General features: G+C 44.6%; 4 protein-coding genes and 1 long non-coding RNA gene across 6 annotated transcripts; 3 read left to right on the top strand and 2 right to left on the bottom strand.

Moving 5' to 3' along the window:
• Positions 1 to 16765: 16765 nt before the first annotated feature.
• On the top strand, positions 16766 to 17743 carry LOC147312067 (olfactory receptor 2K2-like). The gene has a single exon (XM_086266241.1). It carries the CDS (start codon positions 16772 to 16774, stop codon positions 17741 to 17743), a length of 972 nt encoding a protein of 323 aa, XP_086122367.1. The 5' UTR covers positions 16766 to 16771.
• An 8905-nt stretch (positions 17744 to 26648) lies between these two features.
• On the top strand, positions 26649 to 27620 carry LOC147312066 (olfactory receptor 2K2-like). Its single transcript, XM_086266287.1, has one exon. The coding sequence runs from the start codon at positions 26649 to 26651 to the stop codon at positions 27618 to 27620; it is 972 nt and encodes a 323-aa protein (XP_086122413.1).
• Positions 27621 to 33295: 5675 nt separating this feature from the next.
• Positions 33296 to 34746, bottom strand: LOC147312065 (uncharacterized). Its single transcript, XR_015125500.1, has 3 exons — positions 33939 to 34746; positions 33804 to 33860; positions 33296 to 33371 (listed from the first exon to the last, which is right to left on the bottom strand). It is a non-coding gene; the product is annotated as an uncharacterized LOC147312065 (long non-coding RNA).
• A 9763-nt stretch (positions 34747 to 44509) lies between these two features.
• Positions 44510 to 47119, bottom strand: LOC147312064 (histone-lysine N-methyltransferase set-1-like). 2 transcript variants are annotated; one of them, XM_086267610.1, is made up of 4 exons: positions 46602 to 47119; positions 45782 to 45907; positions 45536 to 45698; positions 44510 to 45422 (listed from the first exon to the last, which is right to left on the bottom strand). In XM_086267610.1, the coding sequence occupies exons 2-4, from the start codon at positions 45882 to 45884 to the stop codon at positions 45182 to 45184; spliced, it is 507 nt and encodes a 168-aa protein (XP_086123736.1). In that variant the 5' UTR covers positions 45885 to 45907; positions 46602 to 47119; the 3' UTR covers positions 44510 to 45181. The 2 variants fall into 2 exon arrangements, with proteins under 2 accessions (XP_086123736.1, XP_086123737.1); XM_086267611.1 differs by having other exon boundaries at positions 44515 to 44934; positions 45230 to 45422; positions 45782 to 47119.
• A 5811-nt stretch (positions 47120 to 52930) lies between these two features.
• LOC147312063 (olfactory receptor 2A7-like) lies at positions 52931 to 53905 on the top strand. Its single transcript, XM_086266261.1, has one exon. It carries the CDS (start codon positions 52934 to 52936, stop codon positions 53903 to 53905), a length of 972 nt encoding a protein of 323 aa, XP_086122387.1. The 5' UTR covers positions 52931 to 52933.
• The last annotated feature ends 15839 nt before the right edge of the window (positions 53906 to 69744 follow it).

Here is a 69744-nt window from a genome sequence, read left to right as displayed (position 1 = left end):
AGCACGCAAGATAGACAGCGCACAATGTGCTTTGAGGCAGCAGCCAAGAAAGCTGTAGTCCGCGTCTGTGAATACCCGTGTGTACACCTGTGTGCATACCTGTGTGGATCAGCATGCTTGCATTCCAAAGGTTTCTCCATGTAACGATCTGCTAGGGAGTGTGGGGAGCCACAGCCCCGTCCTCCAGGGCATGAAGCAGGTATGGAGCAGGTCAAAACTCCAGACATCCAGAGGCCCCCAGAACACAAGAGACCAAGGAAGACCAACAGAGGGGCAGCCGCGCCATATTATGCTGTCTTATAAATCTGATCCACAACCACATGGATGTGAAGCAGTTTTAGTAGTTTTCTCAGTTTTATCCTCTTTTTCTTTAACACTTATTGAAACAGTCAGAGGTTTTAGCAACTGGACCAGTTTTAGAATTTCTGCTTAATCAAACATGAAATCCGTTTTTACTTAACACTTGTACAATTAAATGGCTTTTCCATTGTTTGAAGGATTGAAAGTTGAAGCTGAAGATGTACAGTGCAAATCAGTTTTTCTACATGACAAAATGTTTCTTTTTACTGTATTAAGTAAAAAGAAATGAGAAATCTGTTAAATAGTAAGAAATAAATGTGTACAGTTGCAAAAAAATAAAATACAAATCTGGTAGCTCATTTCTCAGCAGCAGGTGAGGCCAAGAAGCACCACATCCCACACAAACTACCAGCAAAGGCCTCCTCAATAGGCGTGTTCTCTCCCTGCTGTTCTTGACCCTCTAAACTGATTGACTAGAATGCCTTTTATTGTCACTATACACATGTACAAAGAGATTGAGAGCATCTCGTACCCAGTGCAGACATGTGGAAAAGAAGAAAGGGGGGTGAGGTCCACAGTTCTGTGGCACTGTATACATATGAGCAGGTCAATATCTATATTTACAGTGGGGTATTTGACATAAATTAAATATTGCACAGTAGTGGTAGTTTTTGTATATTCTGTGTATAGAGGGGAGGCTTGAATTGGGGGGTGAAACTGTGTCATCGGTTCATGTGTTAGTTCAGGGTGCTCATGGCTTTTGCAAAGGAACTGTTCCTAAGTCTGTCAGTGTTTGTGCTGATGCACCTGTAGCGCTTCCCTGAGGGAAGCAGGTCAAACAGGTCAAAACCTGGGTGGGAGCTGCCCTTGATGATGTTTGTTGCTCTGTTGAGGCAGCGGGTGAAATAAATGTCCGCCAAGGAGGGGAGAGGGCAGCCAATAATCTTCTGTGCTGCCTTGATTACACTGTGAAGCTTCACTCTGTTCCCATCTGGTCAGCTGCCGTACCTTACTTATAGGCAGTATGTCAGCAGGCTGTCAATGGACAGGTAAATGGTAAATGGACTGGTTCTTATATAGCGCTTTTCCACTCTTCTGAGCACTCAAAGCGCTTTACACAACTTGTGCATTCACCCATTCACACCCATTGGCACAAGCACAACTGACATTCACACTCCGATGAATGCATCGGAGAGCAATTTCGGGTTAGTATCTTGCCCAAGGATATTTGGCATGCAGACTAGGGGAAGCCGGGAATCAAACCACCAACCTTCCGATCAGTAGATCACCTGCTCTACCACCTGAGCTACAGCCACCCAGGTAGTAGAAGATCAGCAGCAGGTTGGAGTCCAGTTTGTGCTTCCTGGAAACCGGAAGGTGTGGACCCTCTCCAACCATCACTGTTGATGTATCGGGGGCCTAAGTCAGTGCTGTGCCACCTGAAGTCGACAATGATCTCTTTGGTTTTCATAATAGTCAGTGCTTGTTTTTTCTCTGAACACTATGATGTCGACTGGGGGTGGCTGTAGCTCAGGTGGTAGAGCAGATCGGAAGGTTGGTGGTTCGATTCCTGGCTTCCCCTAGTCTACATGCCAAATATCCTTGGGCAAGATACTAACCCCAAACTGCTCTCCGATGCATCCATCGGAGTATGAATGTGTGTGAATGTTAGCTATAAAAGCACTTAGAAAAATGTGCTTGTGCGAATGGGTGAATGCAAAAGTTGTGTAAAGCGCTTTGAGTGCTCAGATGAGTAGAAAAGCGCTATATAAGAACCAGTCCATTTACCATTTAACTTCAGGTCTTCCTCTCTGTAGTCTGACTCGTCTCCCTTTGAGATAAATCTGACTAATGTGGTGTCTTCAGCAAACTTGATCATGATGTTGTTGTTGTGGGTTGAACTGCAGTCTTAAGTTTAGAGACAATACAGGAGGGGGCTCAGCACACAGCCTTGTGGGGAGCCAGTGCTCAGCATGCGAGTGAAGGAGAGATGGGGCCAAGTCTTACAGTCTGGGGCCGGTTGGTGAGAAAGTCAAAGGCCAAGAGTGACCAGTTTGGTGAAGAGGATATCCGGGATGATTGTATAGAAAGCTGAGCTGTAATCCACAAAGAGCATCCATCCATCTGCTTATCCGGGGCTGGGTCACAGGGGCCGCAGCCCTAGCAGAGGAGCCCAGACCTCCCTCTCCTCAGCCACCTCCTCCAACTTGTCTGGGGGAACACCAAGGAGTTCCCAAGCCAGCTGAGAGATAAAATCTCTCAGCTGGCTCCATTCAATGTGGAGGAGCAGCGGCTCTACTCTGAGCCCCTCCCGGAAGACTGAACTTCTCACCCTATCTCTAAGGGAGAGGCAAGCCACCCTTCGGAGGAAGCACATTTCTGCCGCTTGTATCCGCAATCTCGTTCTTTCGGTCACTACCCACAGCTCGTGACCATTGGGGAGGGGAGGGACGTAGATCGACCAGTAAATTGAGAGCTTCGCTTTTACACTCAGCTCTCTCTTCACCACAACAGACTGGTATAGCATCCATATCACTGCAGCCGCAGCACCAATCCATCTGTCGATCTCCCACTCCCGTCACTCATGAACAAGACTCCGAGATACTTAAACTTGGTGTAACAAAGGACTGGACAGGCAGGGTTTTACTTGAGACACATGAAACACGTTATGGATCCTCATATTTCGGGGATGGACAGAAACCGGGTTAACCAGAGAGTCTATAACAAACGGACCAATGAAGGTGGGAGACAGTTTCTTTAACTCAGCTCGGAGCGGAACAAATCAGGTCCACAGCCAAACCTTTTGTCCCGGGGTGTAGGCAGGTGCGGGGGTCCGGTGACGGTCCACCAGGCGCTTATTGCGATCAGCTGTGCAAAGAAGGGCGGCCCTGGTGGCTCTCCAGGCACATCGACACCTCCGTAGATGCTGCTGGAAAGAGGGGACAAAGTGCTCACCTTCGACGGCCGGAAAGAGAGGTGTTCCAAAACATTGGAGAAGCAGTAATATTGTCATGTAGTGCTAAAATGCACCCTTTCAGTTTTGTTGACTTAGAAGTTAATTCATTTGATAAAGGTGCAAAAAGTTCATAAAATGTGATTATAAAATGTGAGGGATCTCATTACTCTGTTGAAGTATTAATGTTTTAAGAAGTTGATATATTTTTCTGAGAAATAATTCAAGTTGAAATATCTTAAAAAGAAGAACAGTTAAAAGCGAGGGATAAATATGGGAGAGTTAATCTTACAAGTTCATTTATTCTTAAAAGGGTAAATATAAGGTATATTTTCTGTTGCGCTACAACCTTGTGTGATGTAACTCAGAGGCGATTCTAGGATCAGAGATTTGGGGGTGCTGAGCACCCAGAGAGCTGCCCAGCCAGGAAAGATAAACCTGTCTCTGTCAGTCCCTGCATCCGTAAATGTTGTCCCGAGTTCTCTCTGACTGTCACTTTGGTGCATTTAAACCCCCGTTCCTCCCTGTCCTCATCGTCTGTTGTCTTCATCTCCGTTATCAGTCATCATAATTTTACCATCTCTGTGCAAGTCTGCAAATTTCTTTATTAATATAAGATTCTTAAATTCATCAAGTCTCTCTGTGCCTGGGTCCTCGTCACAAAACATGACATGACTGTTTTGTACATTTTAACACAATTTAATCCCACATTTGTGAAAGAAAAGCAAAACACTTTTTTGAAAAGTCTGTAACAAAACCATGAAATCTGATCAAGCTTATTTAAATGCTGCAAAAGAAGAATGGATTGGAATAGAAAAAATACATATCCTAACCTTAATTACTGGGGGAGAATTATGAATGATGCTCATAGTGAGTAAAAAGTAAACTGAGTGCATTTTTTGGACAGAGATTCACTTTTAATGTGTATGTATAATATAATACAGATACATAAAAAACACTCCCAAAACAGAATTATTGCAAATAAATTATTACAAATATTAATAAAAACTATAAAAATGGAGGCAACTTTTCCTGTGGTAGAATTTATACAATGTATGAAAAAAAATCTTTATTGCAGATACTAATTTTACTAATTTAATAATACTAATTTTGTGTTGTAAGATTTATGAGTTTCGTGCTTTCATAGTGGTACTTAGGAGAGCTTGACATTTTTATCAGGTGGTACACACTGTAAAAAGTTTGAGAAACACTGATAAGTTAAGTGTGTGTGTGCTTTTGGAAAACATTTAAAGCTGCTGTACAGAATCTTTGAAACAAGCTAGCTTAAAACATTTTTAGAATATAAACAGAGCATCTGCTTCTCTTTACAGCTCCTCACTCCACCAGGGCTCTTTGGCAGTTTCTGATAGTGTGCAAATGTGATGTACATACTGCGGCAGTCATACAGACAACTGGACGGTCCAAAAGTTGGCCTACCTATTACTGGCTGAGGTTTCAGTAGAGTTGTGGCTGAACCACATAAAAATATATCATTAATTTTAATCTCCCCAATCAATTACAATGTTATGTTGGAATGTTGTTAAAGAGGGTCAAAAATGTTTCAACCCAGTTTGTTTAGCAGATTCTGTATAGCAGCTTTATTATAGGGAGAACACAACTTCCAGATTGTATGTGTACTTTCAACCAAAAGGCAAATAACCAAACCACATGAACATCTAATAAAAGATATAAACATTGAAACACTGATCCAACATTGTTCTTGATTGACGGATCATTTGATCTTACACTTTTACCTGAACGTGGCTCCTTTTTTTGAAAAAACTTCCTTATATCCATTATGAACCTGGCTGTCTCTCTGTACACAAACACACAAACACACACACACAACAGGAGTTATAAGGTTAATGGGCATTCAGTCAGTTAGCTAGTTAGTATCCATTTCAAACAGGACAGTGGTAACAACAGTAGGCTACGGACAATTTTAAGTTTTAGATTTTAAAAAGGCTTTATACATTTCATGATGGTTGAGACATTGTATAACTAAAATAATTTGTTATACTTGAGCAATACTTGACTGAAAGATGAGTGATGGAAGAAGCATAGATAAAATAGTAATGTATGCACTCTGAACTGTGTGCATAGATTGGTTTTTGACCAGGACTGGATCATTCGAGATCTGAACCCTGTGGGTTCAGTGGCGAGCCAATCCCAAGAGAGTGACTGTAGACGGACCAGAGTACGGTGTGGCCAGCCGTGGGATCCATCTTCAGCGAACCTCAGGACTATAACTACATTCCTTGACACAGATAAGACTAACACTTTAAAAATCTACCCGGGTTGTCATGATCCTGGGCCATGTTGGCCCAGTATTCTTAGTTCTCATGTGTCTTTGTATTCAGTTCCCTGTTTAGGCTCTGTTTCCTGAGTTGCCCTGTTGTGTTGTTCCCTGAGTGCTTTCCCTTCATGGCTTTTACCCCCTGTGTGCCCCTCTGTGTATTCATGAGCCCTCGTCCCCTTTCGTGTTTATTCCGTGTCTCCCCTGCCCGTTATGTTGGTGTTCTACTCGTGCTCTCTCTCCTCCTGTCTGAACCTCTGTACTTCCTGTTTCACCTCTCCCGTCAGTGTTGTGTTCACTCCTGCCATGTCCCGTGATTATTATCAGTGTCACCTGTGTTCCCCGTGTGCTCCCACTTCCCTCGTTAACCCTCTGTGTATTTATGTCTGCGTCTCCCTCAGTTCTGTGTCGCGTTCTCCCTCATGTTGTGTGGATCTTCCTGTGTCTTCCTGCGAGTGTTAGTTTACTTTTTCCCAGTTAGTTCTGTATTTCCTGTATTCTGCCGTGCCAGCATTAAAGCTGTGTTTCTCGAGTTCATCCCCGTGTCTATGAGTTTTTGCATTTGGGTCCTGCCTGCCACACAGCGACCCTTGACACGGGTAGTGTTAGAACCAGTGGACAGAAACACACACACACCACACACAGACAGGGATCTCTAATTTAGAGGAAGCTCTTTAATTAAAACTCTTTGGAGAATTTCCTTAAAGAGGATGTTTGGTTTTGATTTTATTTTTGAGCCCTTTAATGTGCGTTTGTGCACTGTAGGAAGACAGGCAGGGTTTGTAAATGTAAGAAGATTTTTTACATAATACAATATAATCAAGTGTGCCTTATATTCAAGTGTTCATATATTTCAACATAACCAAGCTTATTGTTAAAGAGAACAATGATGTATTCCTTACTTCAGTGTGTGAGATGTCAGATAAGCATGATATATTTCTGTATTCGTTATTTCAGAGTGCGTGGGTGTGAAGTCAGATAAGCACTGAGCTAACGTCTAACCTCTCTCCAACTTCTCAGAGAAGAGGAAGTACTATGTAACCTGCTTTGCCCTATAAATAAAGCAAGCAAGCCTGCAATCGGTGTGTGTGTCTTCTCAGGGACATTCACCCGTGCGCACGTTCTTAAAACTCTCTGAGTTGGTCTGTAGTGTCTTATTTCTCTTACTTGTGATAGAACAAATGTCTACCCCTGACAGTAAACTTTACAACTTTCAATACAGTTTCTATTCAAATCACATCTTATCTATCATTGTGTGGTGCCTTCTCTGCTGATCCTTTCAAGGCTCCATAGTCTTACCTAGAACTTTCTGATACTAGTCCAAAGTTGTCGAGACAATATTTTAATGCGTATCTCATATTATTTAATTGTAATACCTGTTACACTATTGTGGGCATACTCAACCCATGGGAGTTGCTCACTCCAAGTTGTCTGATTGGTGGATGCCAAGCACCGGAGGCCCGCCTCGAGTTCCTGATTGGCCCGTTCTTTCTGGCCATTAGTCTGAGGGTGGAAACCAGAGGAGAGACTGACCTGCACTCCGAGGGCGTTGCAGAATGCTTTCCAGACCCGTGATGTGAACTGCGGCCCCCTATCAGAGACGATGTCCGTGGGGATTCCGTGAAGGCGAAAGACATGGTTAATCAGGAGTCGAGCTATTTCTAAAGCACTGGGGAGCTTGGGGAGGGGGACAAAGTGAGCAGCTTTCGAAAAACGATCAATGACAGTAAGGATGACTGAGTTACCTGATGAGGAAGGGAGGCCCGTGATGAAGTCCATTGCAATGTGTGACCACGGGCGGCCAGGGGTCGGTAGAGGTTGGAGAAGGCCGGAAGATGGCTGATTGACGCTCTTGTTTTGAGCGCATGTAGGAGGGGCAGCAATGTATTCGCGGACGTCCTTAGCTGAAGACGGCCACCAGGCGAAGCGTTGGAGGAAGGTAATGGTGCGGTGGACCCCAGGGTGGCAGGTGAACTTGGCCGTGTGAGCCCAATGCAAAACTCGTGATCTGACAGTAGAGGGAACAAAGAGTAGGCCCGGGGGACCCATACCCGTACAGGGTCCGGTTCCGTTCGTTGGGCCTCTCGAATAGCTGACTCAATCTCCCAGGTTTTTGCCCCGACAACACACGTGGAAGGAAGAATGGGGGCGTCCTGAGCAGCGTCTTCGGAGGTGGGAAATTGGCGTGAGAGGGAATCGGGTTTGACATTACGAGAGCCGGGTCTGTAGGTGATTGTGAATTGGAATCTGGTGAGAAACAGAGGCCACCTAGCTTGCCTGGTGTTGAGTCGTTTTGCGGACCGGATGTATTCCAAGTTTTTGTGGTCCGTCCAAACCACGAACGGGCAGCTCCCTCCAACCAGTGATGCCACTCTTCTAAGGCCAGCTTGATGGCCAATAGCTCTCAGTTCCCCACATCATAAGTATCAGAAGTAAGCACAAGGATGAAGCTTACCGCCTTGTCGCTGGGAGAGCACCGCCCCCACTCCTGCGTCCGAGGCATCCACCTCCATCAACGAAGGGTTGACTGAGATCAGGTTGGATGAGGATGGGTGCAGAGGCAAAGCGCTCCTTCAGGCAAGAGAAAGCCTGGCGAGCCGGTTCATCCCAGCGGAAGGGGACCTTGGGTGAGGTGAGACGAGTCAGGGGTAGAGCGAGCTGGCTATAGTTGCGGATGAAACCGCGATAAAAGTTAGCGAAACCCAAGAAACTCTGAAGCTGCTTGCGATGGGATGGAGTGGGCCAGTTTAACACAGCCTGAACTTTGGAGGGGTCCGCTCTCAGGTTACCTTGTTCAATGACATAGCCCAGGAAAGAGACTGTGGAAGTATAAAACTCACATTTTTCCCCCTTCACGAAGAGACGGTTTTCCAGGAGGTGTTGGAGGACCTGCCTGACATGGCATTCGTGTTCAGAGACAGAATGAGAGAAAATGAGGATGTCATCCAGATAAACGAAAAGGAAGTGGTTAATGAAGTCGTCGTTTACCAGGGCCTGAAAAACAGCTGGGGCATTGGTGAGACCAAACGGCATGACAAGATATTCAAAATGACCAAGGTGAGTGTTGAAGGCTGCTTTCCATTCACCCCCCTCCCTTATTCTTACCAAATAGTAGGTGTTGTGCGGGTCCAGCTTAGTGAAGATGGTGGCCCCCTGAAGGAGCTCAAAGGCAGAATTTAAAAGAGTGAGTGGATATTTATTCTTCACTGAGATGTTGTTAAGGCCCTGATAATCAATACAAGGTCGGAAGCTCTTGTCTTTCTTGGCAACAAAGAAGAAGCCGGCGGCCACAGAAGATGACGAGGGGCGAATGAGACCTGCGGTGAGTGATTCGTTGATGTATTTTTCTATACTTTCACGTTCGGGCTGAGACAGACTGTATAGGCGGCTGGTAGGGAGAGGTGCACCTGGAAGAAGATCAATGCCGCAGTCATACGGCTAATGCGGAGGAAGCGAGCGTGCTCTATCCTTGCAAAACACTTGTTTGAGATCATGGTAGACGGGTGGCACGGAGGAGAGGTCCGGCGGCTTGGAGAGAAAAGAATTGGTTAGCGGTTCGGAAGAGGGGGTGGCAGCTTTAAGACAGGACATGTGACAATCCTCCCCCCCCACCCCACAATGCTCTCCTTTTTCCAATCGATAACAGGGTTATGTTGATGCAACCAACGGTAACCCAGAACTAGTGGCATGAGCGGAGCTTGAAACACATACAGCTGTATAGTCTGGGAATGATTGCCAGAGAGAGTCAGTAAAACGGGCTCAGTGATATGAGTGATGTTAGGAAGCCGCTGGCCACTGAGGGCGGTGACTTGGAGTGACTGTGGCAGAGGCTCGGAGTTCAGATTTAATCGTCGGGCCAGCGAAGCATCAATAAAGTTCTGTTCCGCCCCTGAATCGATTAGAGCCTTAAGAGGGTGGACCTGAAGCTGCACCGTTAATTTAGCTGCTAGCATGAGCCGTGGAGGAGATTGTGAACTAGAGACCTCGCCCACCTGAATTCTCCTCTCTACTGCGGCCTTTTGGCAGAGACGGGCAAACATTGGCAACATGACACCTTACGGCCGCAATAGAAACACTCACCGGCCCTCCACCGACGGTGCCTTTCCTCGAGTGAAAGGCGAGAGCGACCCAGCTGCATAGGTTGCTCACCCTCCTCCATGTTGTGCGACTCCGAATCTCTTCCGCCACTCGTAGCGCTTCCGCCCGATGCTGCTTCGCTGTGTCCCAGAGACATCTGGGAAACGTAGTCCTCAGTTCTGCGGCGCACACGTAAATGCCCGTCCACCTTTACACACAACGTTATCACATCAGACAAAGTTTTAGATAACTCTCTTATCACTAGTTTGCCCTTTAACTCATCACACACGTTGTTCAACAAAGTACTTATCAATGCTGGCTGCCCCCACCCGGTCTCTTCGGCCAACGTCCAGAACAAAATGAAGTATTCCGCCATACTTCGTCTTCCCTGCTTAAGATTTAGTAAATGGTGAGATGCTGCATCAGCGCCAGTACCTCTCTCAATCACACATTTAAATTTAGCAAGAAAATCCTTGTACGAGATGCTGGCGTCAGTTCTCAAAACAGCTTGAGCCCAGTTTAAAGCCGGTCTGTCACGGTCTTGGTGGCAGACCGTGGGGGGATGTTGGAGAAAGGACCCAAACGCTGGACTTAGTGGAATGAGCAGTGGGTTTATTTACAGTGAGGTAAATGTACACCATACAATAAATCTCCAAAGTGCTCCCTCGACTCCCGTGACGTGTCTTCCCCTAAGTGCTGGTATCTCGTGCTCTCTGCCCTGTGCCTTCGCACACCCCGTGTGTCTTGCAGTCCTGTGTTCCGCTGTCCTCCTGAGAAAAAACGACAGACACAGCCATTATGGCACCAACTCCAGCAGGCATACACTGACCAGCACTATCAACACTGACATGGAGTCTAACTCAACGATCCTGCGCTGGAGGAAGCTCCATCGCTCTGTTAAGTAGCTCCCCCGACGAGCCCAATCAGAAGCAGGTGTGTGAGAACCTAGGCGTGACCGGCAGCCGGCAGGGCCACGCCCATCAGGCCTGCAGGTGGCTGTCCTTCATTCTTCAGTCACACCCGCAGACACCCACACACCCACACCAGCATGGAACACAAGAGCACAGTGCAGCAAACATACATCCAATACACTAATAATAATAATAACAATAACAATAATGGTTCACACTGTTCACGAACCCCGAGTCCCCGGAACCGGGTCCGTGACACGGTCTGCGTAAGAGCTGGACAAAAAAGGCAATCTTAGCCTCGTCAGTTTCATATGTCCTCCGCAACTGTCTAAACTGCATTGTTATTTGGGTCAGAAAACCGGCACACTTGTGAAACTCACCCGCAAAGGTTTCCGGTGTTGGCAAAGCTCGCGCCGGGGGCTCCAAGCGAGTGGGATGAGGCGAAGCCAAAGGCCCGGGTGCTGGAGGCTCAGAAGCCGGTAACTGTGAGGAGACAGAGGGAGGAGAGGCTGCTGGGCTTACCAGGGGTACGCGCTGAGCAAGGGCCTGCATTAGAGTGGCCAACTGCTGATTGATGAGCTGCAGCATTTGTTCGTGGCGTTCCAAAACCTCCTCGGCCGGGAGGACGCGCTGCTGGGCGGCAGAGTCCGCTGAGTCCATATTCTGGCTGGATCGTTATATTAAGGTTCAATGCAGGGGACTCAAACGCGGGACTCCTGAATCAGCTGAACACAAGGGAAATCCAAGGGGGAAATCACTCAAGATGGCGGCGCGTGAACAACGCGAGGCTCAGTGTCTCTCCAGAATCTGCTATTTAGCGGTTTTTTATCTACTTTTAACCGGATTATTCGTCCAGAATTGCTGTGCGATCGTAAACAAAGGCGAGGTAGGCGCGGAGGGCTACGGGCTGAGCTAAAGCTAACACCACACCGGCTGCCTTTACCCAGTATTTTCCTCGCCAATGTCCGTTCTCTGGCAAACAAAATGGATGAGATACGGCTCTCCATCACTAACAACAGACGGATTATGGACTCAAATGTCATGTTTTTCACCGAAACATGGTTGAACAACAGCTGCCCGGACAATGCTATCGAGTTAGCAGGACGCCACACACACCGAGCCGACAGGCTAGCAGATGACTCCGGCAAGACCAGAGGTGGAGGTTTGTGCATTTATATTAACAATGCTTGGTGCATGAACTCCACTACTACTGAGAGTCACTGCTCACCTAATGCGGAGTTTTTAATGGTCAAATGCGGACCGTATTATCTCCCCAGAGAGCTCACTTCGATCATACTCACTGCCGTGTATATCCCCCCCGACGCTAATGCTAGGTTGGCCATGAAAGAACTTTCTGCAGCCATTAACAAACACCAGAATAAACACCCCGAGGCTGCTTTTATTGTTGCTGGCGACTTCAACCACACCAACTTAAAGTCAGTCCTCCCCAGATTCCACCAACATGTCTCCTGCCACACCAGAGGAGACAAGACTTTAGACCAGGGGTGCTCACACTTTTTCCGCATGTGAGCTACTTATAAAATGACCAAGTCAAAATGATCTACCCACTACAAAAATCCAAAACATATACTTATTTATAAATATATTGAGGATTCTTTATATCTACCGCAATATCCAATATTTCACAACACAATTAACTATGTAAATTTTTTGTCATTACCTGAGTTTACTCTGATGACTTGCACTGAATTGAATCAGCCAGGGATGCATAGTCCGGACAGTAGCTGCTGACGGCCAGGTTTAAGAGAAAAAACCGAGAGCTAAAAATTGGAGTTAACTCGCTGACTAGCTTGTCAGTTTTACTACACTTCGCGCCGCTGTTTGCGCATGCGCAGCGACCTAAGCGTCAGAAAAAATCTGATGTCATCTGACTGGCTTCCCTGTATCAATCAAGTGACGGGATGGATGATAGGCTGGCATCTATTTTTTTAATGCCATGCAATCTACCAATACTACCTTTGCGATCGACTGGTCGATCGCGATCGACGTATTGAGCACCCCTGCTTTAGACCATGTGTATTCCAACCTGGCTGGAGCCTACAAAGCCACACCCCTCCCCCACATTGGACAATCGGACCATCTCTCCCTGTTCCTTACACCTAGGTATTCACTACTCATCCAACGTGTGAAACCTGCTGTGAGGACAATTAAAGTGTGGCCAGAGGGGACAGAGGCAGTGCTCCAGGACAGATTTAAAAACACAGACTGGAATATGTTCACCCACACAGACCTGGACCAGTACGCCTCATCTGTACTGGATTACATCTCCGAAACCACAGACAGTGTCACCACCCAGAAACGGATCACCATGTACCCCAACCAGAAGCCTTGGATGAACCGGGATGTTCGTCTCCTCCTGAAGGCCCGCAACACTGCCTTTAGGTCAGGAGATGCACACGCCTACAGCACAGCCAGGGCTAATCTAAAGAAGGGCATCAAAAAAGCCAAACACCATTACAAAAAGAAGGTAGAAGAACACTTCTCCAACTCCAACCCCCGACGAATGTGGCAAGGACTCCAGACCATTACAGACTACAGGACCACCAAACCCTCCCCCGCATCCTCTGATGTCTCCTTCCTCAACGAGCTCAACAACTTTTATGCTCGTTTTGAGCGAGGGAACCCCACAACCACAACCAAAGCAGACATGACGCCAGACCACCAACCTCTGACTCTCTCCCCCACCGATGTAGGAGCGGTGCTGAGCAGGATCAATGTCCACAAGGCTGCAGGTCCTGATGGCATCCCCGGGCGTGTTCTCAGAGCGTGTTCTGGGGAGCTTGCAGGAGTGCTCACAGACATATTCAATCTGTCCTTGGCCCACGCTGTGGTACCGGCCTGCTTCAAATCCACCTCCATCGTCCCGATACCCAAAAACTCCAACCCATCTTGCCTCAATGACTACCGCCCAGTAGCACTCACCCCCATCATCACTAAGTGCTTAGAGCAGCTGGTCCTAGCACACTTCAAATCCTGTCTCCCCCCCACCCTGGACCCCCACCAATTCGCATAGCGCCAGAACAGGAGCACAGAGGATGCAGTCTCCATCGCACTGCACTCTGTCCTCTCACACCTGGACAACAACAACACCTACGCCAGAATGCTGTTTATAGACTTCAGTTCAGCATTCAATACAATCCACCCCTCACAACTCATCAGGAAACTGACAGACCTGGGCATCAGTTCCCTCATCTGCAAATGGTTACTGGACTTCCTGACCAACCGCCCCCAACATGTCCGGCTGGATAACCACTGCTCATCTACCATCACAATGAACACCGGTGTACCACAAGGCTGTGTGATGAGCCCTTTCCTCTACTCCCTCTTCACCCACGACTGCAGACCTGCTGATGGTTCCAACACCATCATTAAGTTTGCAGATGACACCACGGTGATTGGCCTCATCAGTGACAACGATGAGGCCGCCTACAGGGAGGAGGTGGATCGTCTGGCTGAGTGGTGCGACACAAACAACCTGCTGCTTAACACCGAGAAGACCAAGGAGCTCATCGTGGACTACAGGAGGAATGCTGACCCACATCCACCCATCCACATTAAGGGGACGGCTGTGGAGCGTGTGAGCAGCTTCAAGTTCCTGGGAGTCCACATCTCCGAGGATCTCACCTGGACGACCAACTGCTCCAAGCTGGTCAAGAAGGCTCACCAGCGCCTCTTCTTCTTGAGGACTCTGAGGAAGAACCACCTGTCCTCAGACATCCTGGTGAACTTCTATCGTTGCACCATCGAGAGCATCCTGACCAACTGTATAACAGTCTGGTACGGGAACTGCTCTGCCTCGGACCGGAAGGCGTTGCAGAGGGTCGTGAAAACTGCCCAGCGCATCGCCGGAGCACCACTTCCTGCCATAAAAGACATCTACAGGAAGCGGTGTCTGAAAAGGGCTGGGAAAATCATCAAAGACCCCAGTCACCCATCACATGGACTCTTCACCCTCCTGCCCTCTGGGAGGCGCCACAGGAGCCTCCGGACTAAGACCACCAGGTACCGGAACAGCTTCTTCCCCACAGCTGTCAGACTCCTGAACTCTGCCTCCTGACATCTGACCCACGTTAAACTCATGGACTGAACATACACACACACAATGGACAACTGTACCCTCAAACACACAATAATAACATGGAGTGAACCACCACTCACAACCACTAGCACTTTATATAGCCTCTGTAGAAACTATCTACACCCTCACCTTATCTTAACTGCACTACTGTATAGCTCTGTGTAAATAATCATTCTGTACATTCAATAATCTTTAATCCTACAACTGTTTACAACTTGCATAGTTCCCATTTCTGTATAGCTGTATATCTCAGATTTCTGTAAAGTTATTTATTTCATATTCTGTATAGTTTTTCATATTTATATCCTGTTCATAGCTTGTACTCACTACAGCCTGTACATACTTAGTTATAGAATATTCACAACATACTTCATACCGTGTACATTATAACATACCATAATAGACCCATTTCTGTAATATACTTACATATCTATACTATTGCTAATATATATTGTAATATACCTATATCACTAAAGCACTTCTGGATGGATGCAAACTGCATTTCGTTGCCCTGTACCTGTGCATGTGCAATGACAATAAAGTTGAATTCTATTCTATTCTATTCTATTCTATACTCGCTCTCCAACTCTCCACATACATGACAGCAGTCCTTCTTTTCACACTTGACACACAGATTCACACGGGAAAGGTAATCCAGGGGCTCTGTAGATAAGGAGACAGGAATGAGAACGATATTCACAAAAGACACTTGACTTATCTTGAGCTATAGCTTGACTTTCACTGACGCGTGGCAGACAAAGATCCAGCGAAGACCAGCAGTCACCTCCTGGCTTAAATGCCGTTCACCTTGATGGGCATCAGATGTGTTCTTTTCTGTGGGTGTGGGCGTGGGCCGAGGGCGTGAACCCACAATGAGTTCTTCCCCGGTGATGGAGAGGAGGAGAGAGAGAGAGCACGAGAGAGAGAAAAAGACAGAAAAGGCCGATCAGCATCTCACCGATCCCCCAGGCCGTGACACTTGGGGCAGGAACTCGTCTCTGACCTGAAGTGGGCCCTCCACCCTTTTCCGGCTGAGGACCATGGCCTCAGATTTGGAGGTGCTGATTCTCATCACCCGATGAAGCCAACAGAACCACAAACTAGAGATGAGATTCTGAGAACACCCACAAAGAGCTTTCGGACGTAGCTTTGCCACTGCTCCAGGTGGCTCTGCACAGAGTGGAGAGCTACATTGATGGCATCTTCTATGGATCTGTTCGCATAATTTGCAAACTGGTAATCACTGGTCTGATCCACAATGAAGACGAGTCAACGTATAGACCAGCTGTTCCACTGTTGCAGTCAGAACCACCAGGACCCGACTGTGGACGCGATCTGAAGTGGTCCCCACATATAGACTCTATCCAGAAGAAGGCCCAGCAGAGGTTATGGTTCCTGCAGCAACTCAGAATTTACAACCTGATCTCTGAGACCATGGTTTTATGCAAAAAAACTTTTGATTTACTCTTTTCTGGGCTGGAGGAAAAGGGGGTGATCGTGGTGCAACGAGAAGGTTACATGACTCTGCAGAAAATTGGAGAGGTACCTGGGATCGAATCTTTCCATTGTGGAATAGGAAAGGTAGAGAGTGAGCAGGCGGCAGAGTAACAGGTAAGTAGCAGGTAACAGGTGCAAACAAGTCTTTTTTCCACAGAGTTACTAAGAGGCAAAGACAAAACAACATTCACAAGAACTTCTTACTGTCTTACTAGTGACTTCAGCAAACGTCAGAGAGCCTGATCATTATCACTGAAGCAACAATGATTGACTGGACTACGAAAGACTACAAACGAAAAACAGAAGAAAACCACAACAAGCCCTGGACAATTATGTTTAATTGGCATAAATGTAAAAAAATCCTAACAGTATTATGAAGAAAGCATTTTTTTTAATAAAGGTGTAAAACGTTTGAATATTTCTTTTTCAAGAACCTGCAGGTTTGTTTTATTATGTGTTTAGTACATGATACATATTAAATCCCCTGTGATTTTCCAAAGCTGTGAGCTTTCATTCCAGATCAATGATTGGCTGGTTTTAAATCCCAGCTCACATGTTGCTGTTATCTGTACCTGATAGAGGAGAGAGGAGAACAGATACAGTGAGAGACTTGGCTTCACTTAGGTCTCTCAATCACAATGAATAATGTTTCTGTAATAACAATGTTTTTTCTTTCAGGTTTCAATGAAACAATCAGTCACAGGTTTGTTCTCTTTTTCCTCAGTTTGTTGTGTTACTGCATCATTTGCCTCGTCAATGTTTCTCTCATTGTGATCATCATCTTGGACAGCAACCTCCATGAATCAATGTATATTCTACTCTGTGTCTTTTGCATCAATGCACTTTATGGAACAGCAGGTTTCTACCCTAAATTTCTCTGGGATCTCCTCTCTGATGTTCATCTCATCTCATATTACGGTTGCCTTATTCAGACTCAGGTGATTTATTCTTTTGTCTGTGGTGAACTGTCGATTCTTGCACTCATGGCATATGACAGATATGTGGCCATATGTCAGCCACTGAAGTACCACTCTATCATGTCAAAGCAAAGAGTCATTAGGTTTGCATGTTTTTTGTGGTTCACAACTTTCTGCATTGTGGCTACGAATGCCTTTCTAACATCCAGACTGAAGTTATGCAGCCCGTATCTTTCCACACTCTTCTGTGTGAACTGGATTATTGTTCAACTCGCTTGTTTTCCAGCACAAACTATAGTTAATGGCATATTTGCAAATATTACAATAATTATTTATTTGCTTCATGGTGTTTTTATAGTTTGGTCCTATATGTATATCATTCAAACATGTGTAAAGTCTATAGAAAACAGGGCAAAGTTCATGCAAACATGTGTCCCACATCTCATCTCATTATTTACTTTTGTTGTGGCAATACTTACTGATATTATAAGTATGCGACTGGGTTCGAAAGAGTTGCCTCGGACCTTTCAAAACTTTGTAGCATTAGAGTTTCTTGTCATTCCTCCTATTATGAATCCTCTGATTTACGGTTTCAAACTGACCAAAATTCGAAAAAGATTTTATAGTGTTGTTATTTTAAAAATAACTAAATTTTGTTTTATTCGATCAGAAAATAGTTTCACACACAGCTAAGTGTCACACCCATTGTTTGACATCCATTTTAAAATAAGTCCAAAATTTTTTTTTATTTTTACTGAAATTTGTGTTTTATTTGGAGTTGTCTGAAAACATGTCTATTGATGTGAGCGGATATGAAGTTTTATCATTTATCTGCATTTCCCAGATGATTTACATTTTGTATATGTCTTTGCACTAAATGTATTTTTGATGGTCACCTGCCTAATTACCAAAAAAACACTGATATGTAGAAAGGCTTTAAATTTCACTCTCTTTCTTCTCATTACCGTTCAAGGAAATAACAGGCACCGTGGAGACTGCACATGTGAAAAGGATTAAAAGACAAACTGTTTTAGATGTGGCAGCACTATCAGAGTGTCAATCTATTTTGATATTATGCTGTCTTATAAATCTGATCCACAACCACATGGATGTGAAGCAGTTTTAGTCGTTTTCTCAGTTTTATCCTCTTTTTCTTCAACACTTATTGAAACAGTCAGAGGTTTTAGCAACTGGACCACTTTTAGAATTTCTGTTTAATCAAACATGAAAGTCTGTTTTTACTTAACACTTGTACAATTAGGTAGTGACCGAAAGAACGAGATCGCGGATACAAGCGGCAGAAATGAGCTTCCTCCGAAGGGTGGCTGGCCTCTCCCTTAGAGATAGGGTGAGAAGTTCGGCCATCCGGGAGGGGCTCAGAGTAGAGCAGCTGCTGCTCCACATCGAAAGGAGCCAGCTGAGGTGGTTCGGGCATCTGACAAGGATGCCCCCTGGGCGCCTCCTGGGTGAGGTGTTCCAGGCATGTCCCACCGGGAGGAGGCCCCGGTGCAGACCCAGGACACGCTGGAGAGATTATATCTCTCGGCTGGCCTGGGAACACCTTGGTATTCCCCCGGATAAGCTGGAGGAGGTGGCTGGGGAGAGGGAGGTCTGGGCCTCTTTGCTTAGGCTGCTGCCCCCGCGACCCGGCCCCGGACAAAGCGGATGAAGATGGATGGATGGATGGACTTGTACAATTAAATGGCTTTTCCATTGTTTGAAGGATTGAAAATTGAAGCTGAACATTTACAGTGCAAATCAGTTTTTCTACATGATAATGTGTTTGTTTTTACTGTATTAAGTAAAAAGAAATGAGAAACCTGTTAAACAGTAAGAAATAAATGTGTACAATTGCAAAAAAAAAAGAAAAGAAGTTCTGGTAGCTCATTTCTCAGCAGCAAGTGAGGCCAAGAAGCACCACATCCAAAACTACCAGCAAAGGCCTCCCCAATAGGCGTGTTCTCTCCCTGCTGTTCTTGACCCTCTAAACTGATTGACTAGAATGTCTTTTATTGTCACTATAAACATGTACAAAGAGATTCAGAGCATCTCCTACCCAGTGCAGACATGTGGGAAAAGAAGAAAGGGGGGTGAGGTGCACAGTTCCGTGGCACTGTATACATATGAGCAGGTCAATATCAAAAAATATCAAATATCCAAATACTGGAAAAAAAAATAGTCTATATTTACAGTGGGGTATTTGACATAAATTAAATATTGCACAGTGGTGGTAGTGGTTGTATATTCTGTGTATAGAGGAGAGGCTTGAATTGGGGGGTGAAACTGTGTCATCGGTTCACGTGTGAGTTCAGGGTACTCATGGTTTTTGCAAAGGAACTGTTCCTAAGTCTGTCAGTGTTTGTGCTGATGCACCTGTAGCGCTTCCCTGAGGGAAGTAGATCGAACAGGTCAAAACCTGGGTGGCAGCTGCCCTTGATGATGTTTGTTGCTCTGTTGAGGCAGCGGGTGAAACAATTGTCTGCCAAGGAGGGGAGAGGGCAGCCAATAATCTTCTGTGCTGACTTGATTACACTGTGAAGCTTCACTCTGTTCCCATCTGGTCAGCTGCCGTACCTTACTTTGATGCAGTATGTCAGCAGGCTGTCAATGGACGAGCAGTAGAAGACCAGCAGCAGGTTGGAGTCCAGTTTGTGCTTCCTGGGAAACTGGAAGGTGTGGACCCTCTCCAACCATTACTGTTTATGTATCGGGGGCCTAAGTCAGTGCTTTGCCACCTGAAGTTGACAATGATCTCTTTGGTTTTTATAATGGTCAGTGCTAGTTTTTTTTCTCTGAACACTATGATGTCAACTTCAGGACTTCCTCTCTGTAGGCTGCCTTGTCTCCCTTTGAGATAAGTCTGACTAATGTGGTGTCTTCAGCAAACTTGATGATGATGTTGTTGTTGTGGGTCGAACTGCAGTCTTAGGTTTAGAGACAATACAGGAGGGGGCTCAGCACACAGCCTTGTGGGGAGCCAGTGCTCAGCATGTGAGTGGAGGAGAGATAGGGGTCAAGTCTTACAGTCTGGGGCCGGTTGGTGAGAAAGTCAAAGGCCAAGAGTGACCAGTTTGGTGAAGAGGATATCCGGGATGATTGTATAGAAAGCTGAGCTGTAATCCAGAAAGAGCATCCATCCATCCATCTGCTTATCCGGGGCCAGGTCACAGGGCCCGCAGCCCTATCAGAGAAGCCCAGACCTCCCTCTCCTCAGCCACTTCCTCCAACTTGTCTGGGGGAACACCAAGGCATTCCCAGGGCAGCTGAGAGATAAAATCTCTCTAGTGTGTCCCAGGTCTGCCTCGGGGCCTCCTCCTGGTGGGACATGCCCGAAACACCTCATTCAGGAGGTGCCCAGGATGCCCGAACAACCTCAACTGGCTTCGCTTAATGTGGAGGAGCAGCTGCTCTACTCTGAGCCCCTTCCGGAAGACTGAACTTCTCACCCTATCTCTAAGGGAGAGGCCAGCCACCCTTGAGAGGAAGCCCATTTCTGCCGCTTGTATCCGCAATCTCGTTCTTTCGGTCACTACCCACAGCTCATGACCATAGGGGAGGGGAGGGACGTAGATCGACCAGTAAATTGCGAGCTTCGCTTTTACACTCAGCTCTCTCTTCACCACAACAGACTGATATATCATCCATATCACTGCAGCCACAGCACCAATCTGTCTTTCGATCTCACGTCTCTCGTCACTCATAAACAAGACCCCGAGATACTTAAACTTGGGGCAGGAACTCGTCCCTGACCTGAAGTGGGCCCTCCACCCTTTTCCGGCTGAGGACCATGGCCTCAGATTTGGAGGTGCTGATTCTCATTCCCACTGCTTCACACTCAGCTGTGAACCGTTCCAAAGCGAGCAGAAGGCCATCACCTGATGAAGCCAACAGAACCACAAACTAGAGATGAGATTCTGACAAACCCCACAAAGAGCTTTCTGACGTAGCTTTGCCACTGCTCCAGGTGGCTCAGCACAGAGTGGAGAGCTACGTTGATGGCATCTTCTGTGGATCTGTTTGCATGATTTGCAAACTGGTAATCACTGGTCTGATCCACAATGACGATGAGTCCGCATACAGACAGGACGTGGACCAGCTGTTCCACTGTTGCAGTCAGAACCATCCGGACCAAACTGTGGAGGTGACAGTGAACCTTCAGACTCACCCTAACTATCCTTTAAATAGAGTACTTACCGTGGATCACTTCAAATTCCTAGGACCCACCTTTCCACACAGTCTGAAGTGGTCCCCACATATAGACTCTATCCAGAAGAAGGCCCAGCAGAGGTTGTGGTTCCTGCAGCAACTCAGAATTTGCAACCTGATCTCTGAGACCATGGTTTTACGCAAAAAAAAATTTGATATACTTATTTCTGGGCTGGAGGAAAAGGGGGTGATCGTGGTGCAACGATAAGGTTACATGACTCTGCAGAAAATTGGAGAGGTACCTGGGATGGAATCTTTCCATTGTGGAATAGGAAAGGTAGAGAGTGAGCAGGTGGCAGAGTAACAGGTAAGTAGTAGGTAACAGGTGCAAACAAGTCTTTTTTCCACAGAGTTACTAAGAGGCAAAGACAAAGCAACATTCACAAGAACATCTTACTGTCTTTCTAGTGACTTCAGCAAACGTCAGAGAGCCTGATCATTATCACTGAAGCAACAACGATCTGACTGGACTACGAAAGACTACAAACGAAAAACAGAAGAAAACCACAACAAGCCCTGGACAATTATGTTTAATTGGCATAAATGCCTCTCTGTGAATCGCTACCTTATCGTGGTGGAGGGGTTTGTGTGTCCCAGGGATCCCAGGGGCTATGTTGTCTGGGGGCTTTTGCTACCTGGTAGGGTCTCCCATGGCAAATTGGTCCTGGGTGAGGGACCAGACAAAGAGAGATTCAGAAGACCCTTATGAAGAGAACATCGAGGGAACAGTTTACCCTTCCCGGGATAGGGTTACCGGGGCCCCGCCCTGGAGCCAGGCCCGGGGAGGGTGCCCGAGGGCGAGCGTCTGGTGGCCAGGCCTTAGTCCATGGGGCCCGGCCAGGCACAGCCCGAAGAGGAGACATGGGCCCATCCTCTCGCAGAACCACCACCCGCAGTGGGCGCCATAGGGGTCGGGTGCATTGTGTGCCGGGTGGGGATATGGAATGTCACCTCTCTGGTGGGGAAGGAGCCTGAGTTAGTGCGTGAGGTTGAGAGGTACCAGCTAGATATAGTCGGGCTCACCTCTACACATGGCTTGGGCTCTGGAACCAGTCTCCTGGAGAGGGGCTGGACTCTGTCTCAGTCTGGAGTTGCCCCTGGTGAGAGGCGGCGGGCTGGGGTGGGTATTCTAATATCCCCTCGGCTTGCTGCCAGTATGTTGGGGGTTTTTCCCGGTGGATGAGAGGCTTTGTTCCCTGCGCCTTAGGGTCGGGGAACGGGTCCTGACTGTCATCTGCGCTTATGCGCCGAGTGGCAGTTCAGAGTACCCAGCCTTCTTAGAGTCCCTGGGACGGGTGCTGGAAGGTGCTCCACCTGGAGACTCTGTTGTCCTGCTGGGAGACTTCAATGCTCACGTGGGTAACGACAGCGAGACCTGGAGGGGCGTGATTGGGAGGAACGGTCTCCCTGATCTGAACCTGAGTGGTGTTTTGTTATTGGACTTCTGTGCAAATCACAGTTTGGCCATAACGAACACCTTGTTCGAACATAAGAGTGTCCATAAGTGCACATGGCACCAGGACGCTCTAGGCTGCAGGTCGATGATCGATTTTGTAATCGTATCACCAGACCTGTGACCATATGTTCTGGACACTCGGGTAAAGAGAGGGGCTGAGCTGTCAACTGATCACCACCTGGTGGTGAGTTGGATAAGGTGGCGGGGGAGGATGCTGGACAGACCCGGTGCACCTAAACGCATAGTGAGGGTGTGCTGGGAACGTCTGGCAGAGGCCCCAGTCCGCGAGATCTTCAACGCACACCTCCAGCAGAGCTTCAACAGCATTCCGAGGGAGACTGGGGACATTGAGTCCAAATGGACCATTGTTGGGAGATTTTGAGTTTTGTGTCATGTTTATTTTGTAGCTTCATTTAAAGGAAGAAGAGCTTATGAGTTGTACAACTGCAGAATAGGGAAGTGAGACATTGCGTGCAGAGAATATGTGCTATGACCGTTAAATGCCTTTTTTCTGTTTCAACAGATAAGCTAACGGTCCCTCCTTTTAAGGAGTTGTTATTGAGTTCTATACATGCCACACCTATTGTTGTGAAAGCTGTTTGAGTATAAAATAAAGGATGTACTGATGCCCCGCGTGATTCCTCTGTGACACATCTAGTGCACACGTTAGTGCAGAACAGATCGGATCGTGTCAGGGCATCGCCCATGTACATGCAATATCTTTGAGTCTGTGTTTCTTGCCTCCTAAGAGTTTTTTCCTCACAACCATGTTCAGCGTCTCCATTGACGAAGCTGCTGCATTGAGCTGTGGCTGCAAGGTGGTTGGTGCCTGCCGTGGTGGTAATCCCTGAACCAAATGGTGGACACCAGAGGTGAAGGGAGCCACCAGGCTGAAGAAGGAGTCCTATCGGGCTTGGTTAGCCTGTGGGACTCCAGAGGAAGCCGACAGGTATCGACAGGCCAAGCGGAATGCGGCTCGAGCAGTGGCTGAAGCAAAAACTTGGGTGTGGGAGGAGTTCGGAGAGGCCATGGAAAAAGACCTTCGGACAGCCTCGAAGAGATTCTGGCAAACCGTCAGGCATCTCAGGAGGGGAAAGCGGTGCTCTACCTGCACTGTGTATAGTGCTGTCGGAGCGCTGCTGACGTCGACTGAGAAAATGGTCAGGCGGTGGAAGGAATACTTCGAGGACCTCCTTAATCCCACTGACACGTCTTCCAAGGAGGAAGCAGAGTCTGGGGATGAGGGGAATGACCCGCCAATTTCCAGGGGCGAGGTCACTGAGGCATATTAAACAACTCCTTGGTGGAAGAGCCCCTGGTGTTGATGAGGTCTGCCCCGAGTTCCTGAAGGCTCTGGACGTTGTAGGGCTGTCCTGGTTGACACGCCTCTACAATGTTGCGTGGATATCAGGGGCAGTACCCCTGGACTGGCAGAACGGGGTGGTGGTCCCCATCTTTAAGAAGGGAGACCGGAGGGTGTGTTCCAACTACAGGGGGATCACACTCCTCAGCCTCCCTGGGAAAGTCTATGCCAGGGTGCTGGAAAGGAGAGTTCGTCCGCTAGTCGAACCTCGGATACAGGAGGAACAATGCGGTTTTCGTCCTGGTCGCGGAACACTGGACCAGCTCTTTATCCTCTCAAGGATACTTGAGGGTGCATGGGAGTTTGCCCAACCAGTCTACATGTGTTTTGTGTACTTGGAGAAGGCATTCGACCGTGTCCCTCAGGGTGTCCTGTGGGAGGTGTTGCGGGAGTATGGGGTGTCTGGCCCATTGCTACGGGCCATTCGATCCCTATACAACCGTTGCAAGAGCTTGGTTCGCATTGCCGGCAATAAGTCGGACTCGTTCCCGGTGGGTGATGGGCTCCGCCAGGGCTGCCCTTTGTCACCGGTTCTGTTCATAATTTTTATGGACAGGATTTCTAGGCGCAGCCAAGTGGAGGAGGGCTTACAGTTTGGTGGCCTAAGAATCTCATCTCTGCTTTTTGCGGATGATGTGGTTCTGTTGGCTTCATCAGGTGGGGGCCTCCAGCTCGCACTGGAACGGTTCGCAGCCGAGCGTGAAGCAGCGGGAATGAGCATCAGCACCTCCAAATCTGAGGCCATGGTTCTCAGCCGGAAAAGGGTGGAGGGCCCACTCCGGGTCGGGGATGAGTTCCTGCCCCAAGTGGAGGAGTTCAAGTATCTCGGGGTGTTGTTCGCGAGTGATGGGAGAAGGGAGCCGGAGATCAACAGACGGATTGGGGCTGCAGCTGCAGTAATGCGGACGCTGCACCGGTCCGTCATGGTGAAGAGAGAGCTGAGTGTAAAAGTGAAGCTCTCAATTTACCGGTCGATCTACGTCCCTACCCTCCCGTATTGGCCACGAGCTGTGGGTAGTGACCGAAAGAACGAGATCGCGGATACAAGTGGCAGAAATGAGCTTCCTCCGAAGTGTGGCTGGCCTCTCCCTTAGAGATAGGGTGAGAAGTTCGGCCATCTGGGAGGGGCTCAGAGTAGAGCTGCTGCTCCACATCGAAAGGAGCCAGCTGAGGTGGTTCGGGCATCTGACAAGGATGCCTCCTGGGCGCCTCCTGGGTGAGGTGTTCCAGGCATGTCCCACCGGGAGGAGGCCCCGGGGCAGACCCAGGACACGCTGGAGAGATTATATCTCTCAGCTGGCCTGGGAACGCCTTGGTGTTCCCCCGGATAAGCTGGAGGAGGTGGCTGGGGAGAGGGAGGTCTGGGCCTCTCTGCTTAGGCTGCTGCCCCCTGTGACCCGGCCTCGGATAAAGCGGATGAAGATGGATGGATGGCATAAATGTAAGAAATTCCTAACAGTATTATGAAGAAAGCATTTTTTTAATAAAGTTGTAAAACTTTTTAATAATTCTTTTTCAAGAACCTGCAGGTGCGTTATATTATGTGTTTAGTACATGATACATATTAACCCTTTAAGACTTAACATAGAACCAAGTCCGCCAGAGCTTATATTATATTTTTACAAGTTGTAGTGCCATTTGTGGGAGCATTTCAAGTTGCTATACATCAATACAACCATTATAGCCCAAATTGTAATAATATGTATGCATTATGTGCATAGTAATTACATAAATTGCAAAAGGTGCAATAAACTACAAAAAAATTGAAAATCGTTTTTGTTTTTTTTAACATATATTTCTAGTTAGAGAAGTTTAAGAGGCTTATCCCTCAAAACTTTAAATACAAAAAATTTGCACAAAATAGTTTCCCGCCATGGGAAATTTATTTTGAGTGTCTTCATAGTTTTATTTTTGAAATACACCAGTTTTTATATACTGCAGGAAAAACGAAAATAAATATTATAGTGTAAATTTACAAAACAGCAGCATATGCATCAAAATAAACTATGTCCAACAGTGCAATATGAGTCCTAAGCATTCGAGAAACAACACAGAAAGTCATAAAGTCAAAGATAACTTTTAAAAACACCAGTATAGGCTCATGAGGCCCTGATGGTAAAAAAGTACATTTCCGCGAAAATGACGTCACTTCTGATTTCGGGAAGGTAATGGCGGGCATGCGAAAGTTCGCGCTGACGTCTATTCCAACGTAGGAAATGCAGTTTTTTGCAAAGCTATATGTGGAAGGAAACCGTGACCTAGGACAAGCTGATGGCATAAGATGTAAGTACAACTCCTCCGGTTTCATATGCAAAAAAATTTATTGCGCTACCTTACGTGGTTGCAGTGATACCGGGATTTAAAAATAGTTATGCAAAACAGAGCGTGCCCGCTCCCACCGGTTTTAAAGAGTTAAATCCCTTGTGATCTTCCAAAGCTGTGAGCTTTCATTCCAGATCAATGATTGGCTGGTTTGAAATCCCAGCTCACGTTGCTGTTATCTGTACCTGATAGAGGAGAGAGGAGAACAGATACAGTGAGAGACTAGGCTTCACTTAGGTCTCTCAATCACAATGAATAATGTTTCTGTAATAACAATGTTTTTTCTTTCAGGTTTCAATGAAACAGTCAGTCACAGGTTTGTTCTCTTTTTCCTCAGTTTGTTGTGTTACTGCATCATTTGCCTGCTAAATGTTTCTCTCATTGTGATCATCATCTTGGACAGCAACCTCCATGAATCAATGTATATTCTACTCTGTGTCGTTTGCATCAATGCACTTTATGGAACAGCAGGTTTCTTTCCCAAATTTCTCTGGGCTCTCCTCTCTGATGTTCATCTCATCTCATATTACGGTTGCCTTATTCAGTCTCAGGTGATTTATTCTTTTGTCTGCGGTGAACTGTCGATTCTTGCACTCATGGCATATGACAGATATGTGGCCATATGTAAGCCCCTGAAGTACCACTCTATCATGTCAAAGCAAATAGTCATTAGGTTTGCATGTTTTTTGTGGTTCACAAATTTCTGCATTGTGGCTGTGAATGTCTTTCTAACATCCAGACTGAAGTTATGCAGCCCGTATATTTCCAGACTCTTCTGTGTGAACTGGAGTATTGTTCAACTCGCTTGTTTTCCAGCACAAACTATAGTTAATGGCATATTTGCAAATATTACAATAATTATTTATTTGCTTCATGGTGTTTTTATAGTTTGGTCCTATATGTATATCATTCAAACATGTGTAAAGTCTATAGAAAACAGGGCAAAGTTCATGCAAACATGTGTCCCACATCTCATCTCATTATTTACTTTTGTTGTGGCAATACTTACTGATATTATAAGTATGCGACTGGGTTCGAAAGAATTGCCTCGGACCCTTCAAAACTTTGTAGCATTAGAGTTTCTTGTCATTCCTCCTATTATGAATCCTCTGATTTACGGTTTCAAACTGACCAAAATTCGAAAAAAAATTTATAGTGTTGTTATTTTAAAAAGAACTAATTTTTGTTTTATTCGATCAGAAAATAGTTTCACACACAGCTAAGTGTCACACCCATTGTTTGACATCCATTTTAAAATAAGTCCAAAAAAATGTTTAATTTTTACTGAAATTTGTGTTTTATTTGGAGTTGTCTGAAAACATGTCTATTGATGTGAGCGGATATGACGTTTTATTATTTATCTGCATTTCCCAGATGATTTACATTTTGTAGATGTCTTTGCACTAAATGTATTTTTGATGGTCACCTGCCTAATTACCAAAAAAAAACCCCACTGATATGTAGGAAGGCTGTAAATTTCACTCTCTTTCTTCTCATTACTGTTCAAGGAAATAACAGGCACCATGGAGACTGCACATGTGAAAAGGATTAAAAGACAAACTGTTTTAGATGTGGCAGCACTATCAGAGTGTCAATCTATTTTGATATTATGCTGTCTTATAAATCTGATCCACAACCACATGGATGTGAAGCAGTTTTAGTAGTTTTCTCAGTTTTATCCTCTTTTTCTTTAACACTTATTGAAACAGTCAGAGGTTTTAGCAACTGGACCAGTTTTAGAATTTCTGCTTAATCAAACACACACTATAAATACACATACCAGTAATCAGGGGTTGAGAAACAGGAGGGAAACACACCTGGGGGACATAACAGCTGACGAGGTAAGGGAAACGTAAATAGAACACACTGACATAAGACAGAGACCTTCAAAGTAAAACAGGAAACACATACACGTAATGACACAGACTCAGAAACGCAGACTGGACACAGAGATACACGGGCAGAAAGAAAAGAACACTAACCGAGGAAGAACAGAACCAAAATTACAATAATAGAAAACACAAAACGCTGGGTCAAAAGGACCCAGATTCATGACAGATTGACTAGAATGGCTTTTATTGTCACTATACACATGTACAAAGAGATTCAGAGCATCTCCTACCCAGTGCAGACATGTGGGGAAAGAAGAAAGGGGGGTGAGGTGCACAGTTCTGTGGCACTGTATACATATGAGCAGTTCAATATCAAATATACAAATATTGGAAAAAATAAATAGTCTATATTTACAGTGAGGTATTTTGACATAAATTAAATATTGCACAGTGGTGGTAGTGTTTGTATATTCTGTGTATAGAGGAGAGGCTTGAATTGGGGGGGGAAACTGTGTCGTCGATTCATGTGTGAGTTCAGGGTGCTCATGGCTTTTGCAAAGGAACTGTTTCTAAGTCTATCAGTGTTTGTGCTGATGCACCTGTAGCGCTTCCCTGAGGGAAGCAGGTCGAACAGGTCAAAACCTGGGTGGGAGCTGCCCTTGATGATGTTTGTTGCTCTGTTGAGGCAGCGGGTGAAATAAATGTCTGACAAGGAGGAGAGAGGGCAGCCAATAATCTTCTGTGCTGCCTTGATTACACTGTGAAGCTTCACTCTGTTCCCATCTGGTCAGCTGCCGTACCTTACTTTGATGCAGTATGTAAGCAGGCTGTCAATGGACGAGCAGTAGAAGATCAGCAGCAGGTTGGAGTCCAGTTTGTGCTTCCTGGGAAACCGGAAGGTGTGGACCCTCTCCAACCATCACTGTTGATGTATAGGGGACCTAAGTCAGTGCTGTGCCACCTGAAGTCGACAATGATCTCTTTGATTTTCATAATGGTCAGTGCTTGTTTTTTCTCTGAACACTATGATGTCAACTGGGGGTGGCTGTAGCTCAGGTGGTAGAGCAGATCGGAAGGTTGGTGGTTCGATTCCTGGCTTCCCCTAGTCTACATGCCAAATATCCTTGGGCAAGATACTAACCCCAAATTGCTCTCCGATGCATCCATCGGAGTATGAATGCGTGTGAATGTTAGCTATAAAAGCACTTAGAAAAATGTGCTTGTGCGAATGGGTGAATGCAAAAGTTGTGTAAAGCGCTTTGAGTGGACTGAACTTCTCACCCTATCTCTAAGAGAGAGGCCAGCCATCCTTCGGAGGAAGCACATTTCTGCCGCTTGTATCCGAAATCTCGTTCTTTCGGTCACTACCCACAGCTCGTGACCAGAGGGGAGGGACGTAAATCGACCAGTAAATTGAGAGCTTCGCTTTTACACTTGGCTCTCTCTTCACCTCAACAGACTGGTATTGCATCCATATCACTGCAGCCGCAGCACCAATCCATCTGTCGATCTCCCACTCCCGTCACTCATGAACAAGATCCCGAGATACTTAAACTTGGTGTAACAAAGGACTGGACAGGCAGGGTTTCACTTGAGACACATGAAACACGTTATGGATCCGCATATTTCGGGATGGACAGAAACCGGGTTAACCAGAAAGTCTATAACAAACGGACCAATGAAGGTGGGAGACAGTTTCTTTAACTCAGCTTGGAGCGGAACAAATCGGGTCCACAGCCAAACCTTTTGTCCCGGGTTGTAGGCATGTGCGGGGGTCCGGTGACGGTCCACCAGGTGCTTATTGCGATCAGCTGTGCGAAGAAGGGCGGCCCGGGTGGGTCTCCAGGCACGTCGACACCTCCTTAGATGCTGCTGGAAAGAGGGGACAAAGTGCTTACCTTCGACGGCCGGAAAGAGAGGTGGTTGGTAGCCCAGAGATGCTTCGAAGGGGGACACCCCGGTGGCTGAGGAGGTAAGACTATTGTAACCCACATCAGATTTGTGGGTTGTGCTGCTGAATAAGGTGTAATTTTCCCTCCCAGCCACTAGGAGGCGAGTATGCCTTGAGATGACTTTCTGTCAGTCAACGTTTCCTGTTGTGAAAGCCGTTACTCACAGCCATCTATTAACTACTCACTAGTAGTTAATAGATGGCTATTTATTAGGATCTGACATCTGTGAAATTCGGCCGGGGGGAGCTGCTTCAGCCGGGCGAGCTATCTCACTACGAGCTCCGGTAAGGGATGCTACATGAATGTTAGCACCATAAAGACATGTAGTTGACTGCTGTTAATATATTTTCTGCTTTAAAAAACAAAACCAGTCGGAGTTGTGATATTTATGTTTAAAGTACTGTAACATCACTGATGTGCAGATGTTTAATTTTAAGTGCTAAAGAATATATTAAAATGTGCCCAGCTAACCGCTAGTATTAAGCTACTGCTTAGCCATTTCTGTGTATTTCTGTGGTCTAACATTACTGTGATTCATCTGTTTGTTAGCTTTCCAAAACGTTGGAGAAGCAATAATATCGTCATGCAGTGCTAAAATGCACCCTTTCAGTTTTGTTGACTTAGAAGTTAATTCATTTGATAAAGGTGCAAAAAGTTCATAAAATGTGATTATAAAATGTGAGGGATCTCATTACTCTGTTGAAGTATTAATGTTTTAAGAAGTTGATATATTTTTCTGAGAAATAATTCAAGTTGAAATATCTTAAAAAGAAGAACAGTTAAAAGCGAGCTGTTAAAGGGATAAATATGGGAGAGTGAATCTTACAAGTTTATTTATTCTTAAAAGGGTAAATATAAGGTATATTTTCTGTTGCGCTAAAACCTTGCGTGATGTAACTCAGGGGCGATTCTAGGATCAGAGCTTTGGGGGTGCTGAGCACCCAGAGAGCTGCCCAGCCAGGAAAGATAAACCTGTCTCTGTCAGTCCCTGCATCCGTAAATGTTGTCCCGAGTTCTCTCTGACTGTCACTTTGGTGCATTTAAACCCCCGTTCCTCCCTGTCCTCATCGTCTGTTGTCTTCGTCTCCGTTATCAGTCATCATAATTTTACCATCTCTGTGCAAGTCTGCAAATTTCTTTATTAATATAAGATTCTTAAATTCATCAAGTCTCTCTGTGCCTGGGTCCTCGTCACAAAACATGACATGACTGTTTTGTACATTTTAACACAATTTAATCCCACATTTGTGAAAGAAAAGCAAAACACTTTTTTGAAAAGTCTGTAACAAAACCATGAAATCTGATCAAGCTTATTTAAATGCTGCAAAAGAAGAATGGATTGGAATAGAAAAAATACATATCCTAACCTTAATTACTGGGGGAGAATTATGAATGATGCTCATAGTGAGTAAAAAGTAAACTGAGTGCATTTTTTGGACAGAGATTCACTTTTAATGTGTATGTATAATATAATACAGATACACAAAAAACACTCCCAAAACAGAATTATTGCAAATAAATTATTACAAAATATTAATAAAAACTATAAAAATGGAGGCAACTTTGCCTGTGGTAGAATTTATACAATGTATGAAAAAAATCTTTATTGCAGACCCTAATTTTACTAATTTAATAATACTAATTTTGTGTTGTAAGATTTATGAGTTTCGTGCTTTCATAGTGGTACTTAGGAGAGCTTGACATTTTTATCAGGTGGTACACACTGTAAAAAGTTTGAGAAACACTGATAAGTTAAGTGTATGTGTGCTTTTGGAAAACATTTAAAGCTGCTGTACAGAATCTTTGAAACAAGCTAGCTTAAAACATTTTTAGAATATAAACAGAGCACTCTGCTTCTCTTTACAGCTCCTCACTCCACCAGGGCTCTTTGGCAGTTTCTGATAGTGTGCAAATGTGATGTACATACTAGAGATGGCACGATACCACTTTTTTATGTCCGATACCGATACCGATATCATAAATTTGGATATCTGCCGATACCGATATGAATCCGATATAGTGTTTTTTAATCCGCTAGGTTGCTAGGTTGCTCCATCTTCAGCGAACCTCAGGACTATAACTACATTCCTTGACACAGATAAGACTAACACTTTAAAAATCTGTGTAGTGTTAGAACCAGTGGACAGAAACACACACACACACACACACACACACACACACACACACACACACACACACACACACACACACACATACGGGTCTATGTGGTATGGCGGGACTATACTACGTCAATCCGCCCGGTGGTGGTTTAAGTGGACTACCCTTTTGAAAGGACTTAGAGCCAAGGGAGCGAGGTTAAAGTGTTCGAAAAAATCTGAAAAAAATTTGGGTCACTTCAGACCTCATACACTCCCTATAGAAGTCTAGATACACTGATACACACCAACCAGACTCTATTGTGTTTTCTGGAGACATTGTCCACTTGACAACAATGTGTTTTATGAGGTCCAAAAAAAGCAATATTGGGTCTTTAAAGGGACAATGATGTAATATTTAAATAGCTCATCATTACCATGAATACACATCTGACAGGACACAGGATTACTGGAACATCATTTTATTAGTGTTCTTGGATCTGAACATTAATTTTAACCATAAATAAAAAAAGAAATCTATGGACAAAAATGCCCACGCTTCCCACAGAAATATAAAAATATAGAAAACAGAAAAATTAAAAACATTTAAAATGAATTTTAATAGTTTAAAGGTAAATATTAAGGGGAGAAAATATGCATTTATAATTTTTTATTTTAAATATAACCCGTCAAAAAAAACCCTAAATAAATTAAATGTAAAAATTATGAAATACAAACTACTTCTGTATTTAACAAGAACTTTTTTTTCTTTAAACAGAACATCAGTGTTAACAACAATTGGCAATCTGACCAAGATGTAAAACCACAGCTCTCTAAACAGTTATTTTAGTTCATTTTTTTCTGCCTTTTTGCAGTTAATCCTCTGTTTCTTACAAAATCTCTTATGTTTTGAACTGTTCTTCCTGCCAACACCGGATCTTCTACCAATTTGCAATGACTGCATTCATTTTTGGTGGCTAGTTTCCCTTCGTTTATGTGGTCTTTCAAATGCCTCATCACTGCAGCAACCTCAGCCTTGGACCACATGTTTTTGGGAGCTCTTCGGGAATTGTGGGATTGAGCAGCATTTTTCTCTGGAAGATATATAAAGTAGTAGTAGTTAAAACAAACAAAAAACCAAACAAAAAAAACAAAAAACATTTGCTTGTTAAAAGAATGGATGCTACCCTGTACTAACTTCTGAAATGTGTTGCTACCATCAATATCAAAACGAGCTAAAATTCTGTTTGAAAATTTATCAAATTTCTAAAATGAGACAACATTTAGTGTTCCGCTGTGAATAAAAGACTGAATAAAAAGTTGAATAAAAGTCTCTTGATGCATGCTCAATCATCCAGGTAAGTAAATCCCAAAACGTTGATTCTGTTAATCTGGACGTAGCGTTTTCAGTGGGAGAAACATTTTGTCACTCATCCAAGTGACTTTTTGCCACCACTCTGCAGTTTGCCATATGTTGCAAAGTGATGAAACAATAATAAGCTTCGAGAACCAACTGCACCCCTTACCTTCAGAGGGAGCAGCAGTCTCACTTGCTGCAGGCATTGTGAGTAGTCCTTCATCTGCTGATTACACAATTTGATTAAGTTTTAATATTTGTAACAAACATTTTATCCACAGAAACCAAGCTAGTGGTAACTTACCACAATCTACAGTGTCTTGGGGCTGCGCTGTGTTTGTGGAATCAGCTACTGCATGTACAGGCTCACTGGTGCCACACGCCGACATTGTGAGTGATGTGTCATCATCATCTGATTCACTCTCACTGTCCTTTGTTTCAGCATCACTTAATGCAATTTCATCTGAGAAATTGTGGGGGAAAAAAACCAAAAAAACCAAACACATACAACCCCCCCAAAAACCTCACATTAACAACGAGATATGACAAAAAACAGAGCAAATACTGGAAATTATAGTACATAGTTTTACTATTTAAGGCCTGCTGCTGGGTTGTTGCCCTCCTATGGCCTACTCCACATCCAGGTAGCACCTCCATGCTCTGGACACTACACTAACAGACACAGCAAACCTTCTTGCCACAGCTCACATTGATGTGCTACGCTAGATGAGCTGCACTACCTGAGCCACTTGTGTGGGTTGTAGACTGTCTCATGCTACCACTAAAATGAAATCACCGCCAGCATTCAAAAGTGACCATAACATCAGCCAGAAAGAATAAGTGCTGAGAAGTGGTCTGTGGTCACCACCTGCAGAACCAGTCCTTTATTATGGTGAATTGACTATAATTTCCACTTGTTGTCTACTCTATTTGCAAAACAGCATGTGAAACTGGTTGTCAGTGTTACTTCCTAAGTGAACAGTTTGATATAACAGAAGTGTGACTGACTTGGAGTAACATCGCATTGTTTAAGTGTTCCCTTTATTATTTTGAGCAGTTTATGTTATGGAATGGGGAATTGAGGACAATCCCAAGTATACCATTTTTACAAGGTCCTGCACCAATGAGGTAATACTACATTTCTTTAATTAGACGTGACTACCCATTAATTAAAAAGGGAGCAGTGTTCATTTCAGCTAGTCTTAACTTGTTGAACTCCATTAATGCTTTTTACTATATAATGTACCTATTCACTAAATGTCTCACCTTTGCACTTATAGCCAAGCCACTTGAGGGAGGAAACCAGTCCCACACACTGAATGCACTTGTCCAAAGATGATATTGTTGTGCACACCAGACGATGATTGTGACACTGTTAGCAAAATATTGCAACATTTATTTGTTTTGGACAGTTGGAAAGGTGAGGTGTTTTCAATTCAGTTGCAGATATCAACTAATAAACTTCGTCCATGTAAATCACATCACACCCAGGTGACTGCCAAACACACACACACACAGCATCCATAAAGAATGATGATAGATTAAATTATTAGTTCATTAAGTGGTACACTGGATTATATTTACCCTTTCAGGCTCTGGATGTTTCAGGTCCAGATCATTGTTTGGAAAGCTGTTTGGTTGCGGCTTTAGGCAGCTCACAGTCTTCTGAATCTGGCTGGTCTCAGTCTTCGTGTGTAACAGATAGAGAATGAAGACAAAAGAACAGTAATCTGACAGTTACTAAAAATGCATCACTCAAGAGGATGAATAAACCATTTCACTATCGGCAAATAGCGTAAGGTACACATCGTGCATGAGAAACATTCATTAAAATCTGTCCTAGGTCAATGTTACCTCTTCAAAATCTTGCACTGAAGAAGAATGCATGGCTTCTGAGCCTTGCTGAGGCATTTCTTCATCAAGATCCTGCAACAAAGAAAAGATGGCACAAAGATTAGACCAAGTGCTCTTCTTGCAACTGTACTGGGCAGGCCTGTGCTTCTGTTTTTAATTTGCATGTGTGTGTGTGTGTGTGTGGGGGGGGGGGGGGGGGCTTTCCACTCAAGAAATGTTTTCTTCTGAAAAAAATACTGGCTACAATAATTAACAACTGATTCCTTTGCAATCATCCATCCTCTTCCACTTATCCTTATCAGGATTGTGGGGTAGCAGTTTTGGGGCCTATACCAGCTACCATAGGGCAGTACAACCTGGACAGATCACCAGTCTAACATGGAAGGACAAGCATTTGCATTCACACCAAAGGGCAGTTTTGAATCACCAGTTAACCTAACCCCATAAGCTACATCTTTGGACTGTGGGAAGAAGCCAGAGTACACAGCCAGAGAGAGCCCACGCACTAAAGCAGTAAAAAGTGCCTAAAACAAGTTAAGAAGTTGTATAGTACTATCTATCTTAATGTTCAAGCCTGAGTTTCAAAAAATTTCAACATAGAAACAAAGCACATGCAGTCAGTTCTGCATGCTGTAGGTCAAACTGTCAAGACATACGAGAAGACCCCTCCTAAAACCAGAGTGATGTCACCATGAAGCAAACTTTGACGGAGTCCCCCAATAACAGTGTGGTCCTCCTAAGTCACATTTGGGTGGTTAACACACACACACACACACACTCAGATGTTATCCAGACTTGCACTTTGAAACAATGAAAAGGACCTACAAGCCACGGTCCATGTAAATCACATCACACCCAGGTGACTGCCAAACACACACACACACAGCATCCATAAAGAATGATGATAGATTAAATTATTAGTTCATTAAGTGGTACACTGGATTATATTTACCCTTTCAGGCTCTGGATGTTTCAGGTCCAGATCATTGTTTGGAAAGCTGTTTGGTTGCGGCTTTAGGCAGCTCACAGTCTTCTGAATCTGGCTGGTCTCAGTCTTCGTGTGTAACAGATAGAGAATGAAGACAAAAGAACAGTAATCTGACAGTTACTAAAAATGCATCACTCAAGAGGATGAATAGACCATTTCACTATCGGCAAATAGCGTAAGGTACACATCGTGCATGAGAAACATTCATTAAAATCTGTCCTAGGTCAATGTTACCTCTTCAAAATCTTGCACTGAAGAAGAATGCATGGCTTCTGAGCCTTGCTGAGGCATTTCTTCATCAAGATCCTGCAACAAAGAAAAGATGGCACAAAGATTAGACCAAGTGCTCTTCTTGCAACTGTACTGGGCAGGCCTGTGCTTCTGTTTTTAATTTGCATGTGTGTGTGTGTGTGTGGGGGGGGGCTTTCCACTCAAGAAATGTTTTCTTCTGAAAAAAATACTGGCTACAATAATTAACAACTGATTCCTTTGCAATCATCCATCCTCTTCCACTTATCCTTATCAGGATTGTGGGGTAGCAGTTTTGGGGCCTATACCAGCTACCATAGGGCAGTACAACCTGGACAGATCACCAGTCTAACATGGAAGGACAAGCATTTGCATTCACACCAAAGGGCAGTTTTGAATCACCAGTTAACCTAACCCCATAAGCTACATCTTTGGACTGTGGGAAGAAGCCAGAGTACACAGCCAGAGAGAGCCCATGCACTAAAGCAGTAAAAAGTGCCTAAAACAAGTTAAGAAGTTGTATAGTACTATCTATCTTAATGTTCAAGCCTGAGTTTCAAAAAATTTCAACATAGAAACAAAGCACATGCAGTCAGTTCTGCATGCTGTAGGTCAAACTGTCAAGACATACGAGAAGACCCCTCCTAAAACCAGAGTGATGTCACCATGAAGCAAACTTTGACGGAGTCCCCCAATAACAGTGTGGTCCTCCTAAGTCACATTTGGGTGGTTAACACACACACACACACTCAGATGTTATCCAGACTTGCACTTTGAAACAATGAAAAGGACCTACAAGCCACGGTCCATGTAAATCACATCACACCCAGGTGACAGCCAAACACACACACACACAGCATCCATAAAGAATGATGATAGATTAAATTATTAGTTCATTAAGTGGTACACTGGATTATATTTACCCTTTCAGGCTCTGGATGTTTCAGGTCCAGATCATTGTTTGGAAAGCTGTTTGGTTGCGGCTTTAGGCAGCTCACAGTCTTCTGAATCTGGCTGGTCTCAGTCTTCGTGTGTAACAGATAGAGAATGAAGACAAAAGAACAGTAATCTGACAGTTACTAAAAATGCATCACTCAAGAGGATGAATAAACCATTTCACTATCGGCAAATAGCGTAAGGTACACATCGTGCATGAGAAACATTCATTAAAATCTGTCCTAGGTCAATGTTACCTCTTCAAAATCTTGCACTGAAGAAGAATGCATGGCTTCTGAGCCTTGCTGAGGCATTTCTTCATCAAGATCCTGCAACAAAGAAAAGATGGCACAAAGATTAGACCAAGTGCTCTTCTTGCAACTGTACTGGGCAGGCCTGTGCTTCTGTTTTTAATTTGCATGTGTGTGTGTGTGTGTGTGTGTGTGTGTGGGGGGGGGCTTTCCACTCAAGAAATGTTTTCTTCTGAAAAAAATACTGGCTACAATAATTAACAACTGATTCCTTTGCAATCATCCATCCTCTTCCACTTATCCTTATCAGGATTGTGGGGTAGCAGTTTTGGGGCCTATACCAGCTACCATAGGGCAGTACAACCTGGACAGATCACCAGTCTAACATGGAAGGACAAGCATTTGCATTCACACCAAAGGGCAGTTTTGAATCACCAGTTAACCTAACCCCATAAGCTACATCTTTGGACTGTGGGAAGAAGCCAGAGTACACAGCCAGAGAGAGCCCACGCACTAAAGCAGTAAAAAGTGCCTAAAACAAGTTAAGAAGTTGTATAGTACTATCTATCTTAATGTTCAAGCCTGAGTTTCAAAAAATTTCAACATAGAAACAAAGCACATGCAGTCAGTTCTGCATGCTGTAGGTCAAACTGTCAAGACATACGAGAAGACCCCTCCTAAAACCAGAGTGATGTCACCATGAAGCAAACTTTGACGGAGTCCCCCAATAACAGTGTGGTCCTCCTAAGTCACATTTGGGTGGTTAACACACACACACACACACACTCAGATGTTATCCAGACTTGCACTTTGAAACAATGAAAAGGACCTACAAGCCACGGTCCATGTAAATCACATCACACCCAGGTGACTGCCAAACACACACACACACAGCATCCATAAAGAATGATGATAGATTAAATTATTAGTTCATTAAGTGGTACACTGGATTATATTTACCCTTTCAGGCTCTGGATGTTTCAGGTCCAGATCATTGTTTGGAAAGCTGTTTGGTTGCGGCTTTAGGCAGCTCACAGTCTTCTGAATCTGGCTGGTCTCAGTCTTCGTGTGTAACAGATAGAGAATGAAGACAAAAGAACAGTAATCTGACAGTTACTAAAAATGCATCACTCAAGAGGATGAATAGACCATTTCACTATCGGCAAATAGCGTAAGGTACACATCGTGCATGAGAAACATTCATTAAAATCTGTCCTAGGTCAATGTTACCTCTTCAAAATCTTGCACTGAAGAAGAATGCATGGCTTCTGAGCCTTGCTGAGGCATTTCTTCATCAAGATCCTGCAACAAAGAAAAGATGGCACAAAGATTAGACCAAGTGCTCTTCTTGCAACTGTACTGGGCAGGCCTGTGCTTCTGTTTTTAATTTGCATGTGTGTGTGTGTGTGTGTGTGGGGGGGGGGGGGGGGGGGGCGGGCTTTCCACTCAAGAAATGTTTTCTTCTGAAAAAAATACTGGCTACAATAATTAACAACTGATTCCTTTGCAATCATCCATCCTCTTCCACTTATCCTTATCAGGATTGTGGGGTAGCAGTTTTGGGGCCTATACCAGCTACCATAGGGCAGTACAACCTGGACAGATCACCAGTCTAACATGGAAGGACAAGCATTTGCATTCACACCAAAGGGCAGTTTTGAATCACCAGTTAACCTAACCCCATAAGCTACATCTTTGGACTGTGGGAAGAAGCCAGAGTACACAGCCAGAGAGAGCCCATGCACTAAAGCAGTAAAAAGTGCCTAAAACAAGTTAAGAAGTTGTATAGTACTATCTATCTTAATGTTCAAGCCTGAGTTTCAAAAAATTTCAACATAGAAACAAAGCACATGCAGTCAGTTCTGCATGCTGTAGGTCAAACTGTCAAGACATACGAGAAGACCCCTCCTAAAACCAGAGTGATGTCACCATGAAGCAAACTTTGACGGAGTCCCCCAATAACAGTGTGGTCCTCCTAAGTCACATTTGGGTGGTTAACACACACACACACACACTCAGATGTTATCCAGACTTGCACTTTGAAACAATGAAAAGGACCTACAAGCCACGGTCCATGTAAATCACATCACACCCAGGTGACAGCCAAACACACACACACACAGCATCCATAAAGAATGATGATAGATTAAATTATTAGTTCATTAAGTGGTACACTGGATTATATTTACCCTTTCAGGCTCTGGATGTTTCAGGTCCAGATCATTGTTTGGAAAGCTGTTTGGTTGCGGCTTTAGGCAGCTCACAGTCTTCTGAATCTGGCTGGTCTCAGTCTTCGTGTGTAACAGATAGAGAATGAAGACAAAAGAACAGTAATCTGACAGTTACTAAAAATGCATCACTCAAGAGGATGAATAAACCATTTCACTATCGGCAAATAGCGTAAGGTACACATCGTGCATGAGAAACATTCATTAAAATCTGTCCTAGGTCAATGTTACCTCTTCAAAATCTTGCACTGAAGAAGAATGCATGGCTTCTGAGCCTTGCTGAGGCATTTCTTCATCAAGATCCTGCAACAAAGAAAAGATGGCACAAAGATTAGACCAAGTGCTCTTCTTGCAACTGTACTGGGCAGGCCTGTGCTTCTGTTTTTAATTTGCATGTGTGTGTGTGTGTGTGTGTGGGGGGGGGGGGGGGGGGGGGGGGGGCTTTCCACTCAAGAAATGTTTTCTTCTGAAAAAAATACTGGCTACAATAATTAACAACTGATTCCTTTGCAATCATCCATCCTCTTCCACTTATCCTTATCAGGAGTGTGGGGTAGCAGTTTTGGGGCCTATACCAGCTACCATAGGGCAGTACAACCTGGACAGATCACCAGTCTAACATGGAAGGACAAGCATTTGCATTCACACCAAAGGGCAGTTTTGAATCACCAGTTAACCTAACCCCATAAGCTACATCTTTGGACTGTGGGAAGAAGCCAGAGTACACAGCCAGAGAGAGCCCATGCACTAAAGCAGTAAAAAGTGCCTAAAACAAGTTAAGAAGTTGTATAGTACTATCTATCTTAATGTTCAAGCCTGAGTTTCAAAAAATTTCAACATAGAAACAAAGCACATGCAGTCAGTTCTGCATGCTGTAGGTCAAACTGTCAAGACATACGAGAAGACCCCTCCTAAAACCAGAGTGATGTCACCATGAAGCAAACTTTGACGGAGTCCCCCAATAACAGTGTGGTCCTCCTAAGTCACATTTGGGTGGTTAACACACACACACACACACACACACTCAGATGTTATCCAGACTTGCACTTTGAAACAATGAAAAGGACCTACAAGCCACGGTCCATGTAAATCACATCACACCCAGGTGACAGCCAAACACACACACACACAGCATCCATAAAGAATGATGATAGATTAAATTATTAGTTCATTAAGTGGTACACTGGATTATATTTACCCTTTCAGGCTCTGGATGTTTCAGGTCCAGATCATGGTTTGGAAAGCTGTTTGGTTGCGGCTTTAGGCAGCTCACAGTCTTCTGAATCTGGCTGGTCTCAGTCTTCGTGTGTAACAGATAGAGAATGAAGACAAAAGAACAGTAATCTGACAGTTACTAAAAATGCATCACTCAAGAGGATGAATAAACCATTTCACTATCGGCAAATAGCGTAAGGTACACATCGTGCATGAGAAACATTCATTAAAATCTGTCCTAGGTCAATGTTACCTCTTCAAAATCTTGCACTGAAGAAGAATGCATGGCTTCTGAGCCTTGCTGAGGCATTTCTTCATCAAGATCCTGCAACAAAGAAAAGATGGCACAAAGATTAGACCAAGTGCTCTTCTTGCAACTGTACTGGGCAGGCCTGTGCTTCTGTTTTTAATTTGCATGTGTGTGTGTGTGTGTGTGTGTGTGGGGGGGGGGGGGGGGCTTTCCACTCAAGAAATGTTTTCTTCTGAAAAAAATACTGGCTACAATAATTAACAACTGATTCCTTTGCAATCATCCATCCTCTTCCACTTATCCTTATCAGGAGTGTGGGGTAGCAGTTTTGGGGCCTATACCAGCTACCATAGGGCAGTACAACCTGGACAGATCACCAGTCTAACATGGAAGGACAAGCATTTGCATTCACACCAAAGGGCAGTTTTGAATCACCAGTTAACCTAACCCCATAAGCTACATCTTTGGACTGTGGGAAGAAGCCAGAGTACACAGCCAGAGAGAGCCCATGCACTAAAGCAGTAAAAAGTGCCTAAAACAAGTTAAGAAGTTGTATAGTACTATCTATCTTAATGTTCAAGCCTGAGTTTCAAAAAATTTCAACATAGAAACAAAGCACATGCAGTCAGTTCTGCATGCTGTAGGTCAAACTGTCAAGACATACGAGAAGACCCCTCCTAAAACCAGAGTGATGTCACCATGAAGCAAACTTTGACGGAGTCCCCCAATAACAGTGTGGTCCTCCTAAGTCACATTTGGGTGGTTAACACACACACACACACACACACACACACTCAGATGTTATCCAGACTTGCACTTTGAAACAATGAAAAGGACCTACAAGCCACGGTCCATGTAAATCACATCACACCCAGGTGACAGCCAAACACACACACACACAGCATCCATAAAGAATGATGATAGATTAAATTATTAGTTCATTAAGTGGTACACTGGATTATATTTACCCTTTCAGGCTCTGGATGTTTCAGGTCCAGATCATTGTTTGGAAAGCTGTTTGGTTGCGGCTTTAGGCAGCTCACAGTCTTCTGAATCTGGCTGGTCTCAGTCTTCGTGTGTAACAGATAGAGAATGAAGACAAAAGAACAGTAATCTGACAGTTACTAAAAATGCATCACTCAAGAGGATGAATAAACCATTTCACTATCGGCAAATAGCGTAAGGTACACATCGTGCATGAGAAACATTCATTAAAATCTGTCCTAGGTCAATGTTACCTCTTCAAAATCTTGCACTGAAGAAGAATGCATGGCTTCTGAGCCTTGCTGAGGCATTTCTTCATCAAGATCCTGCAACAAAGAAAAGATGGCACAAAGATTAGACCAAGTGCTCTTCTTGCAACTGTACTGGGCAGGCCTGTGCTTCTGTTTTTAATTTGCGTGTGTGTGTGTGTGTGTGTGGGGGGGGGGGGGGGGGGGGGGGGGGCGGGCTTTCCACTCAAGAAATGTTTTCTTCTGAAAAAAATACTGGCTACAATAATTAACAACTGATTCCTTTGCAATCATCCATCCTCTTCCACTTATCCTTATCAGGATTGTGGGGTAGCAGTTTTGGGGCCTATACCAGCTACCATAGGGCAGTACAACCTGGACAGATCACCAGTCTAACATGGAAGGACAAGCATTTGCATTCACACCAAAGGGCAGTTTTGAATCACCAGTTAACCTAACCCCATAAGCTACATCTTTGGACTGTGGGAAGAAGCCAGAGTACACAGCCAGAGAGAGCCCATGCACTAAAGCAGTAAAAAGTGCCTAAAACAAGTTAAGAAGTTGTATAGTACTATCTATCTTAATGTTCAAGCCTGAGTTTCAAAAAATTTCAACATAGAAACAAAGCACATGCAGTCAGTTCTGCATGCTGTAGGTCAAACTGTCAAGACATACGAGAAGACCCCTCCTAAAACCAGAGTGATGTCACCATGAAGCAAACTTTGACGGAGTCCCCCAATAACAGTGTGGTCCTCCTAAGTCACATTTGGGTGGTTAACACACACACACACACACTCAGATGTTATCCAGACTTGCACTTTGAAACAATGAAAAGGACCTACAAGCCACGGTCCATGTAAATCACATCACACCCAGGTGACTGCCAAACACACACACACACAGCATCCATAAAGAATGATGATAGATTAAATTATTAGTTCATTAAGTGGTACACTGGATTATATTTACCCTTTCAGGCTCTGGATGTTTCAGGTCCAGATCATTGTTTGGAAAGCTGTTTGGTTGCGGCTTTAGGCAGCTCACAGTCTTCTGAATCTGGCTGGTCTCAGTCTTCGTGTGTAACAGATAGAAAATGAATATACAGTGCATTTTTGAAGAGGATTTTGAAACATTAAATAAACTGTATGAGAAAGATAAGTTTCAAGCTATTGTCTTTAAAATATTCACTGTCATGTATAGAGAATTTAAGGCCCTATGATTAAGAGACAAATAGTCAGTGTGATTTCTTCATTTTTTAAGCCATTGCTAAAGGAGTAAAACAATCACCTGTAGCAGCAACGAACTGTCACTAGGGCCCATTTATCTTCGAGGGACAAAATTTAAAATGAATCTAACTAAAGAGGCTACACAGCAAAATCTCCAGTGTTAAATTAACACTAGAGAGTGTCTATATGGGTCCACACAACACTGTTGAGTGTTGAATTAACACTTTTGACAGTGTTATATGTTTAAAAGTAACCTAGTCAGTTTTGAAGATTAACAAAGACTAACACTGAGCAGTGCTGATTTTCTAACACTGGAATATTTCTAACATTTTGAGTTATTTTCCAGTGTTAGAAAATCAGCACTGCTCAGTGTTAGCCATTGTTAATCTTCAAAACTGACTAGGTTACTTTTAAACATATAACACTGTCAAAAGTGTTAATTTAACACTCAACAGTGTTGTATTTAACACTCAGAGGTGTGGACCCTTATAGACACTCTCCAGTGTTAATTTAACACTGGAGATTTTGCTGTGTAGAATCACATTAAACATCAATCACTGTTAAAATTTAGAAACCGAAAGCCATTTTTTATTTCTGCATACCTGCTGATATTTTTTTAGTGCTTTTAGAGGGCTTTGATGTGGCAGCCATCACAATTGCCTGTTTTCCATTAGTACCTACCCCTGTTTTTCCAGTAGGTTATAGTACCATGTAGTTTTTCAGTAACTACTGCACCAAGGTTCCAAGTGATCCAAAGTGATCAGAAAATTTGACATAGACTGAATGCCACCAGGTGGCTGGTCAATGGTGTCACTCGATAAGTTATGAGTGCGCCTCCTTCGTGAAAATCCAAGCCATCATTTTTGAAACTCTGAAATGTTTGAAATAGCGACCAAAATTAACAGCGTGATCCCTGAATTGAACACTAAAGTATAGACTGAGCAGCAGGCATTTTGTCACCTTGACGTCCATGCTTGCTGTGGCATTTATATCACTGGATGCTCGGCTGCATTGCTATAGTTACCCCAGGCACAGTAGGTGATACTCAATTTCAGTGAAAAACTAGATGCCGTAAGTCACGTTAAGCCAATTTGAGTAGGTACAAATGTAAAAATGGCTTAGGGTATGCAATTTATCAGTTCCAAAAAGTACAATTGTAGAAATACCTTGCATCTCCAGAGCCAATCCGAGTCACCATAATTATAGTCTATTTCTTCACCTGGACTTATGTCTCTGCTTGCAAATAAGCATAGATGGGGCTTTCCATTGATATTTAATATTTTCATCTTAGCACTTGGACTGATGTGGTTGTCGTTGACAAGTCTGCCTAATGACCCATCTTCTTGAGATGCATCCACACTGTGGGGTTAGGCAAAAAAGTATTAGCTTAACTAGTTAGGAAGCTTTTTTTTCATAAATCAAAAGCAATGTGTAATTTAATCTTAATCAAACTACACTGATATAATACGCACCACCAGAGTTTTCCATCAAACTTGAATTCAAACATGAACACCTTCAGGCTGTCATGATAAACTCTGTGTCTCCGCTCACATTCTTCTTTTGTTATGAGTTTACCTCTGTATTCCAAAAGAAAGTCTCCTTTTTGGAATGGAACAGTCGTGAAAATGCCCCGACCTGAATTGCAGAGGCATACCAAGTGAGTGACAAAAGACAAAGTGACAAACTCCAAATCTAATCCAAACTAAAGACCAACTTACCTTTGAAGGCATTTATGTAGTGGATATCAAGTCCCAGTTTGTCCCTTCCAGCAGAAACATGACAGACTGCATCCTCCCGTGGAGGAATGCGTCTCCTTCGCATGTTCTCCTGTACGTTTTGATTGGCTGTATTACCAAAGCATATAAAGTATTACGATTATCGTCATCATTGTCATCATCATCAGTAGTAGCAGAACTAGCAGTAGTGTAGTTTACAGCATAAACACAGCTGACTTATTCATAGTGCTAATTTATGCCTTCTTTTAAAATGTTAAAGGCCTAGTACTCAAAATGGCGACATGTGACATTTCTGTAATGGCGACTGCAGAGAGTGATACAAGTACTGAGAAAGCTTAGGCATCAAAACTGTAAGAAGTTTTTTCTTCAGGCATATAAATAAATACACGACTAAATACACTTATACCCTTGCTTTTATTTTAGGGCTGTCAGCAGAATGGACAGACATTGGACAAACTGCCCGAAATTAGCTAACAGCGACATCAGGGATTTTGACTCAGACTGCGCTGGTTTAATTGTTAATCGCGTTAGTCGCGATGTCGGCATTAACACGTTTAAGCCACAATAATGCTTTAACACCGAGTAAATCCTAACACGGGTTAGCCCGCTTTATCGCGTTGACGCGGTTAGTCGTCAGCCCTATTTTATTTACTCAATGACAAACGCTGGGGCCGTTTTACTTCTTCAAAGACTCACTAACAGTCCATAAAGCATAAATTAAACCAGTTTAATATAGGCCTGTGCACCTATAATTTCATATAGTATTAAAGTCATGGTGCATTTTACATTAAAAAAGGCTTACCTTTGTGTTTTTAATCCGTCTTCGTATTGCCGTCGACATACACTTGTTAAAGGGCACGCGCGCGAAAGTTGTGGCGCCGTTTCCTGTAGGTACCGCCTATATATATAGCCTACCAATCACAATGACTTCCGGCCGTGTGTATTGAAAATGTGTATTAAATTGCAGTACCTACACACATCCACTCTAACTCGAAACGTCGCTGTGCAATACACTGGAATACACAAAAATCAGGTGAGGGGGTATAGGTGGACTTTTAAGAAAATCAGAAAATCTTTTAATTATAGTTTAATAAATGAATTTACACTACAGTTTAAGCAAATACAGGTCAAAAGATAAATAATGACCTCATAAGAAGTAGAAAAAATTATTATTTAGACACTTAAAAATGCATTTACAAGTCATGTTTTAGGGGGACACATGAATACACAGCAAAAAGTCGAAATGTCCCCGGAGCCCAGGTACAGCGCAGGTCAAATGTCAATCCATACCACATAGACGCACTCACACACACACACACACACACACACACACACACACACACAAGGAACTCTAATTTCTCTTTCCAAAGAGAAGTGGACTGAGCAACAGGAGCGGAAGCTCTTTAATTGAAACTCTTTGGAGAATTTCCTTAAAGAGGATGTTTGGTTATGATTTTATTTTTGAGCCCTTTAATGTGCGTTTGTGCACTGTAGGAAGCCAGCTTTAGACAGGCAGGGTTTGTAAACTTTACAACTTTCAATACAGTTTCTATTCAAATCACATCTTATCTATCATTGTGTGGTTCCTTCTCTGCTGATCCTTTCAAGGCTCCATAGTCTTACCTAGAACTTCCTGATACTAGTCCAAAGTTGTCAAGACAATAATTTAATGCGTATCTCATATTATTTAATTGTAATACCTGTTACACTATTGTGGGCATACTCAACCCATGGGAGTTGCTCACTCCAAGTTGTCTGATTGGTGGATGCCAAGCACCGGAGGGCCGCCTCAAGTTCCTGATTGGCCCGTTCCTGATTGGCCCGTTCCATCTGGCCGTTAGTCTGAGGGTGGAAACCAGAGGAGAGACTGACCTGCGCTTCGAGGGCATTGCAGAATTCTTTCCAGACCCGTGATGTGAACTGCAGCCCCCTGTCGATGTCCGTGGGGATTCCGTGAAGGCGAAAGACATGGTTAGTCAGGAGTCGAGCTATTTCTAAAGCACTGGGGAGCTTGGGGAGGGGGACAAAGTGAGCAGCTTTCGAAAAACGATCAATGATAGTAAGGATGACTGAGTTACCTGATGAGGAAGGGAGGCCCGTGATGAAGTCCATTGCAATGTGTGACCACGGGCGGCCAGGGGTCGGTAGGGGTTGGAGAAGGCCGGAAGATGGCTGATTGACGCTCTTGTTTTGAGCGCATGTAGGACAGGCAGCAATGTATTCGCGGACGTCCTTAGCTAAGGACGGCGACCAGGCGAAGCGTTGGAGGAAGGTAATGGTGCGGTGGACCCCAGGGTGGCAGGTGAACTTGGCCGTGTGAGCCCAATGCAAAACTCGTGATCTGACAGTAGAGGGAACAAAGAGTAGGCCCGGGGGACCCGCACCAAGGTCCAGTTCCGTTTGTTGGGCCTCTCGAATAGCTGACTCAATCTCCCAGGTTTTTGCCCCGACAACACACGTGGAAGGAAGAATGGGGGCGTCCTCGGCAGCTCCGTCGGAGGTGGCAAATTGGCATGAGAGGGAATCGGGTTTGACATTACGAGAGCCGGGTCTGTAGGTGATTGTGAATTGGAATCTGGTGAGAAACAGAGCCCACCTAGCTTGCCTGGCGTTGAGTCGTTTCGCGGACCGGATGTATTCCAAGTTTTTGTGGTCCGTCCAAACCACGAACGGTTGGGCAGCTCCCTCTAACCAGTGACGCCACTCTTCTAGGGCCAGCTTGATGGCCAATGGCTCTCAGTTCCCCACATCATAAGTATCAGAAGTAAGCACAAGGATGAAGCTTACCACCTTGTTGCTGGGAGAGCACTGCCCGCACTCCTGTGTCCACCTCCACGACGAAGGGTTGACTGAGATCGGGTTGGATGAGGATGGGTGCAGAGGCAAAGCGCTCCTTCAGGCAAGAGAAAGCCTGGCGAGCCGGTTCATCCCAGTGGAAGGGGACCTTGGGTGAGGTGAGGTGAGACGAGTCAGGGGTAGAGCGAGCTGGCTATAGTTGCGGAAACGGCGATAAAAGTTAGCGAAACCCAAGAAACTCTGAAGCTGCTTGCGATGGGATGGAGTGGGCCAGTTTAACACAGCCTGAACTTTGGAGGGGTCCGCTCTCAGGTTACCTTGTTCAATGACATAGCCCAGGAAAGAGACTGTGGAAGCATAAAACTCACATTTTTCCCCCTTCACGAAGAGACGGTTTTCCGGGAGGAGGTGGAGGACCTGCCTGACATGGTGTTTGTGTTCAGAGACAGAATGAGAGAAAATGAGGATGTCATCCAGATAAACGAAGACGAAGTGGTTAATGAAGTCCTGCAGTACGTCGTTTACCAGGGCCTGAAAAACAGCTGGGGTATTGGTGAGACCAAACGGCATGACAAGATATTCAAAATGACCAAGGTGATTGTTGAAGGCTGTTTTCCATTCATCCCCCTCCCTTATTCTTACCAGATGGTACGCGTTGCGCAGGTCCAGCTTAGTGAAGATGGTGGCCTCCTGAAGGAGCTCGAAGGCAGAATGAGTGAGTGAAAAATAGTGAGTGGATATTTATTCTTCACTGAGATGTTGTTAAGGCCCTGATAATCAATACAAGGTCGTAAGCTCTTGTCTTTCTTGGCAACGAAGAAGAATCCGGCGGCCACAGAAGATGACGAGGGGCGAATGAGACCTGCGGTGAGTGATTCGTTGATGTATTTTTCTATACTTTCACGTTCGGGCTGAGACAGACTGTATAGGCGGCTGGTAGGGAGAGGTGCGCCTGGAAGAAGATCAATGCCGCAGTCATACGGCCGATGCGGAGGAAGCGAGCGTGCTCTATCCTTGCAAAACACTTGTTTGAGATCATGGTAGACGGGTGGCACGGAGGAGAGGTCCGGCGGCTTGGAGAGAGAAGAATTGGTTAGTGGTTCGGAAGAGGGGGTGGCAGCTTTCAGACAGGACATGTAACAATCCTCCCCCCCACCCCACCTTTTTCCAATCGATAACAGGGTTATGTTGATGCAACCACGGGTAACCCAGAACTAGTGGCATGAGCGGAGCTTGAAACACATACAGCTGTATAGTCTGGGAATGATTGCCAGAGAGAGTCAGTAAAACGGGCTCAGTGATATGAGTGATGTTAGGAAGCCGCTGGCCACTGAGGGCGGTGACTTGGAGTGACTGTGGCAGAGGCTCAGAATTCAGATTTAATCGTCTGGACAGCGAAGTGTCAATACAATTCTGTTCCGCTCCTGAATCGATTAGAGCCTTAAGAGGGCTGACCTGAAGCTGCACCGTTAATTTAGCTGCTGGCATGAGCCGTGGAGGAGACTGTGAACTAGAGCCCACGCCCACCCGTATTCTCATCTCTACTGCAGCCTTTTGGCAGAGACGTGCAAACATTGGCAACATGACCCTTACGGCTGCAATAGAAACACTCACCGGCCCTCCACCGACGGTGCCTTTCCTCAGGGGAAAGGCGAGAGCGACCCAGCTGCATAGGTTGCTCACCCTCCTCCATGTTGTGCGACTCCGAATCTCTTCCGCCACTCGTGGCGCTTCCGCCCGATGCTGCTTCGCCGTGTCCCAGAGACCTCTGGGAAACATAGTCCTCAGTTCTGCGTCGCGCACGTAAATGCCCGTCCACCTTTACACACAACGTTATCACATCAGACAAAGTTTTAGGTAACTCTCTTATCACTAGTTTGCCCTTTAACTCATCACACACGTTGTTCAACAAAGTACTTATCAATGCTGGCTGCCCCCACCCGGTCTCTTCGGCCAACGTCCAGAACAAAATGAAGTATTCCGCCATACTTCGTCTTCCCTGCTTAAGATTTAGTAAATGGTGAGATGCTGCATCAGCGCCAGTAGCTCTCTCAATCACACATTTAAATTTAGCAAGAAAATCCTGGTATGCTGACGTCAGTTCTCAAAACAGCTTGAGCCCAGGTTAAAGCCGGTCCGCGTAAGAGCTGGACAAAAAAGGCAATCTTAGCCTCGTCAGTTTCATATGTCCTCCGCAACTGTCTAAACTTTGGGTCAGAAAGCCGGCACATTTGTGAAACTCACCCGCGAAGGGTTCCAGTGTTGGCAAATCTCGCTCCGGGGGCTCCAGGGAGTGGGATGAGGCGAAGCCAAAGGCCCGGGTGCCGGAAGCTCAGAAGCCGGTAACTGTGAGGAGACAGAGGGAGGAGAGGCTGCTGGGCTTACCAGGGGTACGCGCTGAGCAAGGACCTGCGTTAGAGCGGTCAACTGCTGATTGATGAGCTGCAGCCTTTGTTCGTGACGTTCCAAAACCTCCTCGGCCGTAAGGACGCGCTGCTGGGCGGCAGAGTCCGCTGACTCCATATTCTGGCTGGATCGTTATGTTAAGGTTCAATGCAGGGGACTCAAACGCAGGACTCCTGAATCAGCTGAATAGAAGGGAAATCCAAGGGGGAAGTCACTCGCTCTCCAACTCTCCACATACACGACAACAGTCCTTCTTTTCACACTTGACACACAGATTCACACGGGAAAGGTAATCCAGGGGCACTGTAGATAAGGAGACAGGAATGAGAACGATATTCACAAAAGACACATGACTTATCTTGAGCTGTAGCTTGACTTTCACTGACGCGTGGTAGACAACGATCCAGCGAAGACCAGCAGTCACCTCCTGGCTTAAATGCTGTTCACCTTGATGGGCATCAGCTGTGTTCTTTTCCGTGGGCGTGGGCCGAGGGCGTAAACCCACAATGAGTTCCGCCCCGGCGACGGAGAGGAGGAGAGAGAGAGAGCGCGAGAGAGAGAAAAAGACAGAAAAGGCCGATCAGCGTCTCGCCGATCCCCCAGGCCATGACACTTGGGGCAGGAACTCGTCCCTGACTTGAAGTGGGCCCTCCACCCTTTTCCGGCTGAGGACCGTGGCCTCAGATTTGGAGGTGCAGATTCTCATTCCCACTGCTTCAAACTCAGCTTTGAACCGTTCCAAAGCGAGCAGAAGGCCATCACCCGATGAAGCCAACAGAACCACAAAGTAGAGATGAGATTCTGAGAACACCCACAAAGAGCATTTGGACGTAGCTTTGCCACTGCTCCAGGTGGCTCAGCACAGAGTGGAGAGCTACGTTGATGGCATCTTCTATGGATCTGTTCGCATAATTTGCAAACTGGTAATCACTGGTCTGATCCACAATGAAGACAAGTCCACGTACAGACAGGAGGTGGACCAGCTGTTCCACTGTTGCAGTCAGAACCACCCAGACCCGACTGTGGACGTGACAGTGAACCTTCAGACTCGCCCTAACTATCCTTAAAAATAGAGTACTTACCGTGGATCACTTCAGACTCCTAGGGCCCACCTTTCCACGCGATCTGAAGTGGTCCCCACATATAGACTCTATCCAGAAGAAGGCCCAGCAGAGGTTGTGGTTCCTGCAGCAACTCAGAATATACTACCAGATCTCTGAGACCATGGTTTTACGCAAAAAAAACTTAAATTTACTCTTTTCTGGGCTGGAGGAAAAGGGGGTGATCGTGGTGCAACGATAAGGTTACATCACTCTGCAGAAAATTGGAGAAGCACCTGGGATAGAATCTTTCCATTATGGAATAGGAAAGGTAGAGAGTGAGCAGGCGGCAGAGTAACAGGTAAGTAGCAGGTAACAGGTGCAAACAAGTCTTTTTTCCACAGAGTTACTAAGAGGCAAAGACAAAGCAACATTCACAAGAACTTCTTACTGTCTTACTAGTGACTTCAGCAAACGTCAGAGAGCCTGATCATTATCACTGAAGCAACAATGATCTGACTGGACTACGAAGGACTACAAACGAAAAACAGAAAAAAACCACAACAAGTCCTAGACAATTATGTTTAATTGGCATAAATGTAAGAAATTCCTATCAGTATTATGAAGAAAGCATTTTTTAAATAAAGTTGTAAAACTTTTTAATATTTCTTTTTCAAGAACCTGCAGGTTTGTTTTATTATGTGTTTAGTACATGATACATATTAAATCCCCTGTGATCTTCCAAAGCTGTGAGCTTTCATTCCAGATCAATGATTGGCTGGTTTGAAATCCCAGCTCACGTGTTGCTGTTATCTGTACCTGATAGAGGAGAGAGGAGAACAGAGACCAGATACAGTGAGCGAATAAGCTTCACTTACATCTCTCAATCACAATGAATAATGTTTCTGTAATAACAATGTTTTTTCTTTCAGGTTTCAATGAAACAGTCAGTCACAGGTTTGTTCTCTTTTTCCTCAGTTTGTTGTGTTACTGCATCATTTGCCTGCTAAATGTTTCTCTCATTGTGATCATCATCTTGGACAGCAACCTCCATGAATCAATGTATATTCTGCTTTGTGTCTTTTGCATCAATGCACTTTATGGAACAGCAGGTTTCTACCCTAAATTTCTCTGGGATCTCCTCTCTGATGTTCATCTCATCTCATATTACGGTTGCCTTATTCAGACTAAGGTGATTTTTTCTTTTGTCTTCGGCGAACTGTCGATTCTTGCACTCATGGCATATGACAGATATGTGGCCATATGTCAGCCACTGAAGTACCACTCTATCATGTCAAAGCAAAGAGTCATTAGGTTTGCATGTTTTTTGTGGTTAACAACCTTCTGCATTATGGCTGTGAATGTCTTTCTAACATCCAGACTGAAGTTATGCAGCCCGTATCTTTCCAGACTCTTCTGTATGAACTGGAGTATTGTTCAACTCGCTTGTTTTCCAGAACAAACTGCAATCAATGCTATATCTGCAAATATTGTAACAATTATTTATTTGCTTCATGGTGTTTTTATAGTTTGGTCCTATATGTATATCATTCAAACATGTGTAAAGTCTATAGAAAACAGAGCAAAGTTCATGCAAACATGTGTCCCACATCTCGTCTCATTATTTACTTTTGTTGTGGCAGTACTTACTGATGTTATAAGTATGCGACTGGGTTCGAAAGAGTTGCCTCGGTCCCTTCAAAACTTTGTAGCATTAGAGTTTCTTGTCATTCCTCCTATTATGAATCCTCTGATTTACGGTTTCAAACTGACCAAAATTCGAAAAAAAATTTATAGTGTTGTTATTTTAAAAAGAACTAATTTTTGTTTTATTCGATCAGAAAATAGTTTCACACACAGCTAAGTGTCACACCCATTGTTTGACATCCATTTTTTAAAATAAGTCCAAAAAAATGTTTAATTTTTACTGAAATTTGTGTTTTATTTGGAGTTGTCTGAAAACATGTCTATTGATGTGAGCGGATATGACGTTTTATTATTTATCTGCATTTCCCAGATGATTTACATTTTGTAGATGTCTTTGCACTAAATGTATTTTTGATGGTCACCTGCCTAATTACCAAAAAAAAAAACCCACTGATATGTAGGAAGGCTGTAAATTTCACTCTCTTTCTTCTCATTACTGTTCAAGGAAATAACAGGCACCATGGAGACTGCACATGTGAAAAGGATTAAAAGACAAACTGTTTTAGATGTGGCAGCACTATCAGAGTGTCAATCTATTTTGATATTATGCTGTCTTATAAATCTGATCCACAACCACATGGATGTGAAGCAGTTTTAGTAGTTTTCTCAGTTTTATCCTCTTTTTCTTTAACACTTATTGAACCACCACTTATTGAGGTTTTAGCAACTGGACCAGTTTTAGAATTTCTGCTTAATCAAACATGAAAGTCTGTTTTTACTTAACACTTGTACAATTAAATGGCTTTTCCATTGTTTGAAGGATTGAAAGTTGAAGCTGAACATTTACAGTGCAAATCAGTTTTTCTATATGACAAAATGTTTCTTTTTACTGTATTAAGTAAAAAGAAATGAGAAACCTGTTAAACAGTAAGAAATAAATGTTTACAATTGCAAAAAGAAAAGATCTGGTAGCTCATTTCCAAGCAGTAGGTGAGGCCAACAAGCACCACATCCCACACACAAACTACCAGCAAAGGCCTCCCCAGTAGGCGTGTTCTCTCCCTGCTGTGCTTGACCTTCTAAACTGACACTGTCACGGTCTGCCGGAGCAAGCCGTGTGGGAATTATTTAGGACCAGGAAGCGGCAGCTCGGGTGCACCTGAGTTTAATGACAAGAGAAAATACAAACAGCAAACGGTGCGGGTGGACATGAAACTGGAAAACCTAAACTGGGCAAAACTGATAAAACAAACCAGAAATGAAGATGCAGGGAGGTCAGGGGAAATACACGGGGAAATACACGGGGAAATACACGGGGAGAGACACAGAGAAACACAGAGAGACACAGAGAGACCGAGGGAAACAACACAGACGAACCAGCAATGAAGACGGGTGAACACACACTATAAATACACATACCAGTAATCAGGGGATGGGAAATAGGAGGGAAACATACCTGGGGGACATAACAGCTGACGAGGTAAGGAGAACATAAACAGAACACACTGACATAAGATAGAGACCTTCAAAGTAAAACAGGAAACACATACACGTAATGACACAGACTCAGAAACGCAGACTGGACACAGATACACGGGCAGAAAGAAAAGAACACTAACCGAGGAAGAACAGAACCAAAATGACAAAAATAGAAAACACAAAACGCTGGGTCAAAAGGACCCAGGATCATGACCAATTGACTAGAATGCCTTTTATTGTCACTATACACATGTACAAAGAGATTGAGAGAATCTCCTACCCAGTGCAGACATGTGGGGAAAGAAGAAAGGGGGGTGAGGTGCACAGTTCTGTGGCACTGTATACATATGAGCAGTTCAATATCAAATATACAAATATTGGAAAAAATAGTTGGTCTATATTTACAGTGAGGTATTTTGACATAAATTAAATATTGCACAGTGGTGGTAGTGGTTATATATTCAGTGTATAGAGGAGAGGCTTGAATTGGGGGGTGAAACTGTGTCATCGGTTCATGTGTTAGTTCAGGGTGCTCATGGTTTTTGCAAAGGAACTGTTCCTAAGTCTGTCAGTGTTTGTGCTGATGCACCTGTAGCGCTTCCCTGAGGGAAGCAGGTCGAACAGGTCAAAACCTGGGTGGGAGCTGCCCTTGATGATGTTTGTTGCTCTGTTGAGGCAGTGGGTGAAATAAATGTCTGACAAGGAGGGGAGAGGGCAGCCAATAATCTTCTGTGCTGCCTTGATTACACTGTGAAGCTTCACTCTGTTCCCATCTGGTCAGCTGCCGTACCTTACTTTGATGCAGTATGTCAGCAGGCTGTCAATGGACAGGTAGTAGAAGATCAGCAGCAGGTTGGAGTCCAGTTTGTGCTTCCTGGGAAACCGGAAGGTGTGGACCCTCTCCAACCATCACTGTTGATGTATTGGGGACCTAAGTCAGTGCTGTGCCACCTGAAGTCGACAATGATCTCTTTGGTTTTCATAATGGTAAGTGCTAGTTTTTTCTCTGAACACTATGATGTCAACTTCAGGACTTCCTCTCTGTAGGCTGCCTCGTCTCCCTTTGAGATAAGTCTGACTAATGTGGTGTCAGCAAACTTGATGATGATGTTGTTGTGGGTCGAACTGCAGTCTTAGGTTTAGAGACAATACAGGAGGGGGCTCAGCACACAGCCTTGTGGGGAGCCAATGCTCAGCATGCGAGTGGAGGACAGATAGGGGCCAAGTCTTACAGTCTGGGGCCGGTTGGTGAGAAAGTCAAAGGCCAAGAGTGACCAGTTTGGTGAAGAGGATATCCAGGATGATTGTATAGAAAGCTGAGCTGTAATCCACAAAGATCATCCATCCATCCATCTGCTTATCCGGGGCTGGGTCACAGGGGCCGCAGCCCTAGCAGAGAAGCTCAGACCTCCCTCCCTCCTCAGCCACCTCCTCCAACTTGTCTGGGGGAACACCAAGGCATTCCCAGGGCAGCTGAGAGATAAAATCTCTCTAGTATGTCCCAGGTCTGCCTCGGGGCCTCCTCCTGGTGGGACATGCCCGAAACACCTCATTCAGGAGGTGCCCAGGATGCCTGAACAACCTCAACTGGCTCCACTTAATGTGGAGGAGCAGCTGCTCTACTCTGAGCCCCTCCCGGAAGACTGAACTTCTCACCCTATCTCTAAGGGAAAGGCCAGCCACCCTTCAGAGGAAGCCCATTTCTGCCGCTTGTATCCGTAATCTCGGTCACTACCCTCAGCTCGTGACCATAGGGGAGGGGAAGGACGTAGATCGACCAGTAAATTAAGAGCTTCGCTTTTACACTTGGCTCTCTCTTCACCTCAACAGACTGGTATTGCATCCATATCACTGCAGCCGCAGCACCAATCCGTCTGTCGATCTCCCACTCCCGTCACTCATGAGCAAGACCCAGAGATACTTAAACTTGGTGTAACAAAGGACTGGACAGGCAGGGTTTCACTTGAGACACATGAAACACGTTATGGATCTGCATATTTCAGGGACGGACAGAAACCGGGTTATCCAGAGAGTCTATAACAAACGGACCAATGAAGGTGGGAGACAGTTTCTTTGACTCAGCCCGGAGCGGAACAAATCGGGTCCACAGCCAAACCTTTTGTCCCGGGGTGTAGGCAGGTGCAGGGGTCTGGTGACGGTCCGCCAAGTGCTTATTGTGATCCGCTGTGCGAAGAAGGGCGGCTTAGCGATTTCTGTGTATTTCTGTGGTCTAACATTACTGTGATTCATCTGAGTTTGTTAGCTTTCCAAAACGTTGGAGAAGCAGTAATATCGTCATGTAGTGCTAAATGCACCCTTTCAGTTTTGTTGACTTAGAAGTTAATTCATTTGATAAAGATGCAAAAAGTTCATAAAATGTGATTATAAAATGTGAGGGATCTCATTACTCTGTTGAAGTATTTGTCACGATTAGTGGAGCGGACTCAGGTGCAGACCACAAGTTTCTTCAAATCAAAAGTGAATTTATTTACAGTGTTCTCCACGGTGAAATATATATACACACACAACGGTGTCTGGGGAAAAGGGGCCGGGGTTCCAGGGTCCGGGAGTGAAAGGGGCAGGAGTCCAGGGAGGGGAGATTTCCACACAGCCCTCGCAACCACACACAGCTCCTCTCCTTTCCTCTATCACTCTTGCTCACTCTCAGTCACCGTGCACAAGGAAAACAGGTCCAGGGGAAATCTATACACAGAAAGAGAAACAGTTAATCTCCTGGTTCAGACGTACTGACGAACAAACTTTGCAGAGTGCAGGACGACTGACGCTGATGGCTCAACGATCCAGCGACGAGTAGAGCAGACTCGCCATCTTAAGTAGGACTCCAATTCTCATAATCAGCGGCAGGTGTGCTGATCATCTCCAGGTGCGTGGGCCAGGAGCAGGAGCCCATACTGAGCTCCGCGCCGGCAGGAGAAAGAGAGAGTGGAAGAGGACGAGAGAGAAAGGGAGAGCAGAGGCGAGAGAGGAGAAAAAACAAAACAAAGAGCCTGACTGCTGTCAGCTGGCGAGGTGCGGGGACCATGACAGTATTAATGTTTAAGAAGTTGATATATTTTTTAGGGATATAATTCAAGTTGAAATATCTTAAAAAGAAGAACAGTTAAAAGCAAGCTGTTAAAGGGATAAATATGGGAGAGTGAATCTTACAAGTTTATTTATACTTAAAAGGGTAAATATAAGGTATATTTTCTGTTGAGCTGTGCAAAGAAGGGCAGCCCGGGTGGCTCTCCAGGCACGTCGACACCTCCGTAGATGCTGCTGGAAAGAGGGGACAAAGTGCTCACCTTCGACGGCCGGAAAGAGAGGTGGTTGGTAACCCAGAGATGCTTCAAAGGGGGACACCCCGGTGGCTGAGGAGGTAAGACTATTGTAACCCGCATCAGATTTTTAGGTTGTGCTGCTGAATAAGGTTGGAGGTCTAATTTTCCCTCCCCGCCACTAGGAGGCGAGTATGCCTGGAGATGACTTTCTGTCAGTCAGCATTTCCTGTTGTGAAAGCCATTACTCACAGGCAACCGCCAAATTAGCTGAAAGATCCCAGTAAGAAAAGCTAAAATAAAAGTTAAATTCACAATTTATCTTCACATACTAGTAGTTAATAGATGGCTATTTATTAGGATCTGAAATCTGTGAAATTCGGCCGTGGGGAGCTGCGTCAGCCGGGCGAGGGATGCTACATGAATGTTAGCACCATAAAGACATGTAGTTGACTGCTGTTAATATATTTTCTGCTTTAAAAAACAAAACCAGTTGGAGTTGTGATATTTATGTTTAAAGTACTGTAACATCACTGATATGCAGATGTTTAATTTTAGGTGCTAAAGAATATATTAAAATGTGCCCAGCTAACCGCTAGTATTAAGCTACTGCTTAGCGATTTCTGTGTATTTCTGTGTTCTAACATTACTGTGATTCATCTGAGTTTGTTAGCTTTCCAAAACGTTGGAGAAGCAATAATATCGTCATGCAGTGCTAAAATGCACCCTTTCAGTTTTGTTGACTTAAAAGTTAATTCATTTGATAAAGGTGCAAAAAGTTCATAAAATGTCATTATAAAATGTGAGGGATCTCATTACTCTGTTGAAGTATTAATGTTTTAAGAAGTTGATATATTTTTCTGAGAAATAATTCAAGTTGAAATATCTTAAAAAGAAGAACAGTTAAAAGCGAGGGATAAATATGGGAGAGTGAATCTTACAAGTTTATTTATTCTTAAAAGGGTAAATATAAGGTATATTTTCTGTTGCGCTAAAACCTTGCGTGATGTAACTCAGGGGCGATTCTAGGATCAGAGATTTGGGGGTGCTGAGCACCCAGAGAGCTGCCCAGCCAGGCAAGATAAACCTGTCTCTGTCAGTCCCTGCATCCTTAAATATTGTCCCGAGTTCTCTCTGACTGTCACTTTGGTGCATTTAAACCCCTGTTCCTCCCTGTCCTCATCGTCTGTTGTCTTCATCTCCGTTATCAGTCATCATAATTTTACCATCTCTGTGCAAGTCTGCAAATTTCTTTATTAAGTCATAAGATTCTTAAATTCATCAAGTCTCTCTGTGTCTGGGTCCTCGTCACAAAACATGACATGACTGTTTTGTACATTTTAACACAATTTAATCCCACATTTGTGAAAGAAAAGCAAAACACTTTTTTGAAAAGTCTGTAACAAAACCATGAAATCTGATCAAGCTTATTTAAATGCTGCAAAAGAAGAATGGATTGGAATAGAAAAAATACATATCCTAACCTTAATTACTGGGGGAGAATTATGAATGATGCTCATAGTGAGTAAAAAGTAAACTGAGTGCATTTTTCGGACAGAGATTCACTTTTAATGTGTATGTATAATATAATACAGATACACAAAAAACACTCCCAAAACAGAATTATTGCAAATAAATTATTACAAAATATTAATAAAAACTATAAAAATGGAGGCAACTTTGCCTGTGGTAGAATTTATACAATGTATGAAAAAAAATCTTTATTGCAGACCCTAATTTTACTAATTTAATAATACTAATTTTGTGTTGTAAGATTTATGAGTTTCGTGCTTTCATAGTGGTACTTAGGAGAGCTTGACATTTTTATCAGGTGGTACACACTGTAAAAAGTTTGAGAAACACTGATAAGTTAAGTGTATGTGTGCTTTTGGAAAACATTTAAAGCTGCTGTACAGAATCTTTGAAACAAGCTAGCTTAAAACATTTTTAGAATATAAACAGAGCACTCTGCTTCTCTTTACAGCTCCTCACTCCACCAGGGCTCTTTGGCAGTTTCTGATAGTGTGCAAATGTGATGTACATACTAGAGATGGCACGATACCACTTTTTTATGTCCGATACCGATACCGATATCATAAATTTGGATATCTGCCGATACCGATATGAATCCGATATAGTGTTTTTTAATCAACAAAACTGTTTTTTTAAAATATCTTGCTGCATTTTGCAAGTCTGCAAGTTCATACTCAAGTTTAAAACAACAACTACACTAAAGCTATTCTGTTATACCTGTATACAAAAAAAATATTTCATAGTTCAGCAATACTGATCAATCTAATAAACTTAGACCTACACCATTCTCCCTATTCTGGTATTTTAAAGAGTACTTAGCGTAAATATTAAGTAGAGATGGCACGATACCACTTTTTTATGTCCGATACCGATACCGATATCATAAATTTGGATATCTGCCGATACCGATATGAATCCGATATAGTGTTTTTTAATCAACAAAACTGTTTTTTTAAAATATCTTGCTGCATTTTGCAAGTCTGCAAGTTCATACTCAAGTTTAAAACAACAACTACACTAAAGCTATTCTGTTATACCTGTATACAAAAAAAATATTTCATAGTTCAGCAATACTGATCAATCTAATAAACTTAGACCTACACCATTCTCCCTATTCTGGTATTTTAAAGAGTACTTAGCGTAAATATTAAGCAACCTAACTAATAGGGTTCCAACTCCCAGCAACAACAAAAATAAATAAATAAAAAATAGGGAACCACCCCTCACGCTCCACCTCATGATGCTTAATCGACGTAATCAACCTTAATTTGATGCAGTGTGAAAAAAAATGCACAGAAATCAATTATTTTTCAAGAAATATTAAATAGATTCAACATCTTTCTTCAACAAAATTGCAGACTGCACAGATGGTACCTTCCCAAAGGAAAAAGTACTATAGCTTACTAGGGTATATATATTAGACTTAATAGTCACTATATACAGTAATTGACTTCTATTCATTTTACATCAAATTAAAACTTTGGGTGTCAGATAATTATTTATTAAAAGCTCGACATTTTAAATGAGAATAAGAAAGAAAAGTATGTCTTTGTGCCCCCTTTTCCCTGTTAATGCCCTATCGGCCCCCCTGGCTAAACTTTGCTAGATCCGCCCCTGCACAGTTACCAGCGTCAGCTACGTAGAAAAAGATCCTGGTGTAGAAAGAAATATTAAATAAATTCTAACAACAGCTGATCAAGCTTAAACGTGCTGCTGTTGTTCAGCCGCTGGTTTCCTCTTTCTGGTGCAAAGTGGGCCAAAAACAAACAAGAGAGACTCGCTACAGAAAAGCCGATCAGCTGATCATTTAAGCAGTTTCACGATTGAAGTAGCAGCCGGAGAGCGAGAGGCAGTCGCTCGTTAAGCTTAACGCAGGAATGCTTTACAAACATTCAGAGATGGACTTACACACTTGCTTTACTTCTCTCGGGATAACTTTGTCGGAGATGAAATGCCAGGTTGCTAGCGAAGCTCCAAATGCTATCCAGACCACCGACAGGTCCCGCATGCCACAGCCGCTCTATCACGTGATGCATATTGCTCCGACGTGCTAACCTGAGGTGAGTTACGGCGTGTTGCAAGTTTTGTGAGGTGCTTTCGTGATATTTAATGGATCGGATTACATTTTTTATTTTTCTCCGATATCCGATCCAGTAATTTAGGTCAGTATCGGACCGATACCGATACGTAATATCGGATCGGTCCATCTCTAGTACATTCTGCGGCAGTGTGGCGTGGGTGTGGTCCTTGGCCAGCTGCAGAGGAGGCGTGACGCAGTGAGCTCCCGGGGCAGCGCAGGGGCGGGGTGAACAGGTGTGCTGGGATCTGACAATGATTGTGTCTCTTTATATGTTGGCAGTGACAGACGGAGACGGAGGTGACAGCAGAGAAAGAGAGCGCGGAGTATATGTGTCCACGTACAACCCCGAGTTTAATAAAAAGTTCTGCATTGTCAAAGTCGCTCCGGCTGGTATTTCTTGGGTCCACCGTTACAGGCAGTCATACAGACAACTGGACGGTCCAAAAGTTGGCCTACCTATTACTGGCTGAGGTTTCAGTAGAGTTGTGGCTGAACCACATAAAAATATATCATTAATTTTAATCTCCCCAATCAATTACAATGTTATGTTGGAATGTTGTTAAAGAGGGTCAAAAATGTTTCAACCCAGTTTGTTTTGCAGATTCTGTATAGCAGCTTTATTATAGGGAGAACACAACTTCCAGATTGTATGAGTAAAATCAGGTTTTTTCTCTTTGTCAGTTTAACAGTTTCTATATTGCCTGTCACTGTTCCCTGTCTGTTTTCTTACGTGGTTCTTCCTGACCTTGTACTTTCTCCTCACGTTCCCCTCTTTCCTCTCTCCCTCTTTAGACTGACAATCATACACAAATAGATTGTATTCAATTAGATGAAAAGTTACATTAATATGAAAAAAATTCTATTAAGATCACAAACAAAAAGTCCTCCCTCAGTGTACTTTCAACCAAAAGGCAAATAACCAAACCACATGAACATCTAATAAAAGATATAAACATTGAAACACTGATCCAACATTGTTCTTGATTGACGGATCATTTGATCTTACACTTTTACCTGAATGTGGCTCCTTTTTTTGAAAAAACTTCCTTATATCCATTATGAACCTGGCTGTCTCTCTGTACACAAACACACACACACACACACACACACACACACACACACACACACACACACACACAACAGGAGTTATAAGGTTAATGGGCATTCAGTCAGTTAGCTAGTTAATATCCATTTCAAACAGGACAGTGGTAACAACAGTACGCTACGGACAATTTTAAGTTTTAGATTTTAAATAGGCTGTATACATTTCAATGGGGGCAACAGGACGGTCAAATGTCGCTTAATTGACTACAGAGCAGGACGGATTGTAGGGTAGCAAACATTGTCGGAAAAAAAGTTTTTAACACTGCAGGTTACCTGGGTGTAATGCTTTTCAGCTAAAAAGAAACATGGTCTGACTCCTACCTAACTATATAAAGAGTAACTGAAGGATAAATGCAGCTAATATGTCCTGTTTTAAGCCAGGCACTTACACCTCCGCTCCGCTGCGTCTCAGCCACCATCGCTCTGGCAGCAAGAGCGCTAGAGCCAGAGTAGGGGAGAGGCGAGCTGGAACAAACCATTTTGGGAGGAGGGGTTATCTATACTTTTGCTGTTACAATGTTACGTCTCAAACAAGTACAGTACTGTATGCTTTTTATATTTTTAGTAGTGTGTCACACAAAAAGCAAATATTGTCAAAAAAAAAGAAAGAAATCTTTGGGGGTGCTTTGATTCATTTTGGGGCTGCTGAAGCACCCCCAAAATTGGGCTAAATTTGCCCCTGATGTAACTCAAGTTATTTCATGATGGTTGAGACATTGTATAACTAAAATAATTTGTTATACTTGAGCAATACTTGACTGAAAGATGAGTGATGGAAGAAGCATAGATAAAATAGTAATGTATGCACTCTGAACTGTGTGCATAGATTGGTTTTTGACCAGGACTGGATCATTCGAGATCTGAACCCTGTGGGTTCAGTGGCGAGCCAATCCCAAGAGAGTGACTGTAGACGGACCAGAGTACGGTGTGGCCAGCCGTGGGATCCATCTTCAGCGAACCTCAGGACTATAACTACATTCCTTGACACAGATAAGACTAACACTTTAAAAATCTGTGTAGTGTTAGAACCAGTGGACAGAAACACACACACACACACACACACACACACACACACACACACACACACACACAAGGAACTCTAATTTCTCTTTCCAAAGAGAAGTGGACTGAGCAACAGGAGCGGAAGCTCTTTAATTGAAACTCTTTGGAGAATTTCCTTAAAGAGGATGTTTGGTTATGATTTTATTTTTGAGCCCTTTAATGTGCGTTTGTGCACTGTAGGAAGCCAGCTTTAGACAGGCAGGGTTTGTAAACTTTACAACTTTCAATACAGTTTCTATTCAAATCACATCTTATCTATCATTGTGTGGTTCCTTCTCTGCTGATCCTTTCAAGGCTCCATAGTCTTACCTAGAACTTCCTGATACTAGTCCAAAGTTGTCAAGACAATAATTTAATGCGTATCTCATATTATTTAATTGTAATACCTGTTACACTATTGTGGGCATACTCAACCCATGGGAGTTGCTCACTCCAAGTTGTCTGATTGGTGGATGCCAAGCACCGGAGGGCCGCCTCAAGTTCCTGATTGGCCCGTTCCTGATTGGCCCGTTCCATCTGGCCGTTAGTCTGAGGGTGGAAACCAGAGGAGAGACTGACCTGCGCTTCGAGGGCATTGCAGAATTCTTTCCAGACCCGTGATGTGAACTGCAGCCCCCTGTCGATGTCCGTGGGGATTCCGTGAAGGCGAAAGACATGGTTAGTCAGGAGTCGAGCTATTTCTAAAGCACTGGGGAGCTTGGGGAGAGGGACAAAGTGAGCAGCTTTCGAAAAACGATCAATGATAGTAAGGATGACTGAGTTACCTGATGAGGAAGGGAGGCCCGTGATGAAGTCCATTGCAATGTGTGACCACGGGCGGCCAGGGGTCGGTAGGGGTTGGAGAAGGCCGGAAGATGGCTGATTGATGCTCTTGTTTTGAGCGCATGTAGGACAGGCAGCAATGTATTCGCGGACGTCCTTAGCTAAGGACGGCGACCAGGCGAAGCGTTGGAGGAAGGTAATGGTGCGGTGGACCCCAGGGTGGCAGGTGAACTTGGCCGTGTGAGCCCAATGCAAAACTCGTGATCTGACAGTAGAGGGAACAAAGAGTAGGCCCGGGGGACCCGCACCAAGGTCCGGTTCCGTTTGTTGGGCCTCTCGAATAGCTGACTCAATCTCCCAGGTTTTTGCCCCGACAACACACGTGGAAGGAAGAATGGGGGCGTCCTCGGCAGCTCCGTTGGAGGTGGCAAATTGGCATGAGAGGGAATCGGGTTTGACATTACGAGAGCCGGGTCTGTAGGTGATTGTGAATTGGAATCTGGTGAGAAACAGAGCCCACCTAGCTTGCCTGGCATTGAGTCGTTTCGCGGACCGGATGTATTCCAAGTTTTTGTGGTCCGTCCAAACCACGAACGGTTGGGCAGCTCCCTCTAACCAGTGACGCCACTCTTCTAGGGCCAGCTTGATGGCCAATAGCTCTCAGTTCCCCACATCATAAGTATCAGAAGTAAGCACAAGGATGAAGCTTACCACCTTGTTGCTGGGAGAGCACTGCCCGCACTCCTGTGTCCACCTCCACGACGAAGGGTTGACTGAGATCGGGTTGGATGAGGATGGGTGCAGAGGCAAAGCGCTCCTTCAGGCAAGAGAAAGCCTGGCGAGCCGGTTCATCCCAGTGGAAGGGGACCTTGGGTGAGGTGAGGTGAGACGAGTCAGGGGTAGAGCGAGCTGGCTATAGTTGCGGAAACGGCGATAAAAGTTAGCGAAACCCAAGAAACTCTGAAGCTGCTTAAGATGGGATGGAGTGGGCCAGTTTAACACAGCCTGAACTTTGGAGGGGTCCGCTCTCAGGTTACCTTGTTCAATGACATAGCCCAGGAAAGAGACTGTGGAAGCATAAAACTCACATTTTTCCCCCTTCACGAAGAGACGGTTTTCCGGGAGGAGGTGGAGGACCTGCCTGACATGGTGTTTTTGTTCAGAGACAGAATGAGAGAAAATGAGGATGTCATCCAGATAAACGAAGACGAAGTGGTTAATGAAGTCCTGCAGTACGTCGTTTACCAGGGCCTGAAAAACAGCTGGGGCATTGGTGAGACCAAACGGCATGACAAGATATTCAAAATGACCAAGGTGATTGTTGAAGGCTGTTTTCCATTCATCCCCCTCCCTTATTCTTACCAGATGGTACGCGTTGCGCAGGTCCAGCTTAGTGAAGATGGTGGCCTCCTGAAGGAGCTCGAAGGCAGAATGAGTGAGTGAAAAATAGTGAGTGGATATTTATTCTTCACTGAGATGTTGTTAAGGCCCTGATAATCAATACAAGGTCGTAAGCTCTTGTCTTTCTTGGCAACGAAGAAGAATCCGGCGGCCACAGAAGATGACGAGGGGCGAATGAGACCTGCGGTGAGTGATTCGTTGATGTATTTTTCTATACTTTCACGTTCGGGCTGAGACAGACTGTATAGGCGGCTGGTAGGGAGAGGTGCGCCTGGAAGAAGATCAATGCCGCAGTCATACGGCCGATGCGGAGGAAGCGAGCGTGCTCTATCCTTGCAAAACACTTGTTTGAGATCATGGTAGACGGGTGGCACGGAGGAGAGGTCCGGCGGCTTGGAGAGAGAAGAATTGGTTAGTGGTTCGGAAGAGGGGGTGGCAGCTTTCAGACAGGACATGTAACAATCCTCCCCCCCACCCCACCTTTTTCCAATCGATAACAGGGTTATGTTGATGCAACCACGGGTAACCCAGAACTAGTGGCATGAGCGGAGCTTGAAACACATACAGCTGTATAGTCTGGGAATGATTGCCAGAGAGAGTCAGTAAAACGGGCTCAGTGATATGAGTGATGTTAGGAAGCCGCTGGCCACTGAGGGCGGTGACTTGGAGTGACTGTGGCAGAGGCTCAGAATTCAGATTTAATCGTCTGGCCAGCGAAGTGTCAATAAAGTTCTGTTCCGCTCCTGAATCGATTAGAGCCTTAAGAGGGCTGACCTGAAGCTGCACCGTTAATTTAGCTGCTGTCATGAGCCGTGGAGGAGACTGTGAACTAGAGCCCACGCCCACCCGTATTCTCATCTCTACTGCAGCCTTTTGGCAGAGACGCGCAAACATTGGCAACATGACCCTTACGGCTGCAATAGAAACACTCACCGGCCCTCCACCGACGGTGCCTTTCCTCAGGGGAAAGGCGAGAGCGACCCAGCTGCATAGGTTGCTCACCCTCCTCCATGTTGTGCGACTCCGAATCTCTTCCGCCACTCGTGGCGCTTCCGCCCGATGCTGCTTCGCCGTGTCCCAGAGACCTCTGGGAAACATAGTCCTCAGTTCTGCGTCGCGCACGTAAATGCCCGTCCACCTTTACACACAACGTTATCACATCAGACAAAGTTTTAGGTAACTCTCTTATCACTAGTTCGCCCTTTAACTCATCACACACGTTGTTCAACAAAGTACTTATCAATGCTGGCTGCCCCCACCCGGTCTCTTCGGCCAACGTCCAGAACAAAATGAAGTATTCCGCCATACTTTGTCTTCCCTGCTTAAGATTTAGTAAATGGTGAGATGCTGCATCAGCGCCAGTAGCTCTCTCAATCACACATTTAAATTTAGCAAGAAAATCCTGGTATGCTGACGTCAGTTCTCAAAACAGCTTGAGCCCAGGTTAAAGCCGGTCCGCGTAAGAGCTGGACAAAAAAGGCAATCTTAGCCTCGTCAGTTTCATATGTCCTCCGCAACTGTCTAAACTTTGGGTCAGAAAGCCGGCACATTTGTGAAACTCACCCGCGAAGGGTTCCGGTGTTGGCAAATCTCGCTCCGGGGGCTCCAGGGAGTGGGATGAGGCGAAGCCAAAGGCCCGGGTGCCGGAAGCTCAGAAGCCGGTAACTGTGAGGAGACAGAGGGAGGAGAGGCTGCTGGGCTTACCAGGGGTACGCGCTGAGCAAGGACCTGCGTTAGAGCGGTCAACTGCTGATTGATGAGCTGCAGCCTTTGTTCGTGACGTTCCAAAACCTCCTCGGCCGTAAGGACGCGCTGCTGGGCGGCAGAGTCCGCTGACTCCATATTCTGGCTGGATCGTTATGTTAAGGTTCAATGCAGGGGACTCAAACGCGGGACTCCTGAATCAGCTGAATAGAAGGGAAATCCAAGGGGGAAGTCACTCGCTCTCCAACTCTCCACATACACGACAACAGTCCTTCTTTTCACACTTGACACACAGATTCACACGGGAAAGGTAATCCAGGGGCACTGTAGATAAGGAGACAGGAATGAGAACGATATTCACAAAAGACACATGACTTATCTTGAGCTGTAGCTTGACTTTCACTGACGCGTGGTAGACAACGATCCAGCGAAGACCAGCAGTCACCTCCTGGCTTAAATGCTGTTCACCTTGATGGGCATCAGCTGTGTTCTTTTCCGTGGGCGTGGGCCGAGGGCGTAAACCCACAATGAGTTCCGCCCCGGCGACGGAGAGGAGGAGAGAGAGAGAGCGCGAGAGAGAGAAAAAGACAGAAAAGGCCGATCAGCGTCTCGCCGATCCCCCAGGCCATGACACTTGGGGCAGGAACTCGTCCCTGACTTGAAGTGGGCCCTCCACCCTTTTCCAGCTGAGGACCGTGGCCTCAGATTTGGAGGTGCAGATTCTCATTCCCACTGCTTCAAACTCAGCTTTGAACCGTTCCAAAGCGAGCAGAAGGCCATCACCCGATGAAGCCAACAGAACCACAAAGTAGAGATGAGATTCTGAGAACACCCACAAAGAGCATTTGGACGTAGCTTTGCCACTGCTCCAGGTGGCTCAGCACAGAGTGGAGAGCTACGTTGATGGCATCTTCTATGGATCTGTTCGCATAATTTGCAAACTGGTAATCACTGGTCTGATCCACAATGAAGACAAGTCCACGTACAGACAGGAGGTGGACCAGCTGTTCCACTGTTGCAGTCAGAACCACCCGGACCCGACTGTGGACGTGACAGTGAACCTTCAGACTCGCCCTAACTATCCTTAAAAATAGAGTACTTACCGTGGATCACTTCAGACTCCTAGGGCCCACCTTTTCAAGCGATCTGAAGTGGTCCCCACATATAGACTCTATCCAGAAGAAGGCCCAGCAGAGGTTGTGGTTCCTGCAGCAACTCAGAATATACTACCAGATCTCTGAGACCATGGTTTTACGCAAAAAAAACTTAAATTTACTCTTTTCTGGGCTGGAGGAAAAGGGGGTGATCGTGGTGCAACGATAAGGTTACATCACTCTGCAGAAAATTGGAGAAGCACCTGGGATAGAATCTTTCCATTGTGGAATAGGAAAGGTAGAGAGTGAGCAGGCGGCAGAGTAACAGGTAAGTAGCAGGTAACAGGTGCAAACAAGTCTTTTTTTCCACAGAGTTACTAAGAGGCAAAGACAAAGCAACATTCACAAGAACTTCTTACTGTCTTACTAGTGACTTCAGCAAACGTCAGAGAGCCTGATCATTATCACTGAAGCAACAATGATCTGACTGGACTACGAAGGACTACAAACGAAAAACAGAAAAAAACCACAACAAGTCCTAGACAATTATGTTTAATTG

Source organism: Aulonocara sp. 'chitande type north' Nkhata Bay, linkage group LG16 (assembly GCF_057382095.1).
Source record: "Aulonocara sp. 'chitande type north' Nkhata Bay isolate Kocher_YH1m ecotype deep benthic linkage group LG16, A_spYH_male_GT1.1, whole genome shotgun sequence".
Lineage (NCBI taxonomy): Eukaryota > Metazoa > Chordata > Actinopteri > Cichliformes > Cichlidae > Aulonocara > Aulonocara sp. 'chitande type north' Nkhata Bay.
Note: the sequence above shows the minus strand (reverse complement) of the source record. Positions and strands in the feature narration are given on the sequence as shown.

Excerpts from the sequence above, each read along its gene's own strand:
- LOC147312067 (XM_086266241.1), top strand. The coding sequence starts at position 16,772 with ATGAATAATGTTTCTGTAATAACAATGTTTTTTCTTTCAGGTTTCAAT.
- LOC147312066 (XM_086266287.1), top strand. The coding sequence starts at position 26,649 with ATGAATAATGTTTCTGTAATAACAATGTTTTTTCTTTCAGGTTTCAAT.
- LOC147312064 (XM_086267611.1), bottom strand. The coding sequence starts at position 45,884 with ATGCGAAGGAGACGCATTCCTCCACGGGAGGATGCAGTCTGTCATGTT. Across the intron at positions 45,423-45,535 it reads TTTGATGGAAAACTCTGGTG|TGTGGATGCATCTCAAGAAG; the intron begins GTGCGTATTATA and ends CTAACCCCACAG. Across the intron at positions 44,935-45,229 it reads ATTGGCTCTGGAGATGCAAG|AGTTTCAAAAATGATGGCTT; the intron begins GTATTTCTACAA and ends CAAACATTTCAG.
- LOC147312063 (XM_086266261.1), top strand. The coding sequence starts at position 52,934 with ATGAATAATGTTTCTGTAATAACAATGTTTTTTCTTTCAGGTTTCAAT.